The sequence below is a fragment of the Coturnix japonica genome, chromosome 2 (assembly GCF_001577835.2).
Source record: "Coturnix japonica isolate 7356 chromosome 2, Coturnix japonica 2.1, whole genome shotgun sequence".
NCBI classification, from domain to species: domain Eukaryota; kingdom Metazoa; phylum Chordata; class Aves; order Galliformes; family Phasianidae; genus Coturnix; species Coturnix japonica.
The window spans coordinates 115,478,729-115,542,685 of record NC_029517.1 but is presented as its reverse complement, the minus strand read 5'-3'; the positions used below and the strand labels follow the sequence as shown (position 1 = coordinate 115,542,685).

The following is a 63,957-nucleotide window of genomic DNA, read 5'->3' as shown; positions in this document are numbered from 1 at the left end:
GTAGGCTTCAAGATGGAAAGTAACTTCCAGAGATTGATAGCATATGGAGTAGGACACTCTTGTACTGTGGACTTGTAAAGGTTCTGCGGGAAGGGAGATAAAAGTTACTTGTAAAAATCAGTGTATTGTCTGCACAAATCTTACACAATTTTGTCCTGTGTTAATACTACACAATATACCCAACCTGCAACTCACACTGGGCAGATTCCCCAGCTCATGGAATCAGTCCTCCAAGTACCAACATTACTTGACACAGTAAATGATCCAGCAAAAGCCTGCTGATGGACACTTAACTTAGAAATATTTCTGAACAATTTTTGTGCTTTGAACACTAATATGACACTAGTGGCCATGTCCTCAAAGCCAAGGCCTTCACTTTCTCCTCTGTTGCCTAACTGAGACCATCCATCCCAGAAGCGACCTATCCATTATCGGGACTCTGTCCAAACTGTGGAGAGCAGACAGTGATAGGAGCACCAACATACCCTAAAGGTATGAAGAAAGGGCTGCTTTCCTATTTGACTGAGAATGTAACAATAATGTCAACCACTTAATGGCTTAAGGAGTGTTCTTAACTGACTAAAACCCAATAGACAAGGAATGTGTACTTTATCTAAAAATGTGGTTCATCTACAATAACAAAGTGTAAATTCTGAGAAGTGACAGGAGATTGGCAAACAAAACTTACTTCCTACAGTGCAACCACAGTGCAGTTCTAGACTGTTCCAGCTGCTATCAAAATTGCACCAGAAACAAAAAAGAGCCCAATGGGCACAAATGCAATTTAAAGGGAGAACTTTTAATGGTAAGAACAAAGACATCTCTTGTATTTGATCCTTTGACTGGCAGTGAGGCAGGTTCTTAGAAGCTTGCTATTCTGCCATCCTACCTTCTAATTCTTGCAGAAGCTGTACGTACCCACCAACTAAAATATAACCTCAATAAGAGAATAGGCTTTCGGTTCCTCTCAAACAAGAAAGGCTTCAGACAACCAAGTGAATGGAGTGCCTGAAATGAAGAAACCCTAGTGTGAGGTCAAGCTATCCACGGAAGAAAGCAGGAGCTTAAAGCAGCTAGAGCTAGGAAACTGCATGCAAAAGACAGCACAAAGACCCTGTTGGTTTGTGTGATCCCAGTAACAGCCAAGCCAGGGTTCAGGGAATGATAAGGATGAAGCACCGTCCCAGATAATAATGGCTGGAGGTCAACAAAGTGTCCATTGCAGTCTACAAAACTGTGACTCAATGACAAACATCATCTTCTGTTAACAGAGACCCATGCTTGGCCAAGGCATATGTGATAGAAATACAATATGTGAGTAGGGGAAACCATGCAATTAAATCCCACAGTAGTTTCTTGTGCCTCCATTGCTCAGAAGTAACACAAGCTGATAAGAACTTGATGAAAGCCACCCCTTCTCTCCTGCCCCAAAATGACTTGCAACAGGATGGGAAGTGTTGAAGATTCCCATCCTGTGCATGACTCAATTTAAGCATTCCTGAGATTTTTTAGCAGCACTACCAACTCAGGAAGCATCTACTCCATCTTTGGCTCCACTGAAGACTGGAAACACTGCTCTCTGTCAAAACATGCTACAGATCCCATCTTCTGTTTTGCCTCCATGGAACATGTCCTCAGAATATTCTGAGTGTAGTCACAAGGGATTTAGTACCTTTATGCCCACCATTTCAGTATCACTTGCAGCCTGAAATCCGCAATGCAGAAGTACAGGGAAACGTGCACATACTGAGTTAGTTTAAATAATGCAGGGTAGTAACTGAGCAGAAATTGTTTCTAAAGTGCTGTTTACTTTCCTGTTAGGACTGGCTTAAAACCTAAAGAAAGGTTAAATTAATCTGAGTAACTTTGAGCTCTTACACATGAGACAATCTGAGATTTTAATAAATAAAGCGTGCCACAAGGGCCCCTGGGGTGCCTAGACAGCTCAGGCATGTCTGAACCCAGTGCAGAACAGTGATCCATCACTGCTAGATCAATTTCAAAAGCAATTCAACAAGGGCTCCATGTCGACAGCATTACAGAAAACCTGTTCCAATAGCATTCTTATGCATGAGAAAATCACAGTCACATTGTGTTTTAGTCAGGGAACCAATGATAATGAAGGAAAACAACAAGACCATCCTCAAGAGATATTTTGGTCTGCTCCTCTCCTCCCACTCCCCTTAGACTCTGTTTCAGTCTCTTACCAGTTTGTGAACTTTTGGCAATAGAGGACTATGTTGCACAGGTCACTGCCAGCCTGGTGGGGACTGTCGTGGCTTTTGGCCACCAGAGATGGTTTTGGGCCCCTGCCTCATGAACTCTTTTCTCCCAGTTTTGAGCTGGAGCAGAGGTGACTATGGGTGATGGAAGAATGGGAGAGTCTTCTTCAGCCCAGGCAATCTTTGTCAACTGGTTAATGCTTTTCCTCCTTGCCCCAGGATCTGCCATCCAACAAGTGCAAATTGAGGATGACAAATAAGAACATTAGCCTGGTGTTTCTGCTAAAATGATCCTCCTTGAAGTAGCTGATGTTGACACTTAAATTGTCAGCAGACTTCCAGTTTAGCGCTCCAGTTGGAAGAATGGGTCCATTCACACTTCCCTCTGAGCTATTGTTCCAGCTCTCTCTGGACCAAGCAAATATCAGTGCAGCAGTTTACACTCCAGTTCCACTTTAAAGTGGAAGGTTGTTGGGTTTTTTTTGCAATCGTAATACAAATTGCCTAGAAACTTTTTTCCTAAATATAAGCTGGACTCCAGAGAATAATTACACAATGCTGTAAAAATAGTCTGCAGCAATTTACATAGCCCTGAACTATTGGAGCTGTGTTTGGTATTTTTTCAGTGTACCTACCTACACATGGTGCAGCTAGCTCCAGCTTTTATTTACAGAGGACTCACGGAGCTGTAATCACAGAAACTGGTATTTCCAGTTAGACCAGACATGGGAACAAAACATTTCATGTTATAAAGCAAGGTTTCTTGTTTTAGGGTGTTATATCATCATCTAAACCCAAGCATTGCTTTGCCACTTCTGCCTCTCCCATACCCTAGTTTACCTCTAGCTGGATTCAGATCCCATTCCTGTGGCTAATTCAGGCACTGTTGAAGTAGTAAACAAGGAAAGTATTGATTTAATTCAGTTTCCTTCCTGTAATTGTGTGTTCCTTCCATTTTCAAACAAGTTAATCACACCAGGGGTCTGTATCCTCACTTGTTTCTCTACAGTCATCTTTGCTGCTGTGATCCACTGGGTATTGCATCTCCTTGCCTTCTGGATCACACTCCCCAGCTTGCTCTCTGCATGCTGGTTTTCTCTGTCCTTAAACTTTTTGCTGATGCTGGGACCACCAGTCCCTCTGGAACCAAGAATCAAGCCCGTTTCTTCTGCATCAGAGCTGGAGAAATCTCTTCTACAGCAGGTGGTACAATCACTACAGGCCAAGCCTGTCACAGAAATTGTCACTTCAGACATGTTCAAGCCCAGCTGACCAATATTTCAGTACTTTCATGGTAGAGCATCTTCTGAGCTTTCCAAGTAACAAGCAGCTAACATGCCTGGAGCCAGAAGATGCAGTAGCTTAATATTTGCTTTCTGTACCCCTCCATAAGTCCCTTTTTGTCCCTTAGCGTAACTGCTAACTTCCCACCTTACTAGCTGCTCGACTACCTTTTAAGGAGCTTTTTCAGTTGTTTTCCCCAGGAGAGATTAAGTGACTACATTAGAAGTAACAGAACGAATGGATAAAGCCACAGCCTGGAAACAAACCCATTTCTGCAATCTATTCAGAACACCTATTCACAGGTAAAAAATATATGACAGAAATAACAATTTCTGCAAGTGTGTACATGACTATGGAAATAAAACTCATAACCTAGAAGTGAATATTACAGCTATGAGATTTAGGCTCTGATTTGAAGGAGTTAAATTCCCAGGCTGCTTTTTCAGAGCAGGGTGGGGCACTGGGAAGCTAGAGAGGGAGAAAAAAGGCACCTGAGAGCACCGGGAAGGAGCAGCAACACCTGCAGACCAAGTTCCTTTCCACACCTGTATGCTTTGATGCAGATCTTCTCCAGCTGAGCATCTGCCAGAGCCCTTGGCTGTGTTGTGCTGCTCTGTGCACCCCTAGACATGTGGTGACCTACCTGCACAGCAAAGCCCTGTCTGCACCAGGAAGCAAGTGCCACGTCCTCCACTTTGCCTCGCCTCCAGTTGCCTGTCCGTACTGGTGTGGCTGTGCATGGCATGGCCAGGGGGATATGGGCGTCCTCCCCAAATCAGAGTGGGCATCCTGGAGCATGTTCTTTGAGGGCACCTTCTCCAGCCCCTGGTACAACAAACACAAGGTAAGCACCAGCCCTGCAGCGCTAGGAGGGGGGAGCAGGGAAATCATTTCAGCTTCTCTACACAGTCCTCTGTGAAGCACCTTGAAGCACCCGTTTGCTGACAGTACCTGCTCCTTCTTCACCCCCCAAGCAGTGGCAGTGCAGGAGGCTCTACTGCTCTTGTCTGCCCTGGTTGCTGTTGGTGTTTCTGATGTTGTCAGTGCTGACAATGTGGTATCTGGGCGACTGCAAAACAGAGACTGAAGCAGCCCCCAACAACTAGCAAGTTGAAGCATCTGCTAACAATAAAAATGAATTGGAGGCTGATTAAATCCTTTACTTCTTCCTTTCTTTTTTGCCTCATAAAGTAGGAGGCATGGCAGGGTACTCAACATTCTTGTTTTTCACTACGTAAGAAGCAAACCACTTTTTTATGATGCAAAGTATTGGTATAAATTGTGCATAAAATGGCTTGCTGGTAACTGCTCTCCTTTCTTTGTGAGCAGCCCAGTAGCAGGTTGTAACTCAGGGAAGGTCCCCAAAATGTTTGCCTCTGGATTCTGCATGTGCTGCTGGATGGATATTCAGGTGGCAGGAGGTGTTTCTCAGCTTTAGAGGGGAGGAAAATTGTGAATTCCTCTGCTGGGGTCTCTGAGCAGCAGAGCAGTGCTCCTGCTGGATGCCCAATGGCAATGCTTCTTGGGACCAGAGCAAGGACTCCTTATGGAAGCAAGAGTGTGGAGCCAGGAGTCAGTGTGGGTATGGGAATTAGGGCCCTAGGGCTTGGAGTGCCTGCAGGACTGCTGGGGATTGCAGCAGGATGCCTTTACATTACAATGGAGTTTTAAATTTGCTTGTGAAACATCCCAGCCCTGCTCCTGTATTTCTTGGAGTAGTTGCGCGGGAATTGCAGCTTTTTAAGTTGGCGGTTTTCTTGCTCTGGTTTTCAGTGTTGGTATAGTTGAGGCTTTGGAGCAGACAGTGGGTAACTCTGGGTCATGAGCTGCCAAGAACCTTCATTTTCCCAGGAGTTCGCTTCTTCTGTGCACTCTCATTTTCACATTTTACATTTTTTAGAAGCATCAAAAATCATTTCCTCCCTTCACTCCTGGCAAATTGACCGTTCTGGCTGTCTCCATGGATCAGTCATTTCAGGTCTGCAGGCAGAGGTTCTGTCCTTTCCCCTTTGGAACGCAAGACTGTTTTGTCCCCTTCATTAGGTTTTGAAGAGGAGCTCTGTTTTCTGCCTCTACCAGCTCTCATCTGTTTGGAAACATCCCAGGAAGGAGGAGATGGATTGTTGTGGGAGGAGCACTTTTCAGCCTCATGAACGTCAGGAGTTTAAATATCCCCCAGTCATGAGGGTCTTGGCATGGCTCGTGGCCACAGCTGCCTCGTGCCATGTGGGTATCAAGGGCATCTACTGAGGCAGGGAGATCTAACACATATTAGGGAAATATGTGGCACTCCAGTAAGTCCTGAATGACGTTTGTAAACATGAAGCTTCCTGGAAGAAGTTAAAGTGCCTGTGTCCTAATTGATCTTGGATACTGGCACGAATGTAGCTGGGGAAATGTGTGGTTGCAAAGGCTGGAAGTGGGACTTGGTGGCATCACATGGATGGAACTTGCTTGGTGCTGCTTAGGGCTGTGCACTGACAGCCTTCCCTGTCATAGTTTCATGTTGTGCATCACGGGCCATGGACGTGTTTAATGATGTAGTAAAATCTGATTAAATACTCATTTACCTGATGTATTTCCTGACAAGCTACCACTTTTGTAATATTTTGAGTCTGTTGGAGTAATGAACATAAGAAACTACCACATGTGGAGTTTGCTTGCTTAATTTAAAGTATATGTAATTGCCTCAGTTTAATCCTTTTTTTAATTTCTCTTGGCAAATCCCAAAGGTTGTTTATTTATTTCCAATGTTGTTGTTTATGGGCAAAGACATTTTGCAGTGTTAGTCGAGGTTATTAACTGATATTAATCAAGGTACAACTATGTATCAGGGAAGGAGAAAAGAGCTTGGGTAGAAATCATCAATGAAAGCTCAGAAGAAATGCTTCCTCCATAACTCAGTATTTTATGTGACTATTGCATGTAGTCACTGTGTATGGTTGTTCAAGCGTGGAAGCTGAGCCTGAGAGGGAAAGTCCTTTCATTTCTGCATTTTTTTTTCCCTTCTTTGCCTGTTTCTTAATAAGCTAGGGGTTATTACAGGCTGCCCAGACACGTTAAGAGGTTATTTTATTTCACAGGCTGTGATAAGTCATTTCGGCTCTATCCTTGAGGTTTTCAATGCTGACAGCTCCTTCAGATGGACCGGTGGCCTCCTGTCTCATGGCAATATATCAGCATCTGTCACAGGCTCACTGTGCAGGTGGTGGCTGTGTGTAGCCAGGAAACCCAATCTTTGTGTGCTCTGATCTGCCGGCAGCAGTGGCTGCCATCAGGTGTGGTGAGAAACCCCCAGGATTAAGCACATTGCTGTGAGGTCTTTCTGTGCTGCCTTCTATCATATACGTGAAATGTAAAGTGCTACAATTAAGGCTTCAGCTCATTGTTTTGAAGGAGGAAGTCTTCAGTGCTTCATCTCACCTCTCATTGCTATGAGCTCAATGCAGCCTCTTGATGTTCTCAACAAGGTGACAGCGTGGTTTGGCTCCAGAGGGAGAGGGTATTATCAGGCTGTTAATGGTACAAACTTTGCTTTTCTTTTTTCCGCTTTAAGTGTTTTGTAAGGTATTTTACTTTTTTTCCCTTTCCAGTCTCTGTAGTTTCCCTTATGCCACACTCTTCCCTGATAGACTGCAGATGCTGTTTCAGGCTGATTGGTAAACCAGTTCCTGAGCACAGAGAGAACAGAAACAAACATGCCCTCACCCTGTTTTCTGCTGCTGTGCTAATCTGTGAAGGCTATGGTGGAAAGTTTTCCCCTGCTCCAGCTCCCTCTTAGAAAACTGTTGAAAGCCAGTGAGGGTATCAGAACTGACTCTACTTCCTCATATCATTCTCAACCTGTTAGGCTTCAGAGTTCAGAGGGTTTCCATTTCCTTTATTATACAGGTGACTGTGTATGGGAGAAAATGTGTACAGAATTCTCAGTGGAAATGCATGTTCTTTACAGCCCTTGAAGTTATAAGAAAGAGTTGCCTTTCTCTTATAATCTGTCGTGTGGAATCCAAAAGTCAAAACTTGTAATTAAAAAAACACTGTGAACACTTGCTGTCAGTGCTGTTACATGCTCTTCTGCTGTGTTCAGCTGTTGGGAATCCAGCAGCAGTTCCACTGCTCTGTCCACATTTAATTAAGCTCTGCTAGAAAAGGACATGTTGCTTAGGATCATAAGTGCAGGGCTGTCAGTGGGGCTGGCTTTGCATGCAAGCTTTCAGATTCTGCCAAAGCTCCAGGTCTGATCTGCACTCTCCAGGTTAGAGAAAGAACAGCTGCTGCATGAGAATGTATGAATCACTCAAAGATAAAGGAAATAACTACACAAGAGCTTTACCCTTGGCCTGTCCTCCTTGTACCACAGGCAAATTGCAGCTCAAATTCATTTTTTCCTATGCACATTGTAGGAAGAATGGGACTAAGCCTTGGGGCTGTTTATACTTTAATATAGGGAAGGTAGGGGATGGGGCAGTAGGTCTGGAGCAGATGCCGTGGATGAGCAAGTAGCCCAGAGACTGGAGGCAGCTTACGGTTTTCTCAGCCAATCTAAGGAATGATCTGCTGATCTGGTTTCCACCAGGCACTGCTGTAGGTCCCAGAACTCTATGTATTTAGACCCAACTAGAGCTCTGCTGAGTTGATTCTCTGTTTCCTGATTCTCTCTGGGTTATTTTTCTCAAATCTCAGACTCTTTCCAGTGCTTTCCCTTCTGCCCCTGCTATGGTAAAATAAGTTTTTCAGTTTTTCTGAGGATATTAAAGAGGATGTCAATTTGATTGATTTATTTATTTTTAATCATTCAGGAGATAGATATAACCAGAGGCTTCTTAATTATGCTAATCTGTTTTAAGAGATTTGAGAGCATTAATTTGAAATCTTCTAGGCAGTAAGAACAGCTTGTCATTAGTTAGAAAGTGGGAGCAGAAGAAGATCAGTGTGAGAGAAATTTACTCACCATTTTACATATCCTGCCTTGTGCAGAAATCAGTTTTGCTTTGGACTGCTTCAAAGCAGTATTTAACTGAAAGATTTGGGTTATAGTGCAGACTGTCAGATATCCAGCCTGCGCTGACTGCAGAGCTTAAAACAGGCACTATTCTTCAAGACAGTGATTCAGAGCAGCAGAATCAGATTTACCCTGGAGCAGAGAAGGGTGATTGCTTCCTCTTGTCATCACCAAGTAGGAAACACCAGGCACAGGACAAGCTTCAATCCCTATCCTGCTTTGTCCTGCTTACACTGAAGCTCTCCAAATAATAGGCTCTAAATTAAATTGGCCGTGACTATTATGTTGATTTTGGTGTCCCACTGTCTTGCCTCAGAGCTGCAAGGTGAAGTAAACTGAAGGTCTGACTACTCATGCAATCAACCTGCAACGTCTGCAAGTGAGATTTCGTGAAGGTGCTGCATGCTTCTCGGGCATCACTGAAGATATTAAACCTGTATTTCCACTGCTTCACTTGCCATAGTGCCTCATTTAGTGAGACAGTTTGTCTGGATAAGTGGACAGGGGAATTCTCATCTAATTTCTTAAATAAAAGTTGCCCTTCTCTTAAAATCTCACCTATGACCATATGGACAGTTATGATTTTGTGATCCAAAGAAGTCTTCATTGCTCTTTGAAGCTAAGAAATGATGTTCATCTTCTTATGTTTTGGAAGTCTGCTTTGGGCATACAAAAATCGATGTCTCAATCTTACCTTTGCATCTCTCCAGCAATATGCTGGGTCTGATTAACTCCTGTTTGAAGGAATCAATAAAATCCCAGTGACTCAAATAGAAATTTGACCAAACTCAGGGAACAAGGCTTTAGAAATATGAGCAAACTCCAGAATGCGCATTTCAGTCATAAAGGGGGTGAAGACCTTTGGCTAACCTAATAACCAAGGCTATGATTATTCCATTTGGAGTTTTTGTGACACGTATAAACTGTTATGTTCATGTTTACAGTGTCACCAGAAGAATGGCATTTATTAATGTGAACAGTTGGGAGATATGCTTTCCATTCTGTGACTAATCTAGACTTAGAAACATACTGCCAGCAGCTTCAAAAGACGGCCAGTTGGTGTGCGAATCAACGCCAGGCCTGTAGCAGAGATCTTAAGAAATGTGGCAGTGATATTTGCAGAGTAAGCTCAAAAGTAAATAGTATCAAACAAACACATGCGTATTGCAAAAACTGAGGTTATGCCAGTGTAACTCCACTGTTCGCCACGATAGTCATGCCTGATTTATGTTATCTAGGCTAGAAGCTTTGGCCTCCTTTGGTGATATGATCTGTTTTGCTTGTAAGGTGAAAACGAAGAGAGATTGTGGAAAAGTGATAGAAAGAAATCATGGGACTGCTGGATGAGGCACTCAGTGACTTTCTAAGGCCTGCATCACCCTTTGTATCTGGCAGTGTTTCTACAGAAGCAATCTTGTGGTTCCTGGGCCTGTGGGATATTGGCCCACCATGCTAAGTGCAAGATCTGGAGGAAGACCCTCCATGTGTGAGAATCATGACTCACAGCAAAGCAAGCTGGCTGCGTGGACATTGCTACTTCAGGATGGCTAAGACAAAGTAGTTAGTAAGTCTAACTTGCTGACTTTAATCACCTTTAAATGAATCTACTCAGTAGAAGCTAAAATCTACACTGGAATCTTAGCTAGCATGTACAATGATTTAACTATTATCTTGATCAAAATGAGGTAATTTTGCCAACTGATACGAATTACACTTGAATCCTTTTTCATCACTAGCCAAAGATATCCACGCTGGAAAGAGATTCCTGTAAAAACAATCAAAATATGAGCTTTGTGTACATAGCAGACTTGTAACCAGAGAGTCAACTGACAATTAAAACCTGCTTTAAATTTTGGGGGCTCCAGCCTTGGAGTGAGTGAATTCTGATTCCATTTACTTCGCTTTATGACTCAAACCTACTATTTCCTGCCATTTTATTTATATATTTATGTTTTGGACTTGTCACAAAGATCTTGCATTTATTGACTTTTAATGATATTACTTTCTTTGCTTTTTTTTTCCCTATTTCAGTGACAGTCTTTTTTTCCCTGCAGTGACTAAAGCACTATGAACATTATCATTCAGTGTCTGTGTTATCATGCAGCAGTCATCATGTCAAGATGACAGAGCAAAGCTTGTAGTGTCTGCTAAAGCTTCAGTCAAACAAAGACTACCAGCTTTTGTCAGGTGAACGCTCTAGCATCTCTTGGCTATAGATCAAAAGCTTCTAGGACAAACTAAAGATCATTATGTGGTTTACATAAGAGAGCTGATGGCACCTGAGGAAAAGGGTGCTCAGTTCCCTCTTTTTCTTTAATTCCTAAAACAGAATGGACAGAATTTATCTGTATAGATCTCATCTCCCTAGTGTTTCCTGTTGAGTGGAAACTGGTTTACTGACACCATAGGCCAACATAATAAAATAGGAGGCATTAGCTTTGGAGCAGCCCTCATACTGTATTCTATAAAATACAAAAAGAAGCCAGAAAATTCTATAAGCTAAACTTGCTGAAAGAATGCTCAAAACAAGATGAAAATACTTTTTATCTTTTTTAGGAGCAACAGTGAGCACAAAAAGGAGACAAAGGTACCTAGAAGGAATTGTTCATCACAACTGATTCTTGCTTTCTCCAGCAGGTCAAAAGATGTTTTGGTTTGTTGTGAACTAGATGTTTCCTCTGTATGCCAGCCAGTGCCCATCACAAACTACAAAATGGCTCACAACACTTTAAATCAAGTTGCAGATCAAAGTAAAAGATCAAAATGCACGACTGTAATATGTCACAAGGAAACAGAAAGGGAAAATGAGGCCACTGTCTACATCCCAGGCCCCTGCAAGAAGTTGGCGTCTGAGATCATTTCTCCAAGAAATGTATTCCTTATCCTAAACCCCAGATTTACATCTTAAAGCTTTGACCAGAAGCATCTGTAAAGTAAAAGCATCCAGTTGTGTTTGTGCGTCTGTGCACCCATACACATGTGTGTGAATATTTTAGTGAGTGCAAGACCTCTTGTTTTTAAATCATCACTGATAATCTAGCAGTTGTTTATATTTAAATGAATGGTGTTGCTAACCAGAATGTTCTGCCTTCTGGAGTTCAGTCCTTTTTTTACATTGCAAACTATCTGTAAATGATTAACGCTCTGTGTGGAAATGAACAAGGAGAGCCAAGTGCGTGAGGGGCAGGAAGAAAAGCAAGAAACAAATGTACAGCACCCCTCCTCTGCAGGAACTGGAAAGGCCTTTGGGCTGTCCATTCCTCTACCATATAATCACATAATTCTTTTCCCAGATGGATCAAACTTCATTCTAAATGAAGTCGGATCTTTTCTGTTTACCCCTCCTTTCATTACTCCTGTTAGGAGCTGCTCTGAAATGCCACCAGCCTTGGAGTGTCTTAATTTCCCATTCATATTTACCCAGGCCCACCAGTGTCAGTGGGATCCAACAGCTGAGCATGTTGAGAAGACTCTTCCATGCACACGAAAGAAGGAGGTAGCTACAGCTAATGGGAGATTCATTCAGGGGATGAGAGACTAGTCTGCCTCTGTTGGAAAGTGATGCTGGAGAGGTGCGTGCTGGAAAGGGCATGTCACTGTCCTGCTCCTCACAGCTGGTATAGGAGATTTTTACTCTTGCTGTCCAGGCTTTGTGTATTTGTAGGTGCAATTTGTGCTCCAGCAAGGCTTGTACTAAAATACCAGAAGGGAACAAGCTAGGTGTATTTTGTTCAGAGGCACGTTTGTGTGTAGAGTCAGAGCGAGGCACTCTGTGCCTTCTCTTGCAACCTAACATAACACTTAACAGCATGATTTATTCAGTCATTCAGATAGCTCCCTAATGAGTTCGCCAGTCTTTCTGAGTACGGGCAGAGCTACTCCATCTTCAAGAGCATGAACTGTCCCCATGAATCTTGTGTGTGCTCCGTGCTTTGAGCTTTCTCCTCCTTAGCTCTCCATTAGGTGTCCAGAGAAACACAAGAAACAGGTGGAGATCTCACTATGAGCCAGGCTATCATTTCTGGGAATTAATATACCAGGTGTTTTAGTAGTCAGGATTGTACCTTGCCTTTTATTCCAGAAGCAAGACAGGGCCACACTGGAACACCTAGAAAGCCAGCTCAAGCACATTGGCAGAGGGGTATCCCTCAGCCAGTTGGCCTTTTTATGGGAGAAGCTGGTCAGACCGTGCTTGCATCCTTGTATCTCCTGAGGGACTTGGAAACTGACAAAGTTAAACAATCCTTTTCTTGTTTTTCTGGGTATGTAATTTCTGTAGTTGCCATGGAGATGCTATGTGATGGTCCTTGAGAAAATCCTTCTATTAAGATGTTAGCAACTTTGATTGAATTTTTTAGAGCTTCTATTGTGCACACACTGGAGAGGCTTTTATTTGCAATCTAACAGGTGATATTAAAACATGAAATGCTCTCTGATTATTCAGCACAGTGTCACAGTCTCTTAATCTGAGGAACAGTGTAAAAAACCATTCTGTCCCTTCCCCATTCTCTCACTTATTTCCTGATTCTGATGATTCTGATATTTGATTCTCAAGTATTAGAAATTGAAATTTAGGAGATGAGAGGTTTTGCTGTAACTTCTCAGAAAGGAAAAAAATTACTGCTCATAGTGCTTGTAATATTATATTGGATGGATAAGTCTGTATATGTGCGTATATATACAAGTGTGTCAAAAATTACTTTTTAATTATCTTTTACCTTTAAAATTCATCACCTCAGTTTGGAATACGTTATGAATGCTAACTAATCGGACTGAGAAATATAATTAAGAATGCATGAACATGATCGAAGCATGGAACTGAACAGAATTGCCCCATATCTGTGGATGACCTATCCCCTCAAGCTCCTGCACCCTTTGATACCTTACCAAGACTATTTTTTTTCAGCCTTTTCTTTTTCCAGGAAAGAGACAAATTGTAAAGATGTACTCTAAATTCAGAAGCTAATGGATGATAAAACCCAGTAAAGGCAAGAGAACAGCAATGTTTGTGAGATAGGAACTGTATCTACTGTGGTTTGGAATCCTTTGTAATGACTCGTGTAAAACATGTGAAGTGTCTTGTCTTTGTTCAGATTTACTCTGGCTTAGTTCCCTCTCTCTCCTCTCTTCTTGTGTTCCTAAAAAAAGATGGAGTCAAATGCTTTCATTCTCTCCTTGTATGTCCTTTGTCTTTCATGTCACAATGAACAATCCACTTGTATTTTCATTATATGTTCCAATGCTGGTAGTTACTCTTATGCTATTGTTTCAGGTCTCCATCAGTACTTTACAAATTGCACTGTGAAAACCACTGAAAACAAGGAACTTATTTACTTTATACATCTGTTAAAGCACTGAGTACAGCCAGGGCTCTACAAATAATAGTATCTAAATGATAAGCTTCTCATAATTCCACATGGTAACTCTTTAAAAGCTGTGTTTTTTATTAAGGATTCTGAATTTGCCTTGATTCAGAGTTAATGCAGAATTGGAATTTTAGGAGGCATTTCTCATATTTTTATTATAGGATCCATCCTAATCTGGAGAAATCCTAATTACTGGAATTCAAATGTGGCTTTTGAAGCCATGTAATTCATTACGTTTGTTGAGAACACCTTTAAATCATGAATAAATGCAGAAATAAAGAAAAATAGGAGGAGCAGTTTAACTGGTGTTACAAAATAAGCAGAAAATATGAAAAATGTTTTTTTTTTTTCATGAGTTTAATTTACCAGCATGAAAAGTTTCCACAAATAATGCCCATATAGCTTTTACTCAATACAAATTCAGTTAATCTTTCTAAGTATTCATTTCAGGGGCCTGGAAACTTCAGTTTAACGTGCAATAGGAAAACACAAATGTAATGTGGATAACTTGCACCTCACTGTATAACTGAATCTCCAATGCAGGTTGTACTCTGCCAGGGATAAAGTTATTAGAATTATTGCCAAAAATTTAGATTTCACCCTGGCTTACATTTACCATAAGGCCCTTGCTTTACTTTAACAATAAAAAGGGACCTTGCATATAAAAGGCTCTTTTAAAATACTGCCAGAATGATGGGAAAAGGTGTTAGGGTAAAAAAGCATCAGGCTCTGCATGAGTGCTCACAGGAGGATCATATGCAGCAATATGTAATTCTGCTGCTCATTTATTTTGAGTAGCAATACACTGCCACTGCAGTTGGCAAATGATGTCTTCTGTCTGACTCTTCAGAGCCCTCTTCCCCATGTCTGGGTTTGTGTGAGAGCTGGTATGTGGGATGCCATGTACTGGTGAGAGTTCCTCGTAAAGTCATGATCCTTTGGTCACTTTCATGGCTGGCAAACAACACAGGGTCACCATTTTAAAGCACTCACTTTGCCTTGTGAATTTCAATCCACCTTCAGTGTCCAACATTAGCAGGTGGCTTATAAAGAACATGATACTAACGGGGTATATTTTGGGAGGGTTGTTTCAAACCTGGAACAGTGCTTTTCTAGACTCACAAATAGTTATTTTAACACAAATGAGGCAGTGAGGAGTGGAGGCCTGGGAATGGGATTGAAAGGCATTCCTTGAACCAGTTTTGCCAGCAAGAGAAACAGAATCTGCTTCTTTTGATGCAGTCCATGATACAGTTGGCTTTCTGTGTTGTGAAGGCACATTGCTGACTCATGGCCAGCTTGCCATCCACCAGTACTGCCAGGTCCTTTTTGGCAGGGCTTCCTTACATCTCCCAGCTTGTACTGAAAGCAAGGGTTGCCACACTCCAGGTATAAGGCCTTGCACTTAGATCTGTTAAACCTCATGAGGTTCATGTGGGCCCACTGCTCAAGCCTGTCTAAGTCTTTCTGGACAGCATCCCATCTCTCAGGCATGTTGTCTGCACTACACAGTTTTGTGTAATCCAAAAAATAATGAGGGTGCACATGTTGGTGTCACTGAAGAAGATGTTAAAGAGCACTGGTCCCAGTACTGACCCCTAAGGAACAACACTCATCTCTGATCTCCATCCAGACATTGAACCTTTGACCACCACTTTTTGGGTACAATTGTGCAACTAGAGATCTGCCAAACATTGGTAAATCCACTGTCTCTGTCTATGGTGCATGTGCTGCAAAGCCAACAAGTGGCTTTAACAACTTGTTTCAAATCAAATTAAGGTAAAGGAAATAAAATGTCTGTATTTTTTACTTTTTGGAAAACTTACAGGAAGGATGTTTCTGGGACAAGTGTAATGTATTTGGAAGCATCAGAAGAATGTGTCAACAGTTTGAAATCTGGGGTACGACAAAGTGGCCTGCAGGTTCAGACAGATGTTTTGGATACGAAGGGATTAGCATCTTATGCCAACAGCTTTGAGTATTTCAGTCTTTTTCCCATAGAACTTCTTAGTTGCGTTAAGTAGCACCATGGCTCTTGAGTTGTGTCTGCAACTGAATTCCCTCATGGAGATTTGTCTCAAGACTTTTGTGTGGGAAGCTCTGCATGGATGATATCACAACTGGATATCTCAACTGGAAACTCTGTGTTCAGAGAATGTCATGTTTATTACTTAGAAAACTGGCTGCTACACCAGTCCTCTAGCCTCTAAGGGACATTGTGCGGATCTAGCACAAATGATAAAGCCTTTTATATGTCAAGATGGGAACACAAGGATTCTAGTGGCCTTCAGGGCAATACAGCAACTGTCTCAGTTTGATAGGGTGATCTTTCTTCTGGTGCAAGTCATCATCTTTCATTCATGCCCCATTTTATTAGTCTGAGATATTGTATCCTATTTTTTCTCTCCTGCTTTGAGCACTGCTTTATGTGATAGCTCTTGTGCATTAGGAAAAGTCTGTTAGCTTATGATGCTCTTTGATTTGGGAAGTTTGCAATCTAATTTTCTCCTTTACTGAATTTTTGTTCTGTGTTATTTTCTTTAACATTGGCATGCCTGAGTATGAACTCACATAAGAAAGTATTGCTGTGCTATAGCCGTTTGGTGTGACTGTACTTTCATCTTGTCTCCCTGAATGGACCCATGTGATATTTGACCTCCCTCTTGCAGTGCACTCTGCTTTTAATTTTAGGTGTCTGTCCAGCCCTGGCATTGGAAGTACGATGCTATCACGCTATTAACCAGAGCTCATTAACACATGTCAGTTTAGAGCAGGCAGCGCAGTATATATGCCAACAGCAACATTCAGGTGAACCATGTGGTCATTATGATAAAATGACCTGAGCAGTGAGGGTAAATTTAGAGCTCAGACTGCCACTATAGATTTGCCATGATCCTGTGCAAGCACTGTTTTTCCCTGGCTCCTCATCCCTGCCCATGGCCTAAGTCTCCACATCATCCCTAGGACTGTCAGACTCTGCCCCAGCGAGGCCACAGCAAGGCCAGGCTCCAGCCTGCAATGGGCCCTTGCCAAGCTAAGCCTATGGACCTGCCCAACCTCTATCTCCATCCCCAGGGAGCTGCTCTGTGCCCCTGGCTGCCTGTTCCTGTCTTGGGATGGGAAGACCTTACTCTTATGGTCTCCTTGAGGAGTTACTGGCACTGCTGGCCCTGGAGATGTGGAATGCTGAGTGAAGTTCTGGGAAGTACTGAAACTATGGTTGCATACATTGTCTAAGTGCTTCCCAGAAAATTAGAAGGCCTAATGTTTGAGCTGCTCCTGGGAATTTATGGAAACTGAAAAATAAGCAATGACTTTTGGGAGATAATTCCAATTCATAACTTGGGTGATCATGGTGAGAAATCTGAAGCAGACCACAAGGCTATTTGAAGAAAGCTCACTCTAATCTAATGAAGCAAAGCTCTCGTGTACTTGACAAACCAGCCACTGAGGTACAAAAGCATTTAGTGCTGGAGGGGACAACAGAGATGCTCAGCATGGGAATACTTCCTGCTGCAGTCCCTATTCACATGTTACATAGAGCCATAAAACGGGCACTTGATTTTTCACTTTTTCACTTTTTGTTTTTAATGACAAATTAAACAGTCTCATCCTCTGCCACCAGCTGCATGCAAGTTTTACCTTAAGAGAAAAGGAATGATCCTGAGAAATATTATAGGCCATGATAGTCATTCCATATGGTACCTTACACCTGGATTTTCAGCAACCCAGAGCGGATATAAGACCACAGGTCTGCCCACTCATGCAGATTGAGTTTGGTGACCTCACTGTTTTCACCCATGCTCTTCACTGACAGTGTAGCTCACCCTTTGTAGCCATGTTCCGTATGCCATGTATGAGGACTGCCTGCTGCCCTCAGGAGCTAGGGCTCCTGCTGAAGGAATTTTACACTGAATGATGAATGTGCTTTTGGCAGCTTAAAAGCTGGATGGAGACCCCCCTTTGAGACCAGCAGAGTTCCTCCCTGGAGTCTGGTTGTCTCCTGAGTCCTGCTTGGTGTTTGCAGCCATGGGCTGGGATTAAAGAGCTGTAAGGGGCTGCTCAGAGATACAGCTGTGAGGGCTGTATTGGCTGTTGAACTGGAAAAAGCCACAGAGACCATGTTCTGTGCTGCAGTAGCAGGGATATATTACAATTAGTTACGTGAAGGCAACAAAATGATGAGGTAAATGAGCTGGCAGTTCCTGTTTTCTGTTCCCTGCTGTTGCCTTATTCTTAAACCCTTCATGATGAGGCTGACAAGGTCAACTCTCCACCCCCTCACAAAGGAACATGCTGTCATTTAGAAAGAACAAGTCTTTGGGAGCAAAGAAATAATTTTGATTTAACTGCTATTTTATTGATATTGCTGTTTGTTTGCTGGATGAAGAAAGAAATGCAATAATCCGTATATGGACAGTTGAAGTTTGCATGAGATGTAATGCCACTGGCACCAAAGCTTTGGGGAGGAAAACTCACCCCCTGTGCTTCTATGAGGCCCTGGGTGCTGGCCATTTGGTAGCAGTTTCCCTGTGAGGAAAGAGAATGCAAAACTCCTCATGTTCCTGTAGTACTTATCTTGGTGACATTTTGCAACCTGCAGGGCATCTTACCCTGTATGATTCTGTTGTCTGCTTTTCCTCCTGAGCCTAAGCTGCTGCAGGAGTACATGAGGCTGGAGATAGCTGGATTCAGATGTGCCTCTTAAGAGTATCATTCTTTTCTAGACTTTTTGTAGTAACACTGTTCTTTCTTCATGCTTTTGGAGATGCTCATTCGTTGTCCTTGTAAAGTCCACTGATATTACAAGCTAATGTGTCTTCTCATGATACCATACCAGTAGCCTTGTATGGGTGAATACACTTAGGACAGCATACAAAGGTTGCAACATTTCAAACATAGATGGGGATGTCTGCTGTGTATCTGTGCACTGAACTTGCTGAAATAACACCTTTGAAAGGCTGTTTCCCAAAATAATAAGTCCTACTTGGATGTTTTTAATTTCTCAGCCTCACTGAAAGTTTGCAGATCTTAATGAAAATTAGGCTGATTAGAAAAGGATTTGGTTAAATAACATGATACATTAAAGAAGCTGTCAGCAGACCCATGATTCTGGCTGCTCTGTCCAATAGTGGATATGTTGAAACATAAAATCACTGTGTTCTAATATGACCAATGTGATTGCTGTTGGTTTTACTTCTGGGTTATGTAATTAAAAAAATGCTTAAAAAAAAAAAGAATTTCTGTGTGTAGTGCTCATGTCAGACACATCTAGCTTTTTCTTTTGCAAGACTGAAGGATGTGTTCATCTGAAGGGCTGTAAAACCACCTCTTGCATTAGGATGCCCTTCCGTTTCCCAGTTGTTTACTACTTAAGCCCTAGGCACCACACACAAGCTTTGTTATTACAGCCCACTGTATAGAGATATTTTTAATGTGTTTCTTAGTGCAGCCTGAACTCAGTGACTGAAATGTGCAATAATTTGTTTTTGATACTGTTATGATGTACTATCAGAAAACCACTGTTACATTGTTCTTCTTCACCTAATAAGTATGTTTTGTATTTCTCTGTTTGGTGATCCTGCAGACTGAGCTCTTGGGAGTTTTACTTGCTGCTGCCTCAAATCTTCTGATGAGCGTCTCTTTGAGTATACAGGTATGAAATTATTTCTCTTTATTCTGAGCTGTTTGTTTTTAGAAAGCAACTTATTTTAGGATTTGTTTTATTGTATTATTTATTTATTTTTTAAAATAGAGATGCAGCATACAAAATAGTGTACATTACTGTGCATTGGTGGCCTGTGGCTTGGGGAATTTTGCCTTTCTTTATATTCCCTTTCTCCTTCAGGGGCTAAACTTCTTTCTAGGATTTCATCCCCTGAGCATATTCCAAAGCATGAAGTTGCCATAGTGCTCTGCTTTTTCTCACCAAGGGGAACAACTGAGGCTATGGCATGTCACAGACATTACTGTTTGAACCATATTCTGTAGCAAAACCTGCAGAGTGAAATGGAAGCATGACGAAAATGATTTACAACTTCTTCGTGATTCTCCAGTGATGCTTCCAAAATCAGATATCAGATGGTGAAGTAAAATGCACACTTTACAATAATTTATACTATGATAGCTGTATCAGTTTGTTTCCATCATTTCGAACTCATTTCCCCTTGCAAAGGGGCTGATGGGGTATCTGAGAAAGGAAATGATATTCTGCAGAACCAATGTGGTGAACATTGTGTTCTTCCCCATAATGACAACTTCCTTGTGTTGAATGCCTGGGCTCTGTTTCAAAACTCCTGCATGGTCAAAGTCAGATTATCCTGTTACATACAGGTACTTTCTGTCCAGTCAGAGGGAGAACAATGACACTGTGTAAGTGATACCTTCTCCATGTGACAAGTGCTGATGAAATACTATTTGAGTATGTATTTCCCCTGTTGATACTGCTAAAGCTGGTTTTCCTTTTGAAAATAATGCTTTAGCTGAGATCTTCTTCTAAGGTCAGTTAGGAGATTGTAGCCAAATCCTAAATTCTCCCTAATGAATTAAGAGTCCTCCCTACAGCAGAAAGGATTAAGTGCTGCCTTTTCCATCTTGGAATTGTATTCCTAGCTAGAATACTTACCAGGAGCACAAACACCAGGTTGTTCAGTCCCCTTCTCCCAGTCTGGTGCCAGAGTTCTGATTCTGGCCCATCTCTTCCCCTTGGGTGTTGCTAAATTCACAGCACAACCTGCTCATCTGTGCTTTGAGACTAGAACAGAGGCTTGCAGGGATGGCTGAGAAGCACTAGCTAGCATTCACTTCATGCTTTTCAGGTTTGTTCAGAGGTCTAATTTTTCAGTCATTTCCACCATGGCTTAGGAAGTACACATCTGAGTTAACACAAAGCCATCTGTCTGCAATAGCAAGCTGAAAGGCGTGTTTAAAGAGAAAACATTGACGCACCTGGAATTCAAAGATGACAACCCCTTAATTACACCACTTTTGCTATACATAAGAACACAATGGAAGTCTTTCTTTTCATGCCTGTTGCTAATAATTAATTTTCCAGAAATGTGCTCATCTCCGACTGGCTCGCCAAGCAGAGCTGAAGCCCTTCTACAGGAGTGAGCTGTGGTGGTGTGGAGCTGCCCTGCTTGGCCTTGGAGAGCTGTGCAATTTCACAGCCTATGGATTTGCCCCCATTGCCCTCATTGCTCCGCTAGGATGTGTATCTATCATAGGTGAGATGTTTGCCACGTTTTCCATTGGTACCTGCTTTATTGAATGCTTATTTGTGACTAAAGGATAATACCAGGGGAACTGCAGCAGGAGCATGAGGGGAAAATGCTAATGCTATGGTTTGAAAAGAAATGATTCATATAATTATGTGAGCTGACAATTTAACACAAACCCTCTACTTAACTCAGAGGCTCTTCTAATTTTTTCCTTTTTTTAATTATTTTTCACTCTGGGGACTCTTGTCCCTCTGTGCTCTGCTAATTCCTGCCATTTTGTCACCTGGTGCCATACCAATAGTGCTGACAACACAAGCCATCAAGGCCAGGGGCTGATATCCTGCTGTCTGCAGTTATGGTCAGAGCCTGAGTACCCACAATGTGATTTCTGTGTTAACATTATACCAAGTAGTTCCTGCTGCCTGCTCCTTGCCCATCTCCATGCTTCATGTTGGGTTGGGCAAATTCACCTGTCTGTACTCACCTGTTGCTGGCAGGTGCCCTCACACTGGGGTGTACCTCGGGGTGTGAATGGTGCTGGTTTGTCCTTACTCACATATTAGAGTCACTTCTGCAGAATACTATGCTCTATAAATTGACAGCATTTTTTCTTTCATTAGATCATTACTTTCTTTTTCTCAACGTGTTTTACGAACCCTTCTCTGACATAATACTTACTGCAGCAGGGACTAGAAATTTCCTGGAATTCTTATCTTAGTTATGGACATTTCATAGAATCATAGAACATCCCAAGTTGGGAGGTATCCACAAGGATCATCAAGTCCAACTCCTGGCTTTGCTCAAGACCACCCAAAAATCAGATGTGCAGACTGGACTTCAGCAGAATTATCTGTATCGTTAGGATGCAATTAATGCAATTTTTACTCTTTGTAGTTGTTCTTTATTTTGGACTTTTTTTTTCTCATAGTTAAGGTTTTTAGAGGCCTATCCCAGGTATGAGATCTCTTGCTTCTTTGATAACGAAACATACATTTTAAAAGATGTGGTTATGTTGTACTAATGCAAAGTAGAGTACACAGGGCACTGCTGTACAGAGTGTGGGAAAACACGGGTACAGAGTATAGCATATCCCTTAATGTGTTGTTCACATCCACAGCTGAAACAAACAGGGCTGAGAGATAGCACAACAGTTCTGTATACACTGAAGCTCATTTGCTTGCTATTGACAAGTGATAACATTTCATGGTCTTTGTCTAGCTACCAGTTTCATGCTTGGAAGTGATGATGCAGTGAGCAATTCTGCATGGGAAGGTAGACAAATGAATTATCTTCCCTGTGGTCTGTCTGTCTGTAGTGGAAGGAGGCAGCCAAACATATGTGGGTGCAATTTAGCAAAGAAGTTGTGGGGGAAGGAAACTGCAGGCAATTTACTGTAACCTTTAATGTTAAACTATTGCAGAATTTTGGAGAATGAGACATAAAACGACTGTAGTTCACCACTGTAGCAAAGATTTATCAAGGAAAGGAATGAGATATTACCTGAGATGAAAATGTAAATTAACAGGACAGATCCCAGTGTGACTTTGGTGGCTGCGGTTTTATCTTTAACAATTGTAGGCATTTCCAGATGTTTCTGAACATACAGGAACCTGATCTAATTTGTTGCCCATACTGAAGAAAATGCAAACATATACATCTAGGAAGAAGAAATGAAAAGCATTGGGGAGGGAAAAAATTTCTTTGGTTATTAAGGTGCTGCAAAGAAAAGGTCATATTTAGGGTGATTTTTATCTGAACAGATTTCTTCCATAGCTTTGCAATATATGAAGAACTCTATCTGTTTCCTTCATTTTCCATTTCCCCTTTCTTGTAACAAATACCAAAAAACCATTTTCCTTACTGTTACATTTTGTCAAAACCTTTAGCCACTCTCTTTTTTTTAAAAAAAAAAAATTTAACTGACCCCAAAATATTTATTCTGGAAGACCCCAGAAAGCACTGTAATACCTTATATTCCATTCCCATATATCAGCTGCCAGTATCCCTTTCTTAGCCCAAACAACAGAGATATTTGAAGTTGTATTTAGTCTAGCTATCATTCCCTTAAGGAAGGGAAAGTAAAAATGATGTGAACAGCCAATTGCAACAATAACTTCCCAATAACACTTCCTACCACTAGATAGTTCCCTGTCTTCTGAAATTGGAATCAGAGAGAGAGAAAGCCTCTTTTTAATTTTAGAATAGTTTAGAGTTTAGGGCAATGGCAAACTGACCAAGAAGCACCACATCGGCTGCCAATGGCTGTGCAGAAGACAGATCTTCCATTTTAAAGGTCAAGAAATAATTTTCATGATGTTGTGATCTCCTTTAGGTGAAGAATGTGGGCTTTGTGTAGTCTAGTTGGCTGCTCTTTTGGGGCACATTGTTGAATGTGCAACTTTTCACAACTTATTTTTTTAAACAAAGAAATTAACAAACTCCAAATCTGTATTTGAACCTTAACTCTGCCCTTTGGATCAGCACCTCTTTCTGAATGTGTTGTCAGCACACCTTAGAAGGTAAGAGGTCTCTGTCACTGACACCGGGTGCTCAGTACCCGTAGCTGTGCAGAGAAGAGCTGAGCTTCATGGTGTGCTCAGCTGTCCCTATAGATCTCTGTGACTCGTGGTCCACATGGAGTCTTTTCTTTGCTTGGAAACCAGGATGTGGGGAGAGGATAAGGCACGCTGGAGTCTGCCCAGTCCAGACTTGGGCTATTCCCATATTGTATCTCAAAACTTCTGAAATGGAAAGCATCCTGGGTCTTAAAATAGATGGAGCCAGCAACTATTATGTCCCACAATCACATTTAACCAAATCCAACTGAATTTTGCAATTATTTCAGTATCAATTAAATAGCAAAAAGTTTGTGCTTCGTCCTATTGGGATGGGCGCTTCTGATGGATATTTTAGAAAGAATTCATCACCACAGACCATGAGTTGGCACAACACCAGCAGATTTTTCTCTTTTCTTAGAATTAATCTACAAAGACGATATATTCTTCTCTTGCACAGTGGAAGCTTTTCTATGTGTGGTTGCAATGATGCAAGCTCTGCATCTGTTCAGGGTTTTAAATAGTTTGAGAAGACAGCAGTTGTTTTCTTCCAGAGGAAAAAAATGGTAAATTTTTAATTAAAAAAAAGAAAAAAAAAGGGGGGGGGGGGGGGGGGGGGTGTAGTACATGTTTGATGGGATCATTAAAAAGCTTTTTATACTTAAAAATTAGAATTCATTTTTTTATATGCAGCTTGGGTAATTTTAAACCCTTGTGGTTTTTTTGTTCATTCCCTTGCTTTTGCTTGCAGAAATAACTTAGGGGGGTTGTGTGAGGAGAGGCCAGTGGAACCAGAGATGGATTCTTATGCAGTTTTCATCATTCTCTAGAGAGTTTTTTTTACACTTAACTCACTTAGGCTGACAGTGTTGAGATCCCTTTTCATTTTCGTATGCTCCTTCTAAATAGCCGTGGGGCGAGATACTGCTTTAGGCTTTGGAAAATGATATCCCTGATGGTATTATAGGAAAAAAAAAAATCTCAGATATTTGTGCAGAAAAGTATTTCTCCCGTTCCCTGTAATGTAACACCTTTGTGGTGCAAGACCATGAGATTCTGAGAACTCTGTTACTAATGGGAACTGGGAAGCATTCAACAGACTTTTCTTTAAAGTGCTTTTCTGAAGATGCAACAAAATCATTTCCAGGGTTCTTCCTTCTCTCTGCAGTGTGTGTGTTCTATAACCCAGTTTCCAGAATGAAGCTCACCATTATGGCCTTTCTTTTGAGCAATTTCTCTGACATCTTGCTTGCTTGTTTATTAGGATATCGACATGGGGGAAAAGCAAATGATGTCTTGTCCACCACTTTTCCAGTAGTGATTTTTCATCACATTAGAAATGCTGCAAGTTTGCAGAATAGCTGTCAAGAGGTCAGGCACCATCTGACTAAAATCTTTAGTATCTTCCTTTGTATTTAGTGCACCATTAATAGCTGCCATTTAAACTAAGAGTAGCGTTAATGATTAGATGTAATGAATTTGTTCCTAGATGTTCTGGGCAGACCTGGCTATCTGTTTAACTCCATCTGTGCATGCCGATGTTCCTTCATGTTCTCCAAATCCATGTTAATGGACCACAAAGGAGGCCCGGGTCCCACCAGGTCTAACAGTACCTTTCCACCTCACACCTGAAGCCTCTCCCTTGTCTCTCCAAAATGACCCACAATAGGACTGTATCCTGGATTTTCCTGGGCTACTACCCTCTCTGTGAGCAAGACAGGGATGCAGAAGGGAAGATGGTAGAAGCTTTATGCTGATGTTCTCTGGGAGATCCTGTTGTGAATTGTTTACTTGCAGACCCCACCATGGAGATGACGTTACAGGTGCTTATTCTTCAGCTAAATCCTGTTCTTGCGATGACCAACAACCTCAACTGTTCAGTCTTTTTCCTTGTCTCACTCTTAGTGCTTGGCTTCCAGAACCCTGTAGATATATTGGTACTTGCCCAGGAAGAGCTGCTCCCCATTATCTGTCCCCTCAGCCTCCTGTTCGTTTGGGTTGCAGCAATCAAATGTACTACATGCCTCATCTTCTCTCCAGAGCTCCCTGTCTGTGTGGCAGCCTACATTAGGTTGGATGGATTAGCGGTCTTTTTCAACCTTTGTCATTATTCAACCTATTACGATCTCTCTCACTTCTGTACCAGCATGGCCCTGAATCTCTTCAGCTCAGAAGACAGACAGAGGTCTGAGGATCTCTCTGTACAAAGCACATTTTTGGGTCATATTTTCAGATGTGACCTTCCTGAGCATCAGCATCCTCACAGTGTGAGCACTCCTCAGCATTTCTAGTGTGAAATCATCTGGGTGAGTTTAAACTGCTTCATAAGTTGCAGGCAGACCCATAAAGCGGAGTAAATGCTTGGACACAAAGTGAAATGTTTTCCCTACTGCACAAACTGGGAGAGGTGCAAACATTAAACAAATCTTCACATTAACGCTAGTCCTCCTCCTTTGGCATTTATCCATATTGCCAGTGAAATGCGTAGAGAAGCATTCTGCACAACAGGTGTTTTTAGGAGCCTTTGCCTTGCTGGTGTGACCTCAGCTTGGCTACTGATCAGCTAAGCTTAAGATAATGGGTATTTGGGATTAATATTCAATTTCTTTTTCTCTCTATTGAAAAGACAGAAAAAGCAAAATGTATCTGTGCTTTTCTGAGGATTGTACCAATTCTTTTAAATAAAGCTAATCTAAGGGTTAAAATGAGAAAAATGAAGGATATACTGGCATTTTGGGTAGTCCAGTGTGGAGCCAGGAGTCGGACTCAGTGATCCCTGAGGGTCCCTTTTGCTCTGGGATATTCTATGATTTATAGTTATGCACAGTTATGAAAATCATTGCTCGAGGTAAGGTCTGAAATTAAAAGTAAAGGTAAAACGGTGAGATTCATAGATGGTTTCAGTACCAGGAAAACAGTTTAATCACGAAAAATATTCATTAAATTGTTTTGAGTATAAACAAAAAATAAATGAATAATGAACACTTTTTTTATTTGAGTCTTTTAAGGTTGGATTGGATTAAACACAAAAAATTTGCTCTCATGTTCAGTATGTATTTTCTGTTCCTAACTTCTGTTGCTGTGTATTATTCCTTTCTTAAAAACAAGAAAGCAAACAAACAAGAAAGAAGCTGAACTGCACGTTTCTTGTCTAGGAGGCAGAGGAGTTGTTTTCTGAGCTGGATTCTCACCCTTCAGTGTCTGCTGGTGGTAGAACCCACACATCATGCTATTCTTTATTTCTGTTTCTTCTGCAGAAAACCTACATATGGAGATAATTGCATGCTATCACTCTCCAAGGAGACTCAGCATTTGACTAATTTATGTGTAGCACCATTACACCTCTCCCTTCAGGCCCTTAATTGTATACCATGCAGAAAATGGACTTTTGCTATCATATTTTTCAATTTAAATAGAAATTCACACGCTGTAGTAGTAGACAGTAAGTACAAAACAGACTGTTTTATGCTGATGTGTAAAAAGGCAAGGTTGTTTCAGCATAACAATTAAGCTCCTGAACAAATGTTTTTTTCCCCTTTCCATTTGATAGCTTTTATTTATCACAATTTTGATGTCATTGCAAGCCATTATATTTTTCATTTGAAATAATAATTCTAGATTTCCAGATCAAAGGGTTTCAGGAGCCTTTAAAAAGGCTCTGGTATAAAGATACAGATACTTTATTGATTTTATTTGATTTTATCTGTTTAGTATGGTTCTTCTTTGCCCAGGCTTGACTCTATAATGTTCAGTTCTTAACAGATCATAGAATCACTGAGGTTGTAAAAGACCACTTAGATCATCTAGTGCAACCATCAACCCATCACCACCATGCCCACTGTCTGATGTCCCTCAGTGCCACATCTACATGTTTCTCAAACCCCTCCAGTGATGATTTTCTGCCCTTTTCTTATATAGCAGAACCAGTGGTTCCAAAACAATTAGTGTGCAGAACTATGATAAATTGCTTGCTTTGGTGCCACGCTGTTGCCAGCTTATGCTCTGACAATTTATTTTGTTTTCTTTGTTGCTCAATTCAATTGCTGGCCAATTGAAAAAACAACCAGAGAACAGTACTCGGTGACATGGATCTCAATCTGTATGACTGTCTATAGCCTTTATTATTGTTATTTTAAAGAAAAGCAAGCAAATAAATGAAGAATTGGAAAGATGAATTAATGCTTTTCAGCACAGCAATTGCCCAACTTAGCCTGCTCATTCATAGGGTTGAACACAATGTTCAGGGATTTCCTTCCCACACTGGTATAACATCAGAGGATGCCCACAGCTCCTGTGGCAGAGAGGGGAACAAAAGGACCCTCCATAGGAAAGGGGAAACTGGGGCTGGGTGGTGGGAAGGGTTTTAGCTCATATATCTGCTGTGCTTCTCTCTGGCCTTTGGTGGCCCACTTACTCTTTTGCCAGGGGTTCCCACAGCCCTAAGACAACTCAGGCTGGAGGGGACCCTGGGAGGTCCCAGCCTCCTGCTCATAGCACAGCAGCTTGGAGGTCACTGTGCACAAAGGAGATGGCAGGGATAATATTTGTCAGGTAACACTGGCTTGAGAAGTGAACATCTCAAGCAGCGGAATGCACCTGAGGCTGTGAGGCTTTTGCTTTTCTGCTTCACTTGAATGCATATGAAGCCTTGGTGGCTTATCCACAGGGACAGGTGCCTTTTCTGTTCAAAGTCTCCCCTGGGTTTCACTCTGCTCTTCTTCCATTGGCATCTCCCCTCCTACTTCAGATTTTACCATTTCCTCTCATCCCAGATGGCCTAATATATGTTCTTTAAACTTTAAAAAAAAAAAATCCTCTACATATTACACATCAAAAAGAGCATTAATTATGCATATATTCTGCTAAGCTTGTGATCTCTTGTGCATTACCAGCTATCTCTGGAGAAAGAGCTTGCCACATTTGCATTATTCAAGTGGATGACAGGCTGAGTGACTGGTTTCCTTACCTGGATGCATTCCTGTGCCTATAGCCACCCTCAGAGGTTGTGGTGTACCCAGGTTGCCATTTATCATCTCCAGAGAACCAGGAAGTAGAAATGTGGGCATAAATCATATAACCCCAAATTGGATGCCAATACCAGGATTGAACTCTATGCTGTGTTTATTATATCTCCATGGGGAGCCCAGACAAAGTAGTCAAAAAAAAAAAAAAAAGAAAAAAAAAGAAATCACAGAGGCATCAGTTCATTACACAACAGATCTGTACTGTTACAGTGGCTACATACAGGGTGGTCTGAGATGTGGTTTGGGAGAGCTCTGACAGCAGTAATTAATTCCTGCACTAACTCAGGTTGCTGTCGCTTCTCTCCTGCCTTTTATCCTCTCTCTTAGAGCTAGCTCCGGTATTGCCAGCGTTGCCTGGATACCAGTGTCTTTTCTACAGCAGGGTTCTCAGTGAAAAAAGAAAACTATGTCAGATAGTTTGCTTTCAGCATGGCACTTTCAGTTAGAGATTCTTTTACTGTTCTTATTCATTTGCATAGAGCTCCATCACTCTTCATGCAGTTTAAGTTTTGTCTCATTTTCTACTGACATGATGCTGGATTCTCATTCTAATTATCTTGCTATGAACTTATTTTGATATGTCTGGAGTGTATCTAGTAGTTAATAACTGATTAATTGTTCCATTGGAATGACAGAGATGATGATGCAAAGGTGGTCACAGAAAGATCTATTATTTCAAGAATAAACCAAGAACTTCATCCTATAGGCAGGAACAGAGAACATGTAACAGCTTCCCACAACATAGGTTCAATGTATCCTTTCACAGTCCCTCCCAGGATAATGAGGTTTCTAAAACTCATTCTTTGAGGTTTCTAGATCTAGCATCACCAGTGCACCTCTCTCAAAGGCCTTTCCTAGTTGAGGGAAAAACAGGGAGATGAACAGCAAGACTGATCAGTGCCTGAGTTTCCTTATGCTTCCACACATGACTGAATTAGGCCAGTTTTATGTAGTGTCTGTGTGGGAGATAGGAAGGGTATTGCAGCCCTTCAACTACGTAAGAGCATGCTGGTTATGTCTAAAATTATACAAAAGTACTGGTTGGCTGCTGGAATGGGCTCCTGTCTGGTTATATCATGGTACAGTGCAACAGCCCTGAGTTATATTTATACTTGGCTCAGAGTGGCTTTTTGCTATAGCACTTGATATTCAATCCAATACATATATATATATATATATATATATATAAGACTTTATATTTCTGTTCTAGGTAGTGCATTTATTTCTGTCTTATTCCTAAAGAAGACCGTGAGGGCTGCAGATATAGTGGGTAAGTGTTTGCTAATATGGACATGTGTGTGGCCATATGCTTAGCAAGCTGAAGCTCTCATGCAACCCCCCACTTCACACTCCTACTTCCCAAGTGAGTGTTTCGAGGCAGTTACTTACAAAATTGGGAAGAAGTGACAAAAAGAGGGAGAATCTTCAGTGCATGTGAAACAGGCTGCACTCCCAAATCCTCCGCGCTTATAGCCATAACTCGTTCCTTATGTGTCCTTTTGCTCAGATTTATTTTCATAGTCTGTTTTTACTTCTGAGGTTGTATTTGACGTTATCTTTATAACGCAATTCTAATAAAATTAATGATATTATTGAGTTATTCATTCAAATAGAAGGGTTTTTTTTATTTCTTACTGCATAGATATTGCACAAAAATTGAAGTTCAATTAAAAGTGGCAAATTCCCTTTTGGTATTAATTTTATCACTTCAAAGAGCAAACAATCATGTTGTCAAGAGTTCTGTTGGGAAATGTGGTCTTCATTACAAAAGTATGTCATATTTATGTGTGTGTGTGTCCAAGATTTTTTACATATCAAAACTGCCCTGCTTGTAATACTGAGAGACAAGCAGATTTCAGAGTTTGGATTTTGCACCAAATATTCTCAACACAGAGAGTGCACCTGATGGGTACCTGCCACGGGACATCTGGTGTCACTGCAGAGCTTCCAGCATCTAGGCTTGATTGTCCACACTATATAACAAGTTCATCCCAGCTGTTTTCATGAATGTTTTGGAGAGATCCATTCAGAATTGTTCCAAGAATACTATATAATATTTATTTAGGTTTGAGATCCAAATTTGCCAGCTTGGCTGCTACGTTCAAAATTCCCCCTCTCCCTTCAACTGATCGTGTTTCCCTTATGGCCTTATAACTGCGGGCTGTTTTAACTAGTGCTCAGCACTGATTTATTTTATTTCTGTGAGTTAGACTATGCAAGAAGGATTTAACAATGTTGCTACATTCCATAGGAATGAGCTGTATGATGGGAAATATGGTGATGTTTTTGCAAGCACATAAATATAGAACGGTGCTGCTTTCCCAAAGAAACCGTGTGTGATAGCAGTGCCAGCAAAACCCTCCTCCGGATGTGCTTTGTTTTGTATTCCTGAGCATTGTACTCCACACCGATTTATGGGTTTGCCAAGAATGTTGAAGATTGCTTGGAAAAAAGAATTGATTAGCTAATATCTTCCCTAATCCAATACAGCTTATGAGCTCAGGATCAGCTCACTTCTATCTAGATAACTCAGTGAACATCTGTGTTTGTCAGCTAGCTGTCCACAAGGCAGAACTTCCAGATTTTTATTAAAAGCACAATAATGCAAGTTCAACCTTGAAAAGGGGCCCCAGCAACCCAATGGCTGAGCAGCCTTTTGCAAATCAGCCTTTTATAAAGCAGTTCATAGGTCTGCAAGTGCAGCGAGGAGTGGCTGAAATAATGGCTTCCTAACAGCTTTGCATGAGCACTGGACTAGAATGTATCTGTAGCACTTAATGTTTGCATGGCAGGTTTGTCACTGGTGCAGATCTCAGTGGACACAATGACTTCAGGAGAGCAGTGTGTTTATGCTGGTTGATCATAGAATTACCCAGGTTGGAAAAGACCTTGAAGATCATCAAGTCCAACTGCAGCCTAACCAGTACCCTAACTCTAAAAACCCTCCACTAAATCATATCCCTGAGTACCACATCCAAACGGCTCTTAAACACATCCAGGGATGGTGATTCAACCACCTCCCTGGGGAGCCTATTCCAGTACCTAACTACCCTTTCTGTGAAGAAGTTCTTCCTAATATCCAACCTAAACCTGCCCTGGTGCAACTTGAGACCATTTCCACTCGAGATGAGGGGAATGGTCCCCTGATTCTGTCTTAACAACACGTTCTCCCAGGTTAGAAGTTTCCGTGACCTGCTTTGTGCCTATGAAGAGTACAAAAGATCAGTTCTCTTTCGCAATGCACTGGGTGTTAGAATTGAGCATACATGAAAATGTGCTGCTGCACTGGGACCCTAATCCATGAGGCTTTACTGACAGCTTTTTATTTTATATTTCCAGAATTCTTTATGCTTTTAATAAAAACTGTACTAGATAGATCCACAGACAGTCCAAATGCTTAAGCCCAGATCTGATCAAGAAGACTTCAGCTTTCTTTTAGAAGCTGTATCTAAGTGTGCTGGAGAGCAAGAATCACCACACTTATGCGTATTAACAAGTCATAATTTCCTTTTCTCTGAAGGAGGAAGTCTGGCAGTTGTAGGGATGTACTTGTTGGTGACATTTGCTCCAAATGTACCCCAAGAGCTCACAGCAAGACGAATACAGAAAGACTTAGTGAGCTGGACTTTTTTGGTGTATGTGGTGAGTATTTGGTTCGTGTTTCTGCCTAAATCAGAATAACAGGGCTTTGGGCAGCAGAAAAACTGCTGCAGCAGGTACAGGCATTGTTCCCTGCATGGTTTCCACAGGAAAGTGAGCTCCAGCCTCCAAGCTGAAAATGTGCTGAACAAAAATATGTGTGCATGCCTCACTGTCTGCATATATAAATATTAGTTACAGTGCTTTTCTGGAATGTAATGAAATTGTCCTTTGAAAATAGTCCTCTGTTCTTTTATATCACTCCATTTTATCTACATGCTGCTGAGTGCCCCAGAGGAGCTTTGTATGGAGCTGAAATGTGGATAGAAAGCCTGTCTCACTGCCATTCAGATTCATCTGAACTGCAGTTTGAATTAAATGCAAAAATGCCATTTTGGTTAAACGATCCACATACAAACTTCAAATCCCATCCATCTCCTTTGATGTATGTAATTAGCATCAGGAACAAAATAAGAGTGAACAGCAGGAATTTCTCTCTCTCTTCCACTCCGGAATTCTGGAAAATTTTTCCTCCCACTGAATGTAAAAGATGCTTCAGAAGTGGTTACTTTTTTTCTCGCTTGGGTTAGATTATTAGTGCCCAGGTTTCTGTTCAGGAGGGAGCTGAGTTAGAAAGCCACTGAGTAGGCAGACTGAGGGTCTTCATGCTTCATCCAGCCTGCAGATTTAAAACATAAATTAACTACTCATTGAGGGTTCTTATTGAGCACAAGGTACGTGATAACACAAAACAAAAGTTGATCCTCTTGCTCTATTATTAGTGCACTTTTAAGGCTTCTTAAATATGATAATCCAACATAAGGAAAGAAATTAATGGTCATGCTCCAAAGACATACATAACATAGCATGCACTTTAGGTTTAGGTAGCAGATTGGCTTGTGAAGGCAATGCCTAGGAGTATTGGGGTACTCAGAAAGGCCATGGTCAGCTTTGGCAAGAGCTTCAGCAAGTCCATGTAGCTAACAGAGGGAGTTGGGACCCTTTAAGGAGGCAATTCAGAACAAGAAATTCAGTTACTTCTTTCTGGAGCACCCTCTCTTTTTCCTAATGAAGATACTCTTCAACCATGTCCTTCCACCTATAGGTACCAAACCAGGCTGTCATTCTAGGTACAGAACTACTGCTTCACACTTTTCATGTAAAGAAGGTGGAAGGAGACAATTTTCCATCCACCCACCATGAAACCACAAACTTCTGTGCCATATGATGTGCACGTTTTCTTAAAGCCAGCAGGTTGCTGGAAAAGGGCTTTTCCTCCAGATTTCATTTCAGGAACAGTTAATAAGAACACAGCTGAATACATAAGAAGACTTTATTATATTCTTCTTAGGAGAAAGTATAAAGAAGTGACAGGTAACCCCTGGACTTTCTTTCCCTTCTTTTCCCTTCCTCAGCTGGCATCCAGTTCTACAGCATTGGTTGCAGGGGAGAATGGAGCAACTACATAGCAAGTGCTCTTGACTCAACAATAAATCAAGTTTGATTTGTTCCTTTTACTCCCTAGATTAATTTGAGCTTCCCATGTCAAAAGAAAAGGGAAGAATTAGAGTCCCCGCAAGAGACCCAGGGGTACCAGCCTGATGTGCCTGGCATGCTGCTGGAAGTTCAAGCAAACCCTGCTGTAAATACTCTCTTGGACAAGGAATTAGCACTTCATATTTGTTTGTAAAATTTCTAGCACAGGTTGGCTGCTGATATATAAAAAGGCACAGCTACAGCAGAAGTTGCTGAGTTTCCAGTATAAATATATATAGAAAGGAGACAGTGCAACAGTATGAAGCAGTCCAACAGTCTTTCTAAAAGTAGTCCTGAAGTATGGTCTGCAGAGGAATACAAAGCCCTGATGGTACAAAATGTTCTGTGTGGGTGATAAACCATCCCCATGTGGCTCACCACTGGCATCAGTGGAGTTCTGCAGAAATAGCCTGCGGTTCCCATGAGACAATTATGAGCCACCTTCTGAGACTTTGCATTCATGTCTAAGTGGGAACCACTATCCTAGCTTGCTTTCTTTTTTGTATACATACACTTTGAGTCACTGTAGAAGGCGTCAGTTATGGATGAAGCTTTTAGAAACAGGAGAGTAGTGAACGCTGGATTGCTAATTTTCAATATCTGCAAAATTGGTTTCTGTTTTTCCTTCAAAGTCCATTCTGGTTCATTGGTGCCCGCATTGCTGTATGTCCCAGAAAAACAGCTGAGGCAGACAATGTGGTATGTTGTTCCAGGTGCCTTCTGGTAATGCTTAGAAACATGGGAAACATCACAACTATAAAAATGTTGATGATGTGGACCTGAGAAGACTTCAGTACAGATAAGTTACAATTGTAAAAATGACTGTAAACAAGTCGAGTTCCTTCAGTTCTATAAACAGAATATATTTAAGTTAGTTGTTAGATTCTACGTGTTTCCCATTCCTGGTTGCTGTACTTAACACAACTGCAGCTAACATCTGTGGAAACTGAGTACCATTTGGGGTAATTCTCAAGACAACCCAAAGGCAACAGCCAGAACACCCCCAAGAAGGGTCCCAGTCTGCGTGAGGTCTTGTTAGGAGCCATGCACTCCACTTGTAATACAACTCAGTGCAGTGCAGTGGCCTCCCCTTGTCTTCTGATTAAGGGGTACCTCTTGATGGGAAGAACAGTTTGTCTGCTGAGTAGCAGGAGGCAAGATCTGATACTTTGTATTTCATGCTAAATGCAGAAAAGGAGAGTTGTATAAACTTAAATAACAGCCCCGAGAAGAAACCATCAGCCTTCTTCGTAGGCTCAGCTGCAGCTGAAGGCATTTCTCTTTTCTTGCATGGTGACTGGATCTCTTAAAGCTGTCTAGGGAGTACAGAATGGATGGATACCTGAGGTACAGCTGGCTGCTTACATCATGCTGTCTTGTGTTTTTTATGCACGCTCTACACAACCAGTCTGAGGGGCTGGGAGAGGCTATGGGTTCTCAGGTTTACACCAGGGCCATGGGAGCAGGTCCTGCAGTGCCATGTCACATGGTGCCATGCCCCCATCATTGAGCCAGGTGGCCCAGCCACATCCTGAGCCAGCATATCATGGAGGAGGAGTTCTTGGACATCTCTGGAACTTCTTTTTAGCATGAGGACCTTTCCACATCGGAGATATTTATTTAGCACAGCTTTCTTCTATTCCATTAGCATTTGTTTGCTGATTAAAAAAAAAAAGAAGGCAATTTGAAGGCTGTTGTAGCTGCAGCTGGATAATGTGATATTTCCCTCAGGCCCTGAGATGCGTTTGCCAGTGGCACAAACAGTGAAGCTGCTACCTTTACTTTTCCTCTTGAGTTCCCTCAAAACCATTGCAGTTTTCCACAGGGAGACCAAGATGAACTCACAAGCCTGCAGTTGCTAACATGTCTTCTGCTTTGTTTCCCAATTGAGACATACCCAGTGTTATACTGCGGAATGAAGCTGGGTAGGCAGCTGAGGTTCCTTACTGGGAGGCTGAGGCAAAGGCCTCATTCTACCATATGGTGTCCCAGCTTTCATCCCCACAGGCACACTAGGAGTGTTGTTCTGGAAGGAGAGGAGAGCAGCATTCTGTAAGAGACTGCAAAGATGATTGAACAATGATTAGTCCAGAAATGCTTTTGTTTCTTTTAACCAACAACAAAATGCTTTCAAACATTTACCAAAAAAAAAAAAAAAAAAAAAAAAAAAAAAAAAAAAAAAAATCTTAGTCTTGTAAGAAATGTTTGAATTTCTTTGAAGAATGGTAAAATGCAACCCAAATTTGTGCTGGTACTGTGAGTTAAAGCAAACCACATCCTGTTCGCATTTTTGCACACTAATAATCTGGGAAGAGCAAGTGTGGTAGAAAATGTTTGTTGCTAAATGCAGCTGACAACCTCTTACTTGTGCACTCATTTTCCATGATGAGAAACTTGCAGTCTTACATTGTAGGACTACTGCTGCTAACTGTTCTGTTCCTTCTTTTTAAATAGCAGCAGAGCAACACCCAGATCTTCTCTATTGTAGTGCTGTGTTAAGAGTGGAGGGGCTGTATAAGATATAAAATAACATGGTAATGATGGAACCAAAGGGGTAGAGGAGAGGTTTTTCTTTGATTTTTTTCACTAGTAAAAGAGTGACATTAATCACATTCAATACCAATGACAATCTCATTTTTTGTCTTATTTCCCCCGTTCAGTTCCTTCCTCATGTGCACAAACTTCTCTTTCTCCATCCAGTCTCTCAGGCCAGGGGGCTCTCAGCACCCCTCAGAACTGAGGCCCCATCAGTCTTGTTTTCAAGAGGTTTTCTGCACTTGGGATTTCTGTTGACTTTAGCCAAGAGGGTCATTTTGGGCAGCTATGTTAAGTGTGGTAGGAGAGGAATCCCCATCCTTTTGGGATGCTGTGGAAGCTCAGTCACTCCCTGGAGCCATTCAGTTCCAGTAAGCACAGAGAAAAGCCTGTTGGTGGCTTGGGCAGCTGGAACAGCAGGGAGCTTCTACAGAGGTGGTGATGCAACGAGACGAATTAACATCAAGTCTGTAAATTTAACCAACTGTCAGATGTTATTGAGGGAACAAGTCTGGACCATGCACAGCGTGAGTAAAAGTGCTTCAGCAGCTGCATCTGTCCTTCAGTGTGGTCTGCTGGTGTGTCACTGAGCTTTTCCAGGTGAGCTCCTGACAGGTACCCTGCCATATGAGAACTGCCACAGCAAATAAATGTTTTCTCCATGATGATGTATGGCAGAAAGTCAGAGCAAAAAGACTGGGTTTGGGGGGTTTTTCTGAGCAGGGCTTGGGAGAAGGGCAATGAGGTCAGCAAGCATAATTCTGCACATTTTGAGGAGTGACACTAAGAATACCATATCCAGAAGGGGAGACTGCTGTTTCCCCAGGTAAGTGCCTTACTCTAAAGGAATTAAAAACACAGAAGTTCTGCAGAAATTATATTCAGTAAACATAGATATCTTTACTGTCACCTTAAAAGTCTTCCAATGCTACCTATGAGAAAATATAGCTAGAGGTGCAAAAGCATGATATTCCAAAGACTTTGAATGAAGCATTTATTGCAGTTTTGCGGCTCTAACTTTCTTCCCTTTTATTTCCAGATTTTAGAAATCATAATATTCTGCATTCTCCTTTATTTTTACAAGATAAAGGCTGTGAAACACGTCGTGGTTTTGTTAATGATGGTGGCACTGCTGGGTAAGAACGTATTACTCACTTTGATGTTCCCGTCAGTCACTTGATAATTCCTTGTCACCCAGACTCCCCAGCCAGTTTAGATTAGGGTCACTTCAAAGGGGAGGAGAATCACTGAAACATTTCACATCATTTTACTGTGGTCTTTTTGAAGTGAAAGCCAATTACGGAATGTAGTTTCTGTGCTTGTTGCTGGGGCTAGCTCTTTTTAGAGAGCTCCTTATATGAATATGGCGTGTGCAACGATGCTCTGAAGCTTTTTAAACCAATGCTTTAGATCTTGGGAAAGCAAACTGTTTGAAACTTTGTTTTGTGAAGCAGAGCAGGATAGCTGAGAAAATCAACTTTTTAAGCCAGAGTAGTTTAAGGCTGTGTAAGCACTCTGTAAGCGTATCCTGTGATACTCTGTGTCTGCATGGAAATTTCTATTTCACCATCTTTCTAGAAACACAATAAGAATTCAGCAGGTCACTGAAGTTTGCCCCCTGATTAACATTGCCGCCAGAAAATAATCAATACCCAGAGAAACAAGAGAGAGCATTTATTAGGCATTTCATTAAAGTCAAACTGGAACCAGTTATGAAAAATATCAGGAGGGGGCCCTTAAAGCTCCCCTGCAAGAAGGCATACATTAAGAATTTGTCACTGCTCCATCTCTTTTCTCGTCCTTGTCAGCTTGTCTATGACACCCTGTTGGTACACCATCTCCATACACACGTCCACATCAGTCGCCATTCTGTCAGACTGTCCCTCTGCTGCCATCTGTCACACAGCAACAACATGTAACAGAATATTGGTGGGAAGGTTCAGCCTCTACTGCCATAGCACCCACATCTGCCTCTGATGTCATGGGCTGACATAATCAAATAGGAGACATTACTGTTGGAGAAGCCCTTGTATTTTCACTGAGTTCTCTAGATGGATGTATCAGCCTGCAAAGACTTACAGATTGTGTTTCTCATGGAGCTGGTCAGAACAGTTTTGATAAAACTGAATTTCAATAAAGTCTGTTGGTGATATACTGTAAAACCCATGCAGATTTATGGGCTGCATTCTTCCGGACTCCTTTCTGGCTTTTCACTTAGCTGAGAAGCTCAGACTTCCTTTCATATCTACCTTTCTGGTACTGTCCCCCTACTAAATTTCCCATCACACTGAACATTAGGATCAGCTGCTCTGCAGAAGCCTTGAAGCCTTCCTTCTCCCTGTATGAAGCAGAGATCGAAGAATCCCAAAAGCCATCAGTGTGTTTGACTGCTTCTTGGTTTGGAAGAGAGATTGTGAGTCCAGACAACTCCTAGCATAGAGCCTGGCAGCTCTGGCAGAGCTCGCTGAGCTGCCCACTGGTTTCCATCCTCACAGTGTTCCCAGACAATGAGTGGTTCGGCGTCCTTGCCACACAGCTGAAGAACTCAGGATGGATTTCCATGCTCATCTTCCACAGTCTGGGTCAGACCCAACAGAAGGGCAGCTCTGGGTTGAGTCTAGAGGAGGTGGTCCATCAGGCTGTGGAGCCCTGCGTGCTTGCTTTGCTGTGGAGCCTGCCAGTCCCAGCACCAGCAGTGCCAAAAGAACATATGAGGATGCTGAGCATCAGAAGTTCTGGAAAGCCCAGGAGGCACTCAATGCTTGGACGTCCCTGCAGAGATGCACTCCTTCCTATCTGACATTTCTGCTGGGCACAGCCATGGGGATGTGAGGGAGGGTTCACACCCATCCCATGTGTTCCCTGCCCTTGGAGTGGTTGTAGGACAGGCAGGTGAGGAATGGAGTCACCATGCCCAAAATTCTCAGGGCAGCTCATGGAAGGGGATTTCTGCCTTACCTAACATCTGCACAGATTCATTCCTGGTGAAGAGTTCACATGAATGTACATGAAATGTAGAAAGAGAAGGCAGCCTTTGTGTTCCACTGGATGTGGAAGCTACTTCCATTATGAAGAAAACACAGATCATGAAACCTGCAAATGTTTTACTTACTGTAAGTCTGCAAGTGCATTTGGTGAGAATTATCTTACCTCATGCATGTACTGGGACTTATCATAAGTTTTGGGGAAAATATTTCAGATTAAAGTGGGATTTCTGATTTTCCTGCACTAACAGCCAGACAGTGTCATCATTTGTCACTCTAGCCTGGAGAAGCTTGGAGCTTCTCTGTCTCTCTCAGAGACTGAGAAACCATTTCCTAGGGGTCTGAAACCTATTCCAGGTCTGTTTGCTAAAAGAGCATTCCATCTTTTCAAACAAAACAAAGCCAAAACAAAAATAACAGCATAATCCAAAAAGCGCCTTCTTGCTTTTTCTGGTTTGTTAAAATTATAAGAGAAGGAAATGAGCCTTTTATCAGAAACTATTTTTCAGCAACTTTTACTTAGTTGGACAATTCAGACCTCTGGTTTTTACCTGGAAGTGTTCTTTCCGGAACAATAATTCTCTCTGTTGCAACACAAATCTTGGTTATTATGTGGGCTGCTTGGTGGGGGCTTTGTTTTTGTGTTTGTCTTTTTTTTGTCTTTTTATCATAAGCCCCAGTGTGGGTCAGGATTTGACCCACCCTGCTCACTGTTACTGTTGTGTTTGGTGAACTTCTCCACCTATTTCAATTACAGAGCAGGAAGCAAAGCACTAGGTGCAAAGGTTGCCATTAAAGGAATGAATTCCATGATGGTGAGTAGGATCATCACAAGTGCATACAATTCCTAAACTCACCCTGAACTTTTGGACTTGCTGCTAGAAAAATGCTTGCAGTCAAAACCTCAGACCCAAATCCATTCTTCTTCCCCCACCTCCCCTCCAAGCCCCTGCTCTGTACTCTTTGCACAGTACAGCTTGCCTTGCCAATCTGAATTTTGCAGCAACAGGAGGATGAATCACACACGGAAATCCAACACTCCCAGCTCTGGAACTGGGTGGAACTGGATCCCAGCTGGGGAGCAGCGTTCCTGATGATGAATTACCTCTCTTCAAAGGTCACCGCTGCACCCTGACTCTTCTTACCATTATCAGTTTGAGTTTGTTGTATTTTTTCTTACCGTCATCACAGCCTCCCTGGTTTAGCTTCAACAAAGCAAGAGTGCACTCCAAAAAGAAACCTGAAGTAGCTCTTAGCTCAGCTCTCAGCTCCTTTTCTAGAAGATGTGTGTTGCAAGACTTCTCCAAACTGCTGACACCTATACCAAATCCAGACCTTTCTTTTTTCGTAATGCCCTGATGATTGAATGGATTAAAAACACACTATTCTTAGATCTTAAGACTCGCCCCCCTGACATGTAGTGCAGACCCTGTGCTCACTGCCTGGACCCTGTTCACAACCTGTGGGGAGAGTTAGGTGCTTGGTGATGCAATCCCACAGATCAGCTCTGACCAGCTCGTCTCAGCAGATAAATCCTGAGGGTGAGAGGTTATTTCTGGCTACCGTGTCATGTGCAGGCTGCTAGTAGGTGTGCTGACTTCTCTGAGTGGAGAAGGAGGCCTCTCATGCTTGCACAATGCAACAAGGGGTCCAAATTAGCAGCTGGGGCTGAATAAAAGATGTCTGGCAGATGTGGAGGCTGTTTGAGCACCTCTGCCCACCGTGGAGGGCATATACTCAGCAGCAGAAATGGATGGGGTCTTCTTTGAACCCAGCTCAATTTCTGTCTCTCTCACACACTGTGTAAGATTTTATTAGTCTGTTACCTCTGCTACGCAGAAAGCAGGGAGACTTTGGGCAGATGCAGGGTGGCAGACATCAGTACTGGAAGACCTGCAAAACACATCAGTAAAGCACACACAGAGTTAAAGCTGTTCTGAGCTGAGGCATTAGCTTAGCAAATGTTTATAAATCACACCCTTGGCTTTAGGTGCCCAAATTCCACCTCAGCGTCTCTTAAGGCATCAGTTCCATGGCACATCTCTCACTGATGCTCTGAGGTCACCACCGTGGGTCCTGCCCTGTTAATCCTTCCCTTTCCCTTTCAGCTTCATTGACTGTCATCACCGTGAAGGCTGTGGCCAGCATGATAATGCTCTCTGCCAAGGGAAAAATGCAGCTAACTTACCCTGTTTTCTATATCATGCTCATCTTAATGGCAATTTCTTGTGTTTTCCAAGTCAAGTAAGTGAGTTTCTCCATAACTCCTCAGCTTTGTATCTATTTATCTGTCAGTTTTTCTCAGCGCTGACGTGGCCCCTAGATACAAATTGCTCTTCAATGTGGCAAATTCCTGGCAGAACCCTGACAGATGTATGAATTCCCTACAGCTGATAACACTGTTTATTTAGGCTTTATTTCTCAGTTCATAATTGATTAATTAGATCAATGCTTCCTCTCACTGTCACCTTAAACAAAATTTGGCCAACTGTGGTTCTTATTTCAGCACAAGTTTTGAACTCATTACGTGAAATTTATTTTCCTGATATTTTTTCTTTATTAACTTCAGAAATCTTCAGTGCTGAATAATCAAATGGCCGCATTTACCCTCATTTTACACCTCTTGTCCCCAGCTCATGCCACTCATTGTACTGAAGAAGAGTTTACCCGCACTTTCTCCCTGTTTCTGTTAACATGTGCATGCTGCTCTCTGCTGCCTTATATGCCTGTGCTGTTTTAGGAAATAGCTTCTGGTGAGCGGGGGACATCAGAGTTTTCCCTGCTGGCCTCTGGCCTGTTAAGTGATTGTTTCATGCTGACTTTGCAGATTGCCAGGGGTGGCAGCCTGGTAAAATATGACTTGCAGCTGAACAGAGGGTCCCTTCCCTTTATGCTTCAGGTGCTGATAGCATCATTCAGTAATCTCATCTAGACTGCTCCAGTGCTTACTTACAGGATTATTTGCTGGTAGAAGAGCCAATCCAGCTTTACTGTGGCAGAACATACCATTCCCACGTGGAATCAGAAAGTCTATGTGTTATTGTGCAGTGACTCTCCATGGCTGACTCGGGAACTCCGCCATAACCAATAGTGGAGTGATTTACATCCAGCTTGTCTTCCCTGGGGCAACAACTCAGGGCATTAAAGTAGGAAATAAAAGTTTGGTAAATAGGAAGCTGCTGAATTAACCTCTCCATGCCAACAATTTCATTCTTTCTTTTTTCTGGGTCAAAATGAAAATATGCTCATTTTGTTTCCTGGGCTCCTCAACTCTTCATCCTTCCTCTGTTGGAAGCATTTGCTAATGGAGACAATGCTGTCAGTTTACTTTTTTCATTCTCAGTTTCTTCTCTTATTTTATTTGACTGTAATGTCAGCTCACAACAACCTGGGCTGCTGCATCCTCGTGGTCTCAGTGCTGGGTCTCAGTATCACTATTTTAGTCCCTGTGACCAAGCTTGTTGCAAGTGGGAGAAAATAATGAGGTGTTTTCAATGACTTCAAAATCCTGACTATCCTGTGGATATGTAGGATTTCTGTATTTTTAAAGCACCATGGAGACTGTTCAACAGTTGCTAAAATAACCATGCAATTACTTTAATGGCTAAAACAGATCCAAGCTTGGATTTTTACTGTTCACATATATTGTACCACTGAAACATTTAAGTGTGGTTCTTTTTATAGGTTTTGAATACACTCTACAGTCTTCTGATTTTTCTCTTTCAGTTTGAAATGCACCGTTCCCATAACAGACTATCGGTGCATCCAAGAGCTCATGCTCATGATTCATCACTTTGTGGGTAAATGTTGATGGTTTTGGTCTCCTTACAAGTGGGTTAGTGCTTGGCCTTCTTTGCTTGCTGATGCAGAATGTGTGGGCTGCTTCACGGCCAGTATCTCAGTGCTGCAGGTTTGTCTGCTGTTCACACTCTTGTGACTGCAAATTCTTGCTGACTATTTTGATAAGGGTTTGGGCTGCCTTTCTAAGGAGAACAGGAGTTTCCAACCCAAGGAGCACAGGCCTGGAGCCACTTTCCTGGACTTTCCCAGTGGATCTGAGTGTATCTGGGTGCGATTGCATGGGGTGATAAACATGCAAATGCATGCTTTAGCCAAGTTGGACTGAGCAACAGTTCTATGAGGACTTGCATATGTATGTCCATGCTGGAAATATATCCTTACCCAACTTTCTTAAATTAGAGCAACTTGTCCCTGGCAGCACTTCTTCCAAGAGCTGAGGCACACCATGGCCAGCAATATCCTACCATTCCTCCCTTATCTGTGGCAGGCAGTTTTTCCAGGAGTGCTTCAAATCTCTCTCTTCAAGTCTCTCCAATGGCAGTCCGTGGCCAGAAGAATCCATTCCAACTTTCTTGCTTTGCTCTTTTTGTTGTTGTTGTTTGTACTCTGCAAAGTCAAAACTGGTAAGTAAATTCAATACACTTACCCATCTGTCAAAGACTATTTGCTCTAGTGGTAAGAAATGGTCACACTGAACTGACAGAAGCCAGCTTAACCTTACTTAAAGTGTAATGAAGTTCCTGTAGCCAAGTGGTGCAATAACACTTGTTTTCCAGGTTCTTAAATCAAGCAGTGCACCTATATGAAGCAAGAACAGTTGTGCCCATTAACTTTGTGTTCTGCACCACGAGCGCCATCATTTCAGGTTGGTTTCTGACCGCTGGCCTCTACAGAATGGTTTTCTAAACACTGAGTTTTCAGACATTACTGTCTGTAGACAGGACCACAAACCAGTCACATTTCTCTCCACAAAAAGTTTTTCCTAAGTGACAGGTGTTTATGCTCTGAAAAATGAGCCGGTTCACAGCGTTCAAAGCAAAATAAAAATTACCAAATTCTGGCATTTCCAGAATTGATTTGTACACTTTTCTGTGCCTTACTGGCTCACTAGAATTACCTGCATTCATCTTAGCCCCATCTTGACATTCAGCAAATGCATTTCCCATGTGCACACCAACCTCCCCGTATCTGAGCTGGTAGAGTAATTTTAACAGCCTGGCAAACTGCTCAAATGACAACCAGCTGTGCTTCATAGTAGTTAGTGTATATTCAGTTTCAGAAGGTGGAATTCTAGGTTAAGTGAAGGAAATAAAATGACTCCAAAGACATTTTTAAGCATTTAGCATTTTATTCTGGGTGAGAACTCTGAACTCGGTGCTGTTAAAGAGGAACTTCAGATCTTGGAAATGGTGTAGAGTGGAAGAACATGAGCAGGGAGGACAACTAAGACGCTGCATCAGCAATGAGCCAAAATGATCGTGTTGTTATAACATTTATGACTCATTTTAACACACACCGGGGGCTTTCCTGTCATTGCTGCGCAGGAGTTTCTCATGCAGAGCTGCCATTAATGAGAAGGGGAGTTAGCTTCGTGCACAGATTGCCTCGGCACCTGCATTAGGAGGCCTTCAGTTTGTGACTGAGACTTTTGCCAAAAGGGGGTTGCATTCTTGCAGCCATATGGGGAAATTGGCCTTGTGCCTCCATAAGAGATCAAGTACCTATTCAGGAATGGCTTAATGGCTTTGAGACTGGATACATATGCATTTGCATCAGGTTAGTTAAACCAGTGTAGGACTTAGAGAACAAGCTCTGCTGAATCTTGCTGGGATACTGGTGGAAGATACCTCCTCTTGTGATTTCCCCATCCCAAGCTGCAGCCTTTGAAGATACAGTCACACTTCAGTGGCTCTGGTTCACACTCTGGTGTTTCTAAGCAAAACTATGCTCATCAGTGGTTTAAAGCAAATACACTTGGCTGTGCATTAGGGCAGCTGAGATCCAGATACACATCTGGCTCTGTCATCTCCACTGCAGAGGTGCTAATTCCTGTTTGAGGGGTGACCAGAAAGAGTTAGTGATCCCTTCAGCCAGAAAGATTAGGCAAACTTGGCTGCTGGAGCCCTTAACTTGGTGCAAACACCAGGGACACAGCTAGTTATCAAAAACCTGTTCCCAGTTGGAGTTAATGTGTCCACGCAGTTGGAGTGGCTTAATTAAATCCATGAGGAACCTGCTAGTTGTATGCCCATGAGTTAGACTTTGAGTTTGACCTGCACAAAAACTGTTGCTGACAATGCAAAAAAATACCTGCATCTGTGCAGTAACTAACACAGCACACACTCCAGCCTGATAGACTAAATCTTCTCCAGTCTCTTGCAGTACCTTGAGAAAGACCTGATAATGGCATAGGGGTATATAATACGAACCCACCACAATGTGTATTAATACCATATTTGGGATTTTTTTGCTCCACTTGAGCATGACATCGCTCCTGACCCTCCCAGCTGTAATTCATATCACTTGGAATCCAGTCAAGATCTGCAATTCTTGTTTCTGTCACATTCCAGGGGTCATATTTTATCAGGAATTCCAAAGTGCAGCTTTCCTGAGTGTGTTCATGTTTCTGTTCGGGTAAGTGTATCAGCCTGCAATCTGCACAAACGCTTGTACTGCAACAGCATTGCCTCATGGAACCTCTTCTTTTCTCAGTAAGAAGAAGCCCATCTTGTTATTAAAGTATTATGGAATAGTAGGATGAAAAGACATTAAAGGAAAGACTTCATATCTGTGCTATGTGATTTTGGAGGCCTGGTTTTGAATCCAAATAGGTAAAAATGTGAGATACTTATGAACTACTACCATGACAAGATGACAAGCTAGCAGCAAGTGTTCCTCCACTGCTCTCCACCAAAGATGTTGTAGGGCTGCTTGTACCTATGTGAGAAATCTCCCATGGCACGTTCCACCTGCATGTCCAGCTGCCCTTTGAAGCCATTAGATGTGGGCATTTAGAGGAGTTGCTTGCCTACAAGGATCTTCCTGTGCCAAGGAAGCATCCTAAGAAGTTGTTAGAATACATGTTTGAAAAAGGCCCTTAGTGTTGACAGCCAGAAATAAAATGGCTACCAGCACAGCAACAGCTCAGGGGAGAGAGGTGAACATTCATTAAGGATGGGAATTAAATGGTTAAAAGCATCTCCCAGAACTATGGGACCATCTTGTCCCCTTGCTGTCAGACAGATGGGCTGACAACTGCAGACATCTTCGTCCCCTGCAGTAAGACTTCAGAAGATGCCCAGAACTGCAGTGTTGCATGACTATGGGAAAAGCGAAAGAAAATGGAGATGAGCAAATCCAACCATGGATTTGGCAGGCAGGAGGTAGTGGTTGTGTGTCCAACACAGAGTAGATAGGAGATTTGTCCAAGCGTAGCGGTTTCTCATTGCTCCTGGCTTACAGCTCACCCCTGAGACATGCAGTCAAGTGAGAAAAACAACAGAGATGTTGATTGTCTGCAACAAGCCCGAGTTGTTGATGAAATCGCAGATGCTGCAGTACTAGCTGAGGTGGTGTGTGAAGATTTGCTCAGGAATCCAAAGGTTGCGGTCTCACACTCACAGGTATTTGATTAGGTATATGTTACTGAAAGCGTCATTTTTCTACAAAGCCCTTGGAAGCAATTGTAAAGTTCCAGGAGGCACGAACTAGTCTGACAGGAGCCCAAGATGAAGGTTCAGAGCTGGCAGCAGCAGAAGGTTCTTTAAAAACAGAACAGCTTGTGTTTGTAAATCCTTGAACAAAATACATGGGTAAAAGTTCTCATCTCAGTCGCAGTGAACTTTTTCTAATAATACGATGCCACTGTTATTTTGCAGGTGTCTCCTGTCTTTCCTCAGTGTATTTGTAATTGCAGTAAATAAAAAAGAGGAGCATTTACAAGTTCCTTACATTGACTGTGGATGTATTCCCGGTAAGTAGGACTTTTTTTTTCCCCCGTCTGTTTAAAAATGAGATATCAGATAATGGAATGACCTAGGAGAGTTGAGTCAGAAATGCGCTCTAGTCGTATTTAATAAATATACTGTTCCCTTAATTTCTATTCCTGTTCCCAACAGATTTTTCAAATAATTTTTCAGAGTTTTTCCAAGCTATTGTTACAACCGGTCAAATGAAAACAATGATTACTAGAGCAAGGAATGTTCAAATGATGGATTGGTTGGGGGATTTGTTTTATTAAAATTTTTCACGGAGTTGTTGTTTTTCCCTTCTCTCACCCCATTTCCATAGGACAAAAATTGACAGGCAAAATACAACCAGATTCTTACGGTTCATGCTATGGCACTTTGAATAATAAAGATGACTCCGGGAAAAGTCAAAGCTGAAAGAAGAAGGCACCTTAAGTTCTGCTTAATGAGAGGAATGCCACTGGAACAAGAATCAGCAGCACCTTTTCATTGGACGTACTCACATAGACATTGAGTTCCTGCACGTTGATGAGTCATACGTTATTTAATGCTGCTTAGTTTATCCCCTGGCTGTTCCAAATGTGTTTTGAAGATAAAGAAAGCCTTAAGAAAAACTCAATAACCATTAATGAAACGGAACATTCCCAAAGTATAAATGCCTCTTAGTAAACGAGTAGGGATATTTTTAGACTTTTAATTGCCTGGAAATGCAAATAGGCACATGACGGGATTTTTAAAACTTGTTTTTGAAAACCCCCAGATGTGCATAGATGCTTAAGGAGAAAGATGAGAAACAAAGAGGAGTTTTGTGAGAGACTTCAAAATTTTCTGCTGTATATCTGCTGCCTTTAAAATTCTGATCCTGCTTGCGCAAGAATCAAAACTGCTGGCATATATGCAGTATGCACAAAACCTGTACACATGTTTTTACTATGTGCAGAGGGAAAATCCTGATTATCTTTTTCCATCAGACTAATTCTCTTATCTTCAAAGGACATAAGCACTTATCTGAGGTGGGGGAAAGAGAAGAGCATTTGTCATAAACCTCGGTGCACATGCATGTATTTGCAAGGTACTGGGCAGTCGTGTCGCATTTTATAGCCTTCCCATGTCTTGTGTACTGGGCTGGACTGGTCATATTTTAAATTAGTCTGGTCTAGTCTGAGGCTTAGCCACTGTTTTTAGGAAAAGAGAGTTTTAATGAAGGAAGCGCAAAGAGAAAATGAGGGATCCAGGCTTCGTCTCTTGATGTGTATTCCAACACCCTGAAAAATCTCTTGTGCGATAGCTTGAGTGATAAAAATATGTGTAAAATCTTGGGAACTACTAACCAGGGAGGAGAGGGTCGTGAGACCCTGGCACAGCTGCCCAGAGAAGCTGTGCATGCCCTTCCCCTGAGGTAATCAAGGCCAGGTTGGATGTGGCCCTAGGCAGCCTGAGCTGGCAGGTGGCAGCCCTGCCCATGGCAGGGGGTTGGAACTGGGTGGGCTTTAAAGTCCCTTCCAACCTATATCATTCTATGACTATATGGTATTGCAGAAATACTCCTAAAATATAAACTAAAGCAAATCCTGCACCTTTACTACATCCATGGCATGAGGAAAGCTTGTAAAACATGGGGTCACTGGAGTCATGACAGCAGCACAAATTTTCTTTCATTACATGGTAGTTTCTCCACATTTATTTGAAGAGATGACAGCAATGGGGAACCACAGCAGTGCTCAGGTCTGGGAAGTTGCAGTGTCCCCCCAGTCCCAGCCTCTTGGAAAGAAAACTGCTGCTGGGCATTAATGGTGTGCCCATCCATTCTGCTGGTATATCTGGCCTGCCCTAGCTGACACTGCAATGCTCACAAACCTCCTCTGAGAAAGAAAGTGCTCTTGAAAAGCATTCAGTAATAGCCTTCACATCTTGGACAAGATACTTCTTTTGGGATTGGATTAATCTGCTGTAATGAATATGGGCAGTAGGATGTGCAGATTTTGTTTCACTGGGATATGATGAAATGAGATCTCCCTTTTTCTTTTCCCGAGTAATTGTTTATTTCATTCTAAAATAGGTAGAGCCAAAGATCCATGAGATGGTTTCACTTCAAACAAAGTGCACACAGCTCTGTAGATTTTTCTATACAGCAATGTCCCAGCTGTGAAATTTGCAGAGCTGTTTTTTACCACGGATCTTTTCCATCTGGCACAGGACAGGGCTCAGTGTCTGCACCTTGCTTGTACCAACTGACTTCCTGCAGCCTTCCTTTACCCTCTTGTAGCTTGAGTTCAAGTTTCTAAGGTTAAGAAACAAAAGGTACCAGATTCTGTATGCTTTCTGCAGGGAATAAGGGCGTATCTCTGTGCCTCCTATGCTCCTTGCCTCTTGTATGTCAAATGTAAGTAACTTTCTGATTCTCAAGTGAGAACATGTGCTAAAGATGTAAATAGGAGGCCTATAGTTTTTCATTCTATGACCTGAGGCGTAAAGTGGGACATGATTTATTTTTGCTTCTTGTTAAAATTAGTGGCCTTGGGCATCTTTCTGAAATCTGCCTCTGTGATTCAGGAGGGCTGAAAGAGGGATGAAGGAGGGATCAATCACATCCGTGATTCAGGAGGGATGAAGGAGATTTCTCTTCCAAGTACGAAGTGAAATGTACAAACCCATAGCAAAAGTTATAATTGATTATTAATTTTTTTATTTCTTCTCAAATATCATATCTTTCCTTCATGTGGGTTTATGCAAAACTGTAAGGGTTAAAAATGTTTTCTGTAAGCTTGAATGTAATTAGAATTAATTCATAGAGGAAAATTTTGGCAAGAATTATGTGCAGTTAAAACTTGTGATTAGACATGATTTTGGAAATGCGAACATATTCCAACAAATTAACATATCACAGGGTCAGAGAAATGTGGTGATGATAATTTGTTACTGCTCTGCAAAGAAAGGGACATGATTTGTTTCAAGAATCAATTTCTAATCAGTGCTATTTTCAGGGTGGTCAGGCTGCCCAGGGAGCTGGTGGAATCACCATCACTGGAGAGACATGTGGATGTCACACTGAGGGACGTGGTTAGCGGGCACAGTGTGGGCATTCGAGGCCAGGCTGGATGTGGCTCTGGACAGCCTGGTCTGGTGTTGGCGGCCCTGCACATGGTGGGTGATTGAAACTGGATGATCATTGTGGTCCTTTTCAACCCAGGCCATCCTGGGTTGGCTCTATGATTCTATGATTCTATGGATGGGCAGATGGTTGGACATGGTGACCTTAGTGGTCTTACTCAACCTGAATGACTCTGTGATTTTGTGATTTGCCTTGTGATGTTTAGGTGACAAGTAGCACAGAAATGCTTACTGAAAAAGAGTTTGGCTTTTTTTCACTGGAACACATAAAAAACCTCCTGAAACCCTTCTCTTTACCGGTGAGTTATTTTCTTGCAGTGTTTTTTCCTGACATCAAATACATGTGCCAGATACAAAATGTGAAACTTGCACCTGCAGACTGAACTTTCTTGAGCAGATGCTCCACAGGATTTGAGGAAATAAAACTGAAGGGAGTCACAGAGGACACTCTGCATCTCACGTGGTCCCTGCTGGCTAACAGACCAGGACCAGCAGGACTTACTCAGTGCTTCTTACACTACTGGTCAGCTGCAGTAAAAGATGAAGTATTAACTGGCCTAGAAATGGGAACTCTGGGGTAGAGCAAGGCAGTCTGGTTTTTGCCACAAAAAAATATCAGGATGCATTTCAGTTATCAAAGAATAATCATCATCATCATCATCATCATCATCATCTTGGACTGGATTCCTACATCAGCCAATGGTAGGAGCCTGGCATTCACCTGTGAGGCTTGGTGCCAGCTCCTCACTAACCTGGGAGCTTCTGGTGGCATGTAAGGGCTCTGGTCAACTAAAACAAAAGAAAGAAGATCGGACTTCTTAGCTGGAGCTTCTTTGCTTTGAAGCTGTGGTGATGATGCAAAACCCTGGGCCAGACTCATTAGGCCATGGATAGTGAGCTCTATGGGGCTGACGTAGGCAGCTCATGGCATATGGAGAACCCTGAAGGCAGTGAGGAGCAGGGACACAAGCACCACTTTGCATAAGGGCTGTTTTTTGTTCTCCAATCACCATTTGCTATAAGGCGCATGAACAGTGCTAGAAGGATGGACTGCTACCAAATGACCCTGCTTCTGACCTCAAAACGGTCTTCCCTTGCAATCTCTACTCCCAACCCACTTAAAGGGTCTTTGGTTGCTTGTAGAGAAAACTGTTAAGAGCGGGGTGCAGATGATTAAACGAAACTGTCTTTCAGTTTGGCCTTTGTTTTTATCCTTTGAGACATGACCTTTTCTTGTTTATTTTTTTATTGTTTGTTTGTTTATTCCTCTTGGAGAAATCAGCTGGGCTGCATTAGCAGCTGGCCCAAAGGTGATAAAGGCTAATTACCATAATTATTATTGGAGGGCCAAGCTGGATGTTGTACAGCATGGGATTTCTTGAGGAGAAAAAGGTAAGGAAAAGCTCAGCTCTCTGGATTGGCAGAAGTATGAGAAATTCTGTGTTCGCAGTGCTTCTGGGTTCTGGGACAGTATTAGAGACATCAGTGAATAAATGGTGATTCTAGATATTATTGAATGTGTTCTTAATTTTTTTTAACTGATTTGGAAGTGAAGGATGGCCATTCTCTGCCTAGATAGGCAAAGAGAAAATCAGATTGAGATATTGGCAGCTGGGAGTTGTTTCAACCTTTTTTTAGCTGGAAGAAGCACACAGGCTCCTTCTAACCATTAAGTTACTGAGGGGCAGCACTGGCAAATGCACCACTACATATAAAACAGTTATGACTGTTAAGAAGGGATTCTTGTCCCCTTGTCACATCTGAAGCTGTTCAGAGGACGTGACTTCTTAGGCTGTGCATAAACGTATTTTTGAAGTATATTGAGCCAGTCTATGGACTCTGGCCCCCTTGAGCATCCTACTGATGCCTCTTTGGTGTGCACTTCATGCAGAACAGTTGTGAAATCAGACTGTGTTGTGTGTGTACCGCAGGCTTACTCCATAAAAATACCAGTACTGCAGCACATCTCCCTTAACCTAAGGAGAGTTTCCATCTATCAGGAAGTTGTGAAAACCTACAGACTTAGATAATGTTCTCTTTACTTCTTGATTGCCACCAGCATTAGCAAAGCCAGTTTTGGGTATGCACAAGAGCAGAACTATTGTCACCTCAGGAACTTCCAGCCTCAACAGATGAGACCCTGCATAAAGAGTTAGAAGGCTACTCAGTAGGTTTCTAACGTCCCAGTTTTGCTGTTAGGCCCCTATAGTTAACTCAAGCCTTTCAGGGGGAAAGTGCACTTAGTAATATAAATTCTGCAGAAGCATTTTGATTGCCGACAGACATGACCATTGATGGTGGCAGGAAGCTTTGCACAGACACAGAGGAATGGGATCAGGAGACTGGTAAGCTACATTGGGCTCCTGGACAACTGGCTACGGTGCCAACAGGGCAGTGATGGCAGTTCTCAGAGCAGCGCTGCTGTAGAAGAGCGATTAGACAGGTGGCTTCAACACTCACTGTTCAACCTGAAGTCGATGTATCACTACAGCTGGCAGCACTAATACCTTAAACATGAAAGTGGCCTGTGGTTGCTGATGAAGGAGCCAATTTCTGTATTTTGCTAGGTCACACTGGGGAAAATGGAAATGATTGATTTAAGCTTCCAGCACAAATATGCACTTGCCAGCTCTCCAGTTTGGAGATTTCCACTCTTGGAATAGGCATTGCCTTGCCTAGATGAAATCTTTGGAGCCTGCTGCCAGGTCTTTTGCCAGAATCATTAAATGGGTTGAAAGAGCAGCACCGTCATTCGTCTTCTATTTGATAGCTAGTGGGCATACATCCAGAGCAGCATTAACACAGGATCAGGACTTTTCTCTGTGTTTAAAAAAAAATGACAGTGTTTTTCTTGAGCTTCAATAGCATGTGCACAGGCCTGGGGCCTCATGTTGTCAAACGCACTGTGGTACACTCAGCCAGCAGCAGGGGAGAGAGCCTGCATGGCACAGAGGCAGCTCGTTAGGTAGTCTTTGCCTGTCACTGGAGATTACTGCCAGTAACGCATCACATGACGACGGACTGCAACACCAAAGTACTTCTGTGCTGTCTTCCAAGAACAACTGTTCTGTGTTTTACAAGGGAAAGGAGATGAGGAATATTATTTAACATTACTAAACATCACAGTTCCTCATGTGTTTATTTTTTCCAAACAATATCTAACAGCTAATTAATGAGCCTGTCCTGGAAACACCGCCTGGGTTCCGGGAGCGTGGATGAAGTTGGGTTGCAGATAGGAGAAAGCAGTTTGCTGCCACCTTACCTGGCCTTCTGCCTGCTCCAGGCACTGCTGTGCAAGGCCCACATGCAGGAAAAGGCGCTTTGTCCTCTTCTGCAAGTCAAGTAAGAGGATGCACGGCCGCCATTAGCAAGAGGACTAGCAGTGAGTCATTGCTTTTGAATTGTGCCTTATGTCTATTTTAAAGTGTCTGGATTTAGCTTGCAGCTATTTGTCTTTTACCAGTGATTTAAAGCACTTGGTGAGTCCCTCTAGTAAAATACAGTAAGATGACTTGGGCTTTTTGCCGAGCCAAACAGACGGACCTTTTAAGTCTCTCACCATCAGACATTTTTGTCAGCCTCAAATTGCTTTCTGTGGTTGTCTTCTGCTCTATCTCCATTTTTCCAGAGTCTAAAATTGGCTTAATGAGTGCCAAATATGGTGTAGAAATCAGATCCTAACACCACTGACAAAGTAGCACAGAGCAGGGCTGGAGCCAGAATGCAGTGGTTGGGGTGCCTGGCCTCCTCCAAAGCTGAGCCTGGCCCAGCTGCCATCTCTCCCAAGATATGCCTAGGTTTTTTTTGCACTATAATTTAACAGTGGCTGTTTTGCACTCACAGAGATGCAGCAATCTAGATAATTCTCAGCAACTTGACTTCTGAGTCATCCCTGAGATTGGTGGTAGTCCAAAGAGGTGTCCAGGAGGCTCAGCACAGCTGGAAACCCTGAAACTGAGTGGCCCAGGGATGGACAGGGGAGTGGTGGCACTGTGCATTAGAACTGTGGAATCACAGCAAAGTTTCATTTGAAAGGGACTCTTGAAAATTACCCTGTCCTGCCATGGGAAGGGCTGTTGTTTGCCAGATCAGGTTGTCCAATTATGAATGCTCCCATGGATGGGGCAGCCACAGCTTCTCTGGGCAAACTGCTTCAGTGCTTCACCACTCTCACTGTAAACAGCAGCAGCAGGAAGCAACCTCACACAGCTGCCCTTTTTCCAGTGCCAGAGCAGCTTGAGCTCAGCCCAGATTTGAGAGCAGTGTGATTTTTTAGCAGCCATTTGAGGTGCAGTAAGTAAACAGAATCATAAGGATAACAGAATCACTTGGGTTGGAAGGGACCCTTAGAAGTCATCTAGTCCAAATTCCCTGCAGTGAACAGACACATACAGCTAGATCAGGTTGCTCAGAGCCCCATCCTCCCTGTCTCCAGGGATGGGCATCCACCATCTCCGGGCAACCTGTGCCAGTGCTTAAATATGCTTATTGTAAAAAAAACCAACCCTTTTCATTGAAACCATTTCCCCTTTTTCTGTTACAACAGATACTGTTAAATAATCTGTTCCCTTCTTTCTTACACCCCCCCTTCAGATACTGAAAGGATGCTATCAGGTCTAACCAGATCCTTCTTGAGGCTGAACAGCCCCAGCTCTCTCAACTTGTCCTAACAGGGAAAGTGTTTGCTCCCTTACATCATTTTTGTGGCCCTCCCTGGATATGCTCCAACAGGTCCACATCTCTCCTGTACTGAGGACTCCACATCTGGATGCAATACTCAGGTGATGTCCCACCAGTGCAGAACAGAGGGGCAGGATCACCTCCCTCAGCCTGCTGGCCACACTTCTTTTGACACAGCCCAGGATACGGTTGTCTTTCTGGGCTGAAAGGAAGTCTCTCTATGTGGAGACAGCCTGCCCAAAAGATTGCTCTTGCTTCAAGATTGATGACAGCTCACCAGAGAATGAGTGCTTTAATTTGTGATACATAGCAAAAAGGTTACTGCTCCCTCTGCCTCTCACTGCTCACAGTCTCACAGGGAGGATGCATTTTGAAAGCAGCAGCTAAGTCATCTCTCATCTGAGAGGATGTGAGCACCTGATGGCTCAAAACAGAGTATCGGGTTTTGGTATGGCAAAGAAATGCATTTGTATTTGAGATGATTTTGGGATATATTTACAAATCTTATTCTAGGGATATAGCACAGGGAAGGCACAGCTCTTTTGCACTATGAACAGTTTGAATTATGTGTTTTGAGTTGTTTGGGGTTTTGTTGAGCTTTTTTTTTCAGTAATCTAAAATTAACAGATTGATAAAGTCACATCAATCAACCCAAGGTAACCTGTGGTGGAATTCTTCATTTGAAAATAAATAATAATAAAAAAAGCTGATTTTACAGTGAAGGCTTTGCAAATAAAAGGCCATGCTGGAGCACTTTGAATGTGATTATGGTGACTCATATTTTTAATGGCTTTTTTTTTTATCTTGCAAATGGCTTCTTTCCAAACAAAGTCCTACAAGGCCTCATATAACAAACAAGGGTTACTGCTCTTTTCCACACATAACATGAAAAATATCCTTCAGTGGAGCAGAGCGAGCTGCAGCCCATCTGCTGTAGCTTGGCGTGGCGCGGCGCAGCTCCCTGGCCATTACACATGCCTCTCAGTAAAGCAAACCACCTGTTTCCTGCGCAAGATTCCGCCCCGAGCGTCCCGAAAGCTTCTCCCAGGGTGAAATCCATCCAAACCGCTGATGGGGGATGACAACCTTGGCATTCTCTTCTGCTGCATTTGTTGTTATGCTGGTTGTTGTTTGCCGAAGGGCTCCGTGGACTTTAGTCTTCTTTTTCATCCAGACTAGAAAAGGGCAGGCTGTGCCAGAGGTAAATAGACTCTTACTTTCCTGTTGATCGTGCTGCCTTGTTCTTCAGCTGTGGTTGGCAAAGGCTTTGCCTGGGAGCCCCACAAGACACCTTTGGAAGATAGGAAAGCAGAGAGAGACATTTTGGGACAAGCTGGTCAAGGAGGAGTCTGACCACAGACCCCTTCCTCAATTCAGGGCCTGATGCTGCAGACGGCTGGACTTGGCCAAGCCTTACATGAATCTCATGTGAAATAAGTGACCACGTGAACTCCAGGGGTATCCCAGGTTCACCAGATGGTTCACTGAGACACTCACAGAGAGACAAGCTGTAATTCTGCCAAGGATGTGCTGAGCACAAAATGGCATTTCCCCCAGCTGCTGGCCATCACACTGGCCAGGCTACAGCCAAAGCCATTACATAGCAGCTATGATCACCCTATCAGCTTAACTATGGATGAAGGGAGGTCTCTGCTAATCTCACTGCTGTTGCTCAGAGCAGATTAGGGACTGTTCTCATAGCCCCATCCGCCAGCTGCCTTCAGACCACAGGGATGAACAGGGCTCCTGCACATGGGCATGGCTCCAAAGGACTCAGCACTCTGTAACCCAAGTGAGGTTAGGGCATGCACGACTCCAGAGAACGTCTTGTTGGTGAGAACACTGATAAGAGCTAGGACTTATAGACCTTCAAGAAGAGGGTGATGGGGACTGAGGACCCCCAGGTCCAGCAGGTGTCATGGTGGCACTTCACATAGAACTTTATAAAGCATACAGGTCCTGTTTTGTGTCTGCCTGGGTCCCCCTGGCTGGGACAGCAGCACTGGCACAACAGGCCCCAGCCCTGATGGGAGACACCTCTGGAGACCAACGTGGCCAAATGCCATTGTCCCACTCTGGCCTGTGGTTTTGGAAAGGCTCATGGCTTCTCTGCATCAGAGTGAGGGTCCCCTGGCAGGATGACAACTGCACTCATTCACAAGTGTACAACATGCTGTGCCACTCCAAGTTTAGAGTCTTAGAGCCCAAAGTTATGTAACATGCAGTAAATATCATCAGGAGTAAGAAAAATACTCATTTGCTATGCATAAATATAAGATAAAATCACAGCTTTAAAATGTGTCATCATTGACTGCTGGCCAAAACAAAATCATAACTATATCAAGTCTGGCTGGCCAGAACTCAAGGCCATGCTAATTAATAAAGCTAAGTGGTATCTCTGAGCACAGACATGAGTAGGGCCAGGCTGAGTCTGGATGAAGTCATTTAACTCATGCTACAGACATTACTGTAAAGCTGTAAAGATGATCTAAGCAGAATCCTATAAGGAAGTGCTAAAGTATGATAGGAATGGTTTCTACTCTGCAAAATGCTCCTAACTCTGCTTCAGTCTATTTCGGTAGAGATAACATTGGTAGAAACCTCCTGTCTGGAGCAACGACTCTTGTTGGCTGTCCCACAGTCCCTCCTTTTGCCTTACACTTGGTGATGACAGAGGCACCAGAGCTGTGAGCAGCCAGGACACCAGTTTAACCCCACAGCAAACATTCACTTTGTGCATGTCTTGAGTAGGGTCTCTCCTTCATCTTTTCAGGTCACCCTGCTTGCAGCATTTGTTAGGCACTCAGTGGATGCTGGTTAGGGATCAGAATGTGACCGCAGCACAAATAATTCATCAGGATAAATGGCAGCATGAACACAAGAATAAAATAGGTTGACATGTACCATAAAAATGTGTCTGGAAATACAGCTTCCATCCATACTACTGTGGAAGTCTCTCCCCCTCTCATGCTCCATAATCTGATGTAGCTGCTACATTCAGTCTTGGCGTACTGCAGCTGTAAAGCTGCAATGCAAACTTCTGTGCATAGCAGAAAGCACCTCGTCTGTGCGTAGCGGAGCTGTGAGGAAGTGAAAAGACTTGCCCTTGAGCCCAGGCTGCACAGTAGCTGAGGTATTCCAGCAGCAATGTTTACATTGGAAGAGCCAATCCAGCCTACTGCAACAGTGGTAACAAGGAGTCCAGCAGCATTGGAGATGGTGTCCAGAAGTGGAGGAAAATCATATAAAGCTGCTGGGTTTTACTACAGCGCTGTCACATCTAGTACACTTTCTTCTTGAGAATTATGTATCTGTTGCAAGATGGAACCATGATGTACTCTAAAGAGTACACATGATGTACTCTAAAGAGTACAGGCAATGTATGAGGCAGATATTTGGGGTCTACCCAAGCAAATAAAACAGTAGACAAACTTCTTCAAAATGATGTTTCTCTTTCTCTGTGCCTTTTAATCCAGTTTTTGGCAAACAAAGATGTAGGTTGCCTGAGAAGTCTTAATGCAGTGGCCTTCATGAATAATCAACTAAAAATTAGGCCACCCTTTGAATGCTGTGACAACATGTGGGTGGGTTTGGTCATTTTTGGGGTGGGGGAGGTAGTGGGAGAGTTGCTTTGTTTTAGAGTGTCTTACAAACCATTTTCTGAAGCCTTTCAGACCACGAATGGGTCCCAGAGCACAAGCTGAGAAATACTGTCCCAAGGACACTTGTGCAAAATAGAATCTTAGAGCACAACTGCATTGTTCCCAAAAGCTGCGGAGTTCATGAGGGAATGCTGGTAGAGCAGGGGGTGGTTAGACCTCTCCATTGTTATTCGCAGCTCTAATTTACAGCTAAGTAGAAAATAGTGCTCTAACTGTTGTCAGAGTAAAGGGAATATTTAAATCCCAACGCAAAATGTAACCCACACTGTTCTTCAGCAAGCATTTGTGGAGGTCCAGAGATAGAAGATCTCCTGGGTGTTCCCATGAATTAGAGTATAAAATCAGAGCTGACACATTCAATGCCCTGTGTGCTATAGATGACTTCAGTTCATCGGTGACCAAAGTGTGCAAAGTGTGAGGAGTACAGTTTTTGTGAAGTTTTTGTCAGCAGTCAATAGTCAGCAGTGTAAAAGCATATCAAGAAACAAAAGTAGGTGGGTAACAGAAGACACCCCTGAAAAGCACCAGGCTTTCTCATGGGTTTCTTTCATTTTCTGGGTTGAGCACAGGCCTTCTGAGAGACAAGAACATGAAGCACTTAAGATTACTTCATTCCACTTGTCAGTAAGAAAACAAAAAAGAAATTATCGTCATCTGAAAATACTGGCATTAACTCTGAAAAGGAAAAAAATGCAAAAGCATGTCAAAGAAAAAAGAGAGAAAATGCAGTTTTTGTTATAGTCAGCTATGTGATTAAGATAACTGAATTCTTCTAAGTGAATAGAGCATTTATCATCATGACTGTCAAAATTTCCATTGGTAACCTTCATTAAGTCTCTTTAAAAGTCAACCATCAACACCCACGCAGTTTAGGAGTCTGCAGAGCAAAACCAATAATAAAGCCAGTAGGTGTAATAATCCACTGTTCCCTCTCCTCATCACTTTATATGTGTGTGCATGTGTATGAAACAGACATAAATCCAGCAAAGAGCACGTCCTGCTCGTCTCTGCACTTATCATGCATTGATGACTCAAAACTATATCATCCTAAAGTAAAGAGAATTCATCCTTCTCCCATACCAATACTGCTACCACCTCCCTGGAAAACTTTCTTTCCCCACCCAAATCTTCACTTGAAATATTTTAGAACTAAAACAGGCTTTAATTTATATTTGGAATAAGCATTCTCTAGCAGGTTTGCCTGGTCAGCCGTGGAGAACTTTTGGCTCCCTTGAAATTATTTGCAAAGGGGAAAAAAAAGGGTTGTAACAAGTGATTTCATGTTTTGTCAAAGATTATTTTCTTGATAATGTTATATGGTAAACCCCTAATAGCTGGTTTATAGGCCAGCTCCACAAGACAAACAGACCAACTATACAAAAGAAACAGTGAACAAATCGGCCTGGCCAAGGAAAGCTTCCCTAAGCTAATTAAAAACACCTCATGCCTGTGTTATGAGAAAGAAGACAGCTTTCAAAATGTTTATCTTAGAGCTAAAATACAGGTCCCAAGTTTGCATTTAAAAAGCAGCTGAAAATTGTTGGCCATAGTGAGGAGCCAATGGCGCACAGCCGACATGTTGGGGAGAGGTAGATGTGTGCTGCACAGGATTGGCCAATCTCTGCACACGGGGCCAGCACAGCAGCCAGGTTGCTCCTTGGAGAGGTGGGCAGGGATCTCCTTCATCTTCTGATGCGCTGTATCATGTCCCATAGGCACACTCCTCTGGCCTCAGGCTCTGCCCAACCACCCCACAGTCCCTCCTTGCATGAGATGCCCCACGAGCTCACTCCATCACCTTTAGCCTCTCAGGTTGTTCTTCCCTCCATCTTCTCACCCCCTTGGATGACCACATGGCTCCTTCTCCTTTCCTACACTTCATCACTGTGTCTTGTGGTGCTCAGGGATATGATTTAGCAGAGGGTTTTTAGAGTTACGGTACTATGGTTAAGCTGCGGTTGGACTGGATGATCTTCAAGGTCTTTTTCAACCTGGGTAATTCTATGATTCCATGGACCATATCATTCCTCCGAGGCCTCCAAATTTCTGCTGCATGGCAGAAGGCCTGCTGGAGCTCACCTCACGCCTCACAGGCAGCCCCCCATCTCTGACATGCACCTTTTCTCCCAACACATCCTTCTCCTTGTGTTGCTTCTCCTCATGTTGGCTTCGCATAAGTTATTTAGGCAACGTCTTCTGTGAAAAACCAAGGTGAGAACAGAGGTTGGTGTGGTAAAGTGGCTTTGATCGTAACCTCACTTTCAGTCCCAAACTTTATGGAACTACCACCTCTAGATTCCAGATTTCCAGGCATCGCGGCTGCTTGCAGCTATGTGGTTTTGTTTATTTTGGCACCTTTTCTTAACAAGAAGAAAGGAAGCAAAGTTCAGCTGTTACTGAGTGAGTGGGAAGTGGAAAAAAAAATCCTTTCCTCATTATAAAAATATACTCAGACCCTTTTCCCTGCCCTCCCTCATGCTCCAAGCAACACTTCAAAGCAAAAGGCAGTCCTAAGCAGTGACACTTGCTATGGAAATACATTCACGGAGTGCAGCACAAGGCTGGGTCCCAGAGGAAACTTTTGTTGTTGACTTGACAGTTACCAGGATTTGGAAACCACCTAATGAGCATGTGCAGTAAGGTATTATTGTCTCACAGACTCATTAAACCCGCACCTGGATCATTTATATGCAGCAAACAGCCACGTGCAGAACTGCTGTCTTCAGCAACAGCCCAAGGAAGCCAAGGGTCTGGAAAGGACAAATCCCATGCATCAGGAGAGCTCCTGCAGAGTTCAAATGGCATGGTAGTGCTCTCCCCTGTAAGCCGACCCATGGCATGTCTGTCTGTCTGATTGGGGTTGATAGGGATATCGCAACTCCTGTTCACCAGGTAGATGCTTCTGTAGTCATCAGCAGGTTCTACCAACCTCCAATAAATACATGCTCCTGAGGAAAGTGCAAGCAAGTTGGACTTCAAATTAGGAAAAATAGTCACAGTGGAACTACACTTTTATAGACCTTTTTCAATGAGAACACTGAATAATAGGATCCAATAGATACAAGGACAGTAAATGCTGGCCAGTATTGCTCTTCAGAGATATTTACACAAAGAGTAGCATCTTCCTGCAGGGATAATCTCTTCTTTGTATCTTTTATTTTCCTCACTGCATACACGCCACTGAGTGGCTCTGTTGAGCCAGGAGATGGCACAGAAGCCCTGGTATCTGAGACATCACTGTGATACATTAGCTGCACCAGGAGCAGCACACAGCACACAAGGGGAAAAGATTAGAAGATCACACTTGTGAAAACAAATGTTAAGCGAAAGTTTCATACTCAGTGAGAAGTGTTTCAGAGGTGGAGAAATGTGCTGGATATCCTCCAACAGCAAAGAACCATCAAACTTCATAAAAGACAGGGAATATCAGCTATCATCAGCGATGCAACCAGGTCATCATTCCATCTCTGGCCCCAAACAGATGGTCCGAGTAAAGGGCAGGAATGCCTGTACTGAGTAACTGCAGCCAGGTGAAAGTGGTGATGGTCTCCTTATCACAAGTCAAGGCTTCTAGGAAAACATTCTTCTAGGAAGAGCTTAGTGTTGTCTCATAAAAGAAGATGGGGTGAGGGATACGTCACAAGACTGTAACGGTGAGCACTGTGGCAATGCCTCTATATGCCTGTGTGCTTACTACTGACCAGTTAATATTCTGTAAAAGCTGGATTTAAGCACCTTAAAAGATGCTGACCACATAAACATCCTTGTACACTTCTGAAGTTAAGGGACAACCTTGCTTGTTGCAAGATTAGCAGCTAGGTCTTAGGCAGATATGTTACAGCAGTTCTGCAGCAGTTACTTGCACAGCCCAAGCAAAATGCAAAGACAATTTCAGCGGTATGTTAAAGATCAGTAAGGCAATACGGGAAAGGGCCAAAATGGATGATGGCATATAGTGGGGAAAAGGTCATGAGAAAAAAGCAAGGGAAGTAAATTGTGTTAGCAGAAAAGCAGGGCATGACCCTACCATTTGGCACAGTTACAGAAATCTTAACCTTTGGAAATGCTATTAGTTCATTGCTGTTGGAAAGTTGGCCAGAAATGCAACATTCAGGACTGACTCCATTCTAGGGTTTCTGCTGCGCTAAGCACATGAGCACACCTCCCCTCTCAGAGGCACACTCGTAATGAACAGTCACTAAATACTGTGTTATTCCTAATATTTTGCAACCCTAGGCAACCAACCACTGACTCTGCTCTGCGTGACACAGCATGGAAGAACCAGATAGACTAGAATCAATTTGCTACTCCGGTTGAGTTTGATTTTACGATCTTAACACTTGTCATTTTGGGAAGGAACAAAACATTCACAGTTCCCGTGGTATGTAATGCTACTGGGAAGCCATAAATTTTAATTCAGTACATTATTTCCCTCACGAAGAGTTGTTGCTCATATGTGCTGTCACAGTTGGGGGTTCCTCGTTTTTTTTCTCTTGTTGCTTGTCCCTTCATTAAGCTGATGAGTGCTCAGAAGCATGACAGCTTTTGTTTCTATCCGTGATTGATGTTATAGTGAGAGTTTTGGTCTGGTTTCCTTGAACAAGGAATAGTTTCACATGATTTTTTCTGCGGGATGAGCTGGCACTCTTTGCTCTTGTCTCCCTCACCAAGATCTGCCAATCTCCATTTTCTGTCCTTCAACATCCGGCTTGAATTTGGAGTGGCAGGAAATATGAGATTTATGGGTTTACTTTGTAGAAGGAAACAGTCCAGAGTGCGTTCTTGTGCCCAAAAAAGATTTAGGAAAGAGTAGCGCCTAGCAAGTTTTCCAAGGGTATTTGTGGGCTTGGAAGTGGTATCCAGTTAGATTTAATGGAAGCAGAAAACTTAATTCACACTATTTACATTTTACATTTAAAATTAATAAAGTATTTTAATTCATCATGAAACCATAATCCTACTGAGCTTTCCATATGATATACTGATTCATACTTGAGCAAAAATACCTACAGAGCCTAAAGAGTGAGGGAAAATGCCTGCCTTTCAATTTGTCTCCCTCCTATTTTCTGCTTGAAACAATTTCACCCTGACAAAAACTGTGAAGGTACCTACAGAAGAACATCCAGTGAACTGAAGGGTGTCTACTGCAGCCTATCAGAGATGATGCACATGGAATGCATCTTTAATGACAGCAATTGAAGTTCAAGGGGGATGCTTTTAAGGTTTTTCTATCGTTCTCTGTTATGGGATAATCCTGTCTGTGAGGTCAGAAGCCATGTTCAGCTCCTGTTTGAAGAGAGTCAAACTTCAGTTAGGAGATAGTCTGAAGAATTTAATATGCTTCACTACTCACTGGTCTTAACATTTT

The 63,957-nt window shown here is 42.5% G+C and overlaps 1 protein-coding gene across 3 annotated transcripts; it reads left to right on the top strand.

Moving 5' to 3' along the window:
- The first annotated feature begins 3,975 nt into the window (after nt 1-3,975).
- NIPAL2 (NIPA like domain containing 2) lies at nt 3,976-50,543 on the top strand. 3 transcript variants are annotated; one of them, XM_015856136.2, is made up of 11 exons: nt 3,977-4,350; nt 19,462-19,530; nt 20,929-21,100; nt 29,884-29,943; nt 32,194-32,315; nt 37,423-37,519; nt 41,476-41,611; nt 43,945-44,033; nt 45,739-45,802; nt 47,047-47,141; nt 47,459-50,543. In XM_015856136.2, the coding sequence occupies exons 1-11, from the start codon at nt 4,264-4,266 to the stop codon at nt 47,551-47,553; spliced, it is 1,086 nt and encodes a 361-aa protein (XP_015711622.1). In that variant the 5' UTR covers nt 3,977-4,263; the 3' UTR covers nt 47,554-50,543. The 3 variants fall into 3 exon arrangements, with proteins under 3 accessions (XP_015711623.1, XP_015711622.1, XP_032298697.1); XM_032442806.1 differs by lacking the exon at nt 3,977-4,350 and adding an exon at nt 9,941-10,072; XM_015856137.2 differs by lacking the exons at nt 43,945-44,033; nt 45,739-45,802 and having other exon boundaries at nt 3,976-4,350.
- Nucleotides 50,544-63,957: the final 13,414 nt, after the last annotated feature.

Coding starts and splice junctions, on each gene's coding strand:
- NIPAL2 (XM_015856136.2), top strand. CDS start 4,264: ATGGGCGTCCTCCCCAAATCAGAGTGGGCATCCTGGAGCATGTTCTTT. Junction 4,351..19,461: donor CCTGGTACAACAAACACAAG/GTAAGCACCAGC, acceptor GTGATCCTGCAG/ACTGAGCTCTTGGGAGTTTT. Junction 44,034..45,738: donor CACGAGCGCCATCATTTCAG/GTTGGTTTCTGA, acceptor GTCACATTCCAG/GGGTCATATTTTATCAGGAA.